The sequence below is a fragment of the Bos indicus genome, chromosome X, assembly GCF_029378745.1.
Source record: "Bos indicus isolate NIAB-ARS_2022 breed Sahiwal x Tharparkar chromosome X, NIAB-ARS_B.indTharparkar_mat_pri_1.0, whole genome shotgun sequence".
Taxonomy (NCBI): Eukaryota; Metazoa; Chordata; class Mammalia; order Artiodactyla; family Bovidae; genus Bos; species Bos indicus.
The window spans coordinates 66,502,663-66,574,751 of record NC_091789.1 but is presented as its reverse complement, the minus strand read 5'-3'; the positions used below and the strand labels follow the sequence as shown (position 1 = coordinate 66,574,751).

Sequence of the window (72,089 nt, the reverse complement as noted above, 5' to 3'; positions counted from 1 at the left end):
GATCCAGAGGGATGGGCTGGGGAGCGAGGTGGGAGGGGGGTTCAGGATGGGGAACACATGTACGTCCATGGCTGATTCATGTCAATGTATGGCACAAACTACTACAATATAGTACAGTAACTAGCCTCCAATTAAAATAAATAAATTAAAAAAATAAACAAATAGAAAGCAGAGACATTACTTGGCGATCAAAGTTCCATCTAGTAAAGGCTGTGGTTTTTCCAGTAGTCATGTATGGATGTGAGAGTTGGACTATAAAGAAAGCTGAGCACCGAAGAACTGATGCTTTTGAACTGTGGTGTTGGAGTAGACTCTTGAGAGTGTCTTGGACTGCAAGGAGATCCAACCAGTCCATCCTAAAGGAAATTAGTCCTGAATGTTCATTGGAAGGACCTATGCTGAAGCTGAAACTCCAATACTTTGGCCACCTGGTGCGAAGAACTGAATCATTTGAAAAGACCCTGATGCTCGGAAAGATAGAAGGTAGGAGGAGAAGGGGACAACAGAAGATGAGATGGTTGGATGGCATCACTGACTCAATAGACATAAGTTTGCGTAAACTCCATGAGTTGTCGATGGACATGGAGGCCTGGCATGATGCAGTCCATGGGGTCGAAAAGAATCGGACACAACTGAGCAACTGAACTGAACTGCAACATAAAAATACAGATTCCTAGGCCTCCTGATAACCCTTGTGAATCGTGATATCTTATCTTGATAAACTTTGAGAAACCTGTCCTTTCATTATGCAGATTCAGAAACTGACCCAGAGAGACGAAGTACCTTGCCCAAGTTTGTCAGTAAAGATGGTGGCAGAGCTGGGGTCACAGCCAAGTCTTCAGATAATTCCAAACAGTATGCCCCTATGGTTACCTTATGAGGGTTATTTGTGTATCAGTTTAGCTCCTATGGGTTTCCCTGGTAGCCCAGATGGTAAACATCTGCCTAGAAGGCAGGAGAGCCAGGTTTGATCCTGGGTCAGGAAGATCTCCTATAGAAGGGAATGGTTACCCACTCTAGTATTCTTGCCTGGAGAATTCCATGGACAGAGGAGTCTGGCAGACTATAGCCCATGGGGTCACCAAAAGTTGGACACAACTGAACGAATAAGATGTTCACATTTAGCTCCTATACTGGCACCCCTTAGAATAACCCTAGTTCAAAGTGTCTCCTCCAATTGGTTATGTAGAACAGCTTGAAAATATAACAGGGTGAGGTCTCAAAGATCTCTTAAATGCAGCAGGTTACAGCAGGTCCTTCTCCAAAAGGAGTCTTAGTGAACCCCAGAGTGGTGCAATTTTTTTCGTCTGGGGACTCTCTTAACTATGGCTTAAGGTCAAACTGAAGACAAATATCCAAGTGACCTGCAATAGTGCACTAAGCCTATTTTCACGCTGTTGTTTTTGTAGTTGATACTCATACTGATTAAAGAAAAGTTTAAGCATGTGTAGTTTTCTATCAGACCTGATCCAGGCTCAGAAGGTGGATCCCTCAAGCCTGTTCATTTGAGTTATGAACTCTGTTTCCACTTCATCTCCAAAAGACTGTGGTCTGGAACTCTGCCAGACTGTCAGCTGACTCCTGAGGATCTGCTGGGACAATTCAATAGAAGGCCCTTGACTTCTGAAAGGAGAGCAATTTCCGAAATGATATGGCAAGGTAGGTTTTGGGAGAGTTTAGGCAATTACCATTGACAACAGTGCCATTGTATGATTTGCATTTGGGTTAATGCTTACAGTTTTAGCAAGTGTTTCACCAGTGCCACACTAATTAGGAAACATTAAATGATTTGTCATTTTGAATACATAATTCTGTAAAGAAACTGGAGATTTTAACAGAAGAATTTCTGAGGGTAGAAAGGGCAGAAAGCAGGGACAGAGAAGGAAAAGTAATAATTGTTCATCTCCCCCAAAAGAGTGTGGTAGAGGTGCACAAACACTTATCTTCCATTCTGAAATGAATGCTGTATACAACAGAAGCTACTTTTTTTAAATTAATTTGGTGCCAAAACTCATTTGGCACAAAAACCTGACCTGAACTAAAATGAACTTATTCTTGGAATATTTAGACATTTTTCTTGCAGAAATGTTAAAGGATAAATTATGAGACGTTCTCCCAGATACTATTGGGAGTGTTATATAATAAACTACATACTCTGTGTTACATTCTAAAGTCTGAAAATAATTTATATTCTAAAACACAGACTATGGGCCTAGAATAATGATAGCTAACATTTATGGAGCATTTGCCATCTGCATGGAGCTTTGCTAATCTCTTTTCATCTCATTTAATCCTCATGACACCGTGAGGCAGGTATTAAAATCATCTCCATTTTAAATTTTGCAACTGATTATCAGAGAGGTTAAACAACTTGTCCTGAGTCGTTCAGTTTTTGGAAAGCCAGGGTTTGCACCCAGGTCAGTATGACTCGAGAACCTCCATGCTGAACTCTTGCTCTCTACTATCAGGGAGAGATGAACAGTTCTTAAGGACAGTGAGGGCTCTTTGTGAGCTCTATATGGAGGTAGAATAGGCTACCACCTATTTCATGTCGTTTGAGGGTCAGCCTCCTACCTACAAATGTCACCTCCCCATCCCTACGTCTTTGAAATATCATCTCCCCATCCCTACTTCTCTGAGACGCGCTAATATGGCTTTATTCCCTGATGTTTGTGTGTACGGCTTTTAGGGCTTCCCTGGTGGCTCAGACGGTAGGTAAAGCATCTGCCTGCAATGCGGGAGACCTGGGTTCGATTCCTGGGTCGGGAAGATCCCCTGGAGAAGGAAATGGCAATCCACTCCAGCATTCTTGCCTGGAAAATCCCATGGACGGAGGAGCCTGATAGGTTACAGTCCATGGGGTCGCAAAGAGTCGGACACGACTGAACGAATTCACTTTCACTTTCACCAGCTAAACAAGTCTGCTACCACACTGGTACAGGTTCCAGGTATCCACTCCAGACTCACTGAATCAAAATTGCTAGAGACTGGGACCAAAAAGATTCTTATACACATTAAATTTGAGGGGGAAAAACCCGAATGCCTTGATAAAGGTCAATCGTTAACCTTCAATAATTAATTAACATCTTTTATTAGTTGACACCTAGCTGGGTAGGCAGTAAGAAACTCATGGATGGTCCTGGAAAGTGAAAGATCTCTGAAAGGTAAATAGGAAAATAGATAGGTGGGATATGTTAGAGAAGAAAGGATGTATGACAGTTTCTTCCTACTTCAGTATTATGCAATGAGGGAAGATTCTCACCATTGGCATTGTACACGTACATTGGAACAAACTTGGAAGCAAATCACTCATTTTTAGTTGCTACTCAGAGCACCCGTCTACTGTTTCATTAACAATAATTATTCTACCATTGTTGTCTCATTAACAACAACATTCATTGTTTCATCACAACACCCCTTTTAGGTAGACAGAATAGTCATTCTTAATACATAAAAGAGAAAACTGAGTAGCAAACAAGTCTTCAGTCAAAGCATCCAACTGATGATTTGGGCAAGTTTCCAGCCCAAGTTTCTGCCAGCAATGTTCAATTAATTAATTCTTCCAATAATACCTTCCATAGGTCTAGAGAGGAGGTGCCATCAAATAAAACCGAGGGAATCAAATCTTGCATTCAGTGATACACATTTTTTTGCCCACAAAGGGACAATTTACATGCTGCATAGCACAAGGAAAGGACAATAAGGGGAATTAAATATGTATCAGAAAAGTTCAACCAATATACAAATTATTGGGGTGTGTTTTAAGCGTCTCCTGCTTTCTTAACTCTTGTTATCAATGTAGGGAAAACTGAACATTTTGAACTTTATTACTTTAAGAATATTTTGTTCTTGTTGCCTAGGTTCTCAATCTCACCTCTTCATCTTGCCTGTGATGGCTTAATCATCTCCATGGCAACGGTTGTGACCTCAGAGACCAACTAGAAAGCCAGAAAAAATACATTAACAACCAGCACAGTAATCAGATCCCCACAGCACTGCAGACTATGGTTGGAGCACTGAGGATCCAGTTCAACGAGTAAGTATTCCATTTCTGACTGAGTGTTCTCTAGAGCAGCACTTCTCAAACGTCAGTGAACACTCACATCACCTAGAGAAACTTGTTAAAATGGAATACTCATCCAGTAGGTCTGGGATGGGGTCTTAGGGTCTGTATTTCCAACCTCCCTAGAGATGCCAAAGCTACTTGTTCCCTGAGAATTTTTGGCGTAGCCAGGGCCAAGAACTGTCATTATGCCAAATTAATGTAAGCACAGTTGGAGTCCCAGAGGCAGTGCTGTTTTGGACAGCAGTCCTGATGAACATGACACCTCTGATATTAACTTGTTGTGTGTCCTTGGGTAAATATTTTTACCTCTCTGAGCCTGGTTTTCTTCTCTGTGAAAGTATGAATGTGGTCTGGATGATTTCTAAGATCAGTTTGGATTGTAAACTTGTTTGAGTCTCTTATAAAGAAGGAAAATTTGGAACCACAGGCTTAGTCTGAGCGCAAAATGCCCCTATATTATCAAAGGAATGATGAAAGTAATCTACTATAACTGTTTCCTTTATCTTCTTAATTCCAAATCTTCTGTGTGTCTTCAGGTAATTCATTTCTTCTAAATGGGGATAATATTGGCATTTTCCTAAAGAAGAGGCAACATTGAATGGTGGATAACAGTTTTGAGCATTTCTGAGCTCTCAGCACACCCTTGTGACCTAATAGCTAACAGCTTTGGCTACTTGCTCATGACGCTGTCCCTCTGATCACAGAGCAAAACCACTGTCTGCCCACTGGTATCCAGTTCTGGTACTCAATTCTGCCTAGTCCCATTTCATTCCAGAAGATACATTCGAGAGTTACTCAGAATCACCTCCTACCCTATTGCTCTGTTGAAGCAGTATGAGAAATTTCTTCTTGAGTACCGCAGTCATTTGGTGAGCCCACAAAACAGAAAATGAACCCCCTGGTGAATACTAAGATTGACAAAGAGGACAACGTCTCTCAGCAGGATGACACTACTTTTCAGCTCCTCCCTGAGAATCTAAGATATGATGAATCCAGTCAGAGTGATCATTTCCAAGAAGAACTAGCTGACCCCATTCAGGATGAAGTTAGTGGCCCAGATCTGATGGACAATATCCCAGACCTTGTCATAACTCAGTGTATTCAGTTGCGCAAGAAATGTAGTAACCAGCCAGAGCTTCTACCAAGCTTCTCCAACCGCACACAGCCAGCACCCAACGAAGACCTTATACAGCTGCAAGGAAGCGAGCCACCTCTCACTCCAATCAAAAGAGCCCACCAGCAAAAAATTCAGGCATGCCTCTACTGCAGCCACACTAGTCAGTTCACAATAGATTGCCTTGCCAAAAGCTCTCAAGCCCCAGCAAACATGAATAACCCAACTCATCAGTAAGAGGAACCCAGGCAAGTCACATTGTTAACATACTCTCTCACCTCCAGCCTTACTGACTTATATCCTGCATTAACGTTTAAAATACAGGTGGGGAACTGTGATACCACTTAACAGACAGTCATAAATTCATGCTTCTGAGAATTTCAACAACCAGATCTTGTTCATTTGCTGACCCATCACCAAACATGATCCAACAATGATGAAAACAACTTCCATGCACTTTCTGCACCTGGGACTAACTTTCCAAGAGTACTGAAAGCCTGAAGGAAAAACTCTGCTCATTCGGACCCAATGGAAACCACCCAGACAGTGCACTGGAAGACTTCATCCTCACCAATGGGTAATAGACACCGGGGTTGAGTTTTGTGGCCCTAGTTTTTGTGCCTACACTTGGCCCCAAGCCTCTCACCCTCACTCTCATGGGTCTGTTTGCTAGTTCCCTGTTTTTTTAGGACTTTTGGCTGAAGTCCCAGTTGCATTTCCACATCCTACCAACATTTTCTACTAGAAGCTGAATCCTGATCCACCTGTTGACTAGTTCTACCTTAAAATAAACCAACTTTCATGGAAACACCTTTCTGCCACCGTTTCATATGATAATTTATTTTATTACTATTTAAATGCTTCTGCTTGCCCAACCACCCAAAACTCTTGCTATTGACAAACTAGATGGTATTGACCTCCCAGTGCTCTGCTTGGAACTTTGGGTACACTTCTTTGAGCCCTTCAGGTTGGTACGTGTTTTTCGCCAAGCCCTAGCCTCCTCCCTATTGCTTCAAACCTACTTCAGGTTCCAGCATGTCTTATGGCCAAGTCAAAATGCTCTAGGATGATGACCTCTGATAACTATTTAGTGAGAGTTGGGGAATGTGTTACATCATAGTGACTATGTCTGAAGCATGTCCTTGCTTCCTTATATAGGGGACCTGGCTGACTAAATCTCCCTGAAGACTGGGGATCAGGCCCTTCAGTAGTTTCTGACTCTAGAGGCCTCAGCATGATCTAGGATCTCTGCCCCCTGATGCTAAGCTCTACCCCTATAGATAACCTGTGGGGACCCTTTAACTAGTTGAGGACCTTAAAGAGTAGTTAATGGCAGACAATTTTCTGAACCATCTCATGTTTAAAATCCTGGAGTATATACATCAATGGGCTTCGCTGTTGGCTCAGACAGTAAAGAATCTTCTTGCAATGTGGGAGACCTTGGTTCGATCCCTGGGTTGGGAAGGTCCCCTGGAGCAGGGCATGGCAACCCACTCCAGTATTCTTCCCTGGGGAATTCCCGTAAATGGAGGAGCCTGGGGGCTACAGACCACGGGGTCGCAAAGAGTTGGACGTGACTAAACATACAGCACACATACATCAACGCCATCTGTCCATAAAACTCATAAAATGAGGGTATGATGGTTTGTGCTATGCTTTTGGCATAGCTCCACTCTCCGTATGGATTCCTAATGATACTGAACAAAAGCAGGGCTAGGCTGAAAAGGAAAAATCCCTAAAATGTTAAGGAAATGCAGTGATAATTGGTGTATTCTGGTAAAATGGCTTCCCTGATGTAATATTAGTAAATCAGTATTTCCTAGCATCCAGCAAGGCCACTCAGGACTTGAAGCGCCACTGTAGTTTGTCCTAGAAAATTATGGTTGGACAATACCTAAACCCAACTAGGACCTTATTACCCTTAGCTTAAAGCACTAACAAACAGATATTTTCACCTATCAGTGCCTCACTAACCACTGTGCCAATTCTTATTTGTATTTGCAAGTAGTCTCTCTATCAATAGCTTGCTATATATCCACCTTACTGCATATGCTCTCACAACAAGGAAACCTGAATGCACATATTTCCCCTGTGCTGAGAAATTCCCACAAGTGTACTGGTATTATTTGAGAGCCTCTATCAGGTAACTCTATTTGAAATTTAAGTGACTCTGGCATTACCTGCAGGTATCCTGATCTAGCCCACCGATTCTGTCATAAAGGACTAACCCAATGGCCTCCAGTCACTTTCCTTACTGACTCCAATGTGGTCCTGGTATGTTGATAGGAGCATTCAATTGATGTAACCACCAATCTTTCTTTATCTTAGTGCCACAATTTATCACGGACATCCCAGGTATCACCATGGTTAAGAATCTGCCTACCAAGTAGGAGACAGGAGTTCAATCCCTGGGTCAGGAAGATGCACTGAGGAAGAAATGTCATCCCCCTTCAGTATTCCTGCCTGGGAAATCCCAGGGATATAGGAACTTGGTGGGCTACAGTCCATGGGGTCACAAAGAGTTGGACATGACTTAGGAACTAAACATTGACAACAACAATTTATCATTAATTTTTATGTTCAGTTCAGTTCAATCTCTCAGTCATGTCTGACCCTCTGCGACCCCGTGAACCACAGCACACCAGGCCTCCCTGTCCATCACCAACTCCCAGAGTCCACCCAAACCCATGTCCATTGTGTCAGTGATGCCATCCAACCATCTGTCATCCCCTTCTCCTCCTCCCCTCAATCTTTCCCAGCATCAGGATCTTTTCAAATGAGTCAGCTCTCTGCATCAGGTGGCCAAAGTATTGGAGTTTCAGCTTCAACATCAGTTACTCCAAAGAACACCCAGGACTGATCTCATTTAGGATGGACTGGTTAGATCTCCTTACAGTCCAAGGGACTCTCAAGAGTCTTCTCCAACACCACAGTTCAAAAGCATAAATTCTTAGGCGCTCACCTTTCTTTATAGTCCAACTCTCATATCCGTACATGACTACTGGAAAAACCATAGCCTTGAGTAGACGGACCTTTGTTGCCAAAGTAATGTCTCTGATTTTTAATATGCTGTCTAGGTTGATCATAATTTTCCTTCCAAGGAACAAGCATCTTTTAGTTTCATGGCTGTAATCACCATACACAGTGATTTTGTAGCCCAGAAAAATAAAGTCAGCTACTGTTTCCACTGTTTCCCTATCTATTTGCCATGAAGTGATGGGAACAGATGCCATCATATTTGTTTTTTGAATGTTGAGCTTTAAGCCAGCTTTTTCACCCTCCTCTTTCACTTTCATCACGAGGCTCTTTAGTTTTCTTCACTTTCTGCCATAAGGGTGGTGTCATCTGCACATCTGAGGTTAGTGATATTTCTCCCAGCAGTCTTGATTCCAGCTTGTGCTACTTCTAGCCCAGAGTTTCTCATGATGTACTCTGCATATAAGTTAAATAAGCAGGGTGACAATATGCAGCCTCGACATACTCCTTTTCCTATTTGGAACCAGTCTGTTGTTCCATGTCCAATTCTAACTGTTGCTTCTTGACCTGTATACAGGTTTCTCAAGAGGCAGGTAAGGTGGTCTTGTATTCCCATCTCTTTCAGAATTTTCTACAGTTTATTGTGTTTCACACAGTGAAAGGCTTTGGCATAGTCAATAAAGCAGACAGTTGCACTCCTCTCACATGCTATTAAAGTAATGCTCAAAGTTCTCCAAGCCAGGCTTCAGCAACACTTGAACCGGGAGCTTCCAGATGTTCAAGCTGGTTTGAGAAAAGGCAGAGGAAGCAGAGATCAAATTGCCAAAATCCACTGGATCATTGAAAAAGCAAGAGTTCCAGAAAAATGTCTATTTCTGCTTTATTGCCTATGCCAAAGCCTTTGACTGTGTGGATCACCACAAACTGTGGAAAATTCTGAAAGAGATGAGAATACTAGACCACCTGACCTGCCTCTTGAGAAACCTATATACAGGTCAGGAAGCAACAGTTAAAACTGCACATGGAAAAACAGACTGGTTCCAAATAGGAAAAGGAGTACATAAAGGCTGTTTATTGGCACCCTGCTTATTTAATGTATATGCAGAGTACATCATGAGAAACACTGGGCTAGAGGAAGCACAAGCTGGAATCAAGATTCCTAGGAGAAATGCCAATAACCTCAGATGTGCAGATGACATTACCCTTATGGCAGAAAGTGAAGAAGAACTAAAGAGCCTCATGAGGAAAGTGAAACAGGAGAGTGAAAAAGTTGCCTTAAAGCTCAACATTCAGAAAACAAAGATCATGGCATCCGGTCCCATCACTTCATGGCAAATAGATGGGGAAACAGTGGCTGAGTTTATTTTTGGGGCTCCAAAATAACTAGAGATGGTGACTGCGACCATGAAATTAAAAGATGCATACTCCTTGGGAGTAAAGTTATGACCAACCTAGACAGCATATTAAAAAAGCAGAGACGTTACTTTGCCAACAAAGGTCTATCTAGTCAAGGCTTTGGCTTTTCCAGTAGTCATGTATGGATGTGAGAGTTGGACCATAAAGAAAGTTGAGCACCAAAGAATTGATGCTTTTGAACTGTGGTGTTGGAGAAGACTCTTGGACTTGAAAAAGAAAGTGTCCCTTATTGGAGATTTGGAGAGTCCCTTGGACTGCAAGGAGGTCTACCCAGTTCATCCTAAAGGAGATCAGTCCTGAGTATTCCTTGGAAGGACTGATGTTGAAGGTGAAACCCTAATACTTTGGCCACCTGATGCAAAGTGCTGACTCATATGAATAGACCCTGATGATGGGAAAGATTGAAGGTGAGAGGAGAAGGGGATGACAGAGGATAAGATGGTTGGATGGCATTACTGATTTTATGGACATGAGTTTGGGTAAACTCTGGGAGTTGGTGATGGACAGGGAGGCCTAGCGTCCTGTGGTCCATGGGGTTGCACATATTCAGACACAACTGAGTGACTGAACTGAACTGAACTCAAAGTAATAGAAGCAATTAATTGCTTGAAATTGTGGTCCTGATACTAAGGTAGTACTACTGATTCTACTAAATTGTGTAACTCACTTTCAGGACTTTTGTTTGTAAAGTATGAGTAGTGGCTCTTGCACAAAGATTCTTGACACTATAATCCATTTAGTGTTTGTTCCATTTTCCTGGCCAAGTGAGACCTGAAGGAAGATTCATAGTGAGGTAAGAAGGTATGGCCATCAATTTAGGAGGTGGAGAGTGAAAAAGTTGGCTTAAAGCTCAGCATTCAGAAAACGAAGATCATGGCATCTGGTCCCATCACTTCATGGGAAATAGATGGGGAAACAGTGGAAACAGTGTCAGACTTTATTTTTTTGGGCTCCAAAATCACTGTGTATGGTGATTACAGCCATGAAACTAAAAGATGCTTGCTCCTTGGAAGGAAAATTATGATCAACCTAGACAGCATATTAAAAATCAGAGACATTACTTTGGCAACAAAGGTCCATCTACTCAAGGCTATGGTTTTTCCTGTGGTCATGTATGGATGTGAGAGTTGGACTGTGAAGAAGGCTGAGAGCCGAAGAATTGATGCTTTTGAACTGTGGTGTTGGAGAAGACTCAGATCCAACCAGTCCATTCTGAAAGAGATCAGTCCTGGGATTTCTTTGGAAGGAATGATGCAGAGGCTGAAACTCCAGTACTCTGGCCACCTCATGCGAAGAGTTGACTCATTGGAAAAGACTCTGCTGCTGGGAGGGATTGGGGGCAGGAGGAGAAGGGGACGACAGAGGATGGGATGGCTGGATGGCATCACTGACTCGATGGACGTGAGGCTGGGTGAACTCCGGGAGTTGGTGATGGACAGGGAGTCCTGGTGTGCTGCAATTCATGGGGTCGCGAAGAGTCAGACACGACTGAGTGACTGAACTGAACTGAACAGATGTAACACGAACTTCCAGAGCTCTCTAAAAGGCATAAAGTGTTATATTTTGCCAACATGTTCGTGTATCTTAAATTTTATATTTTGTTCAGTGATGACTATTATGGTCAAAGGCAAGATGATGCTGGGTGAAGATGTTCCAGAGTCTCAAAAAAGGGTGATATTTGTTTTTAACTGTCATGGATAGAGGTGAAGGCAGCAACATTGGTCTCATATGTTGCCAGGGAACAGAATGGAGGTGATGAGATTTAGGTCAATCACATACTCTTCTCTCTGTCTATAGGTGTGTGTCAGGGGCTCATGTCTACAGTTATGTGTTGTATCTTCATCCAGGGCAGTATACTCTGATGGTTAGACTGAACTATGTAGTAGTATAAGAATCAATTACTTATGCCAGGTACCATGGTACAAGGTATGAATGAAAGTACATTTAGTAAATGAAAAACATAGGTATTTAGAAATGGTATTAGAGTTGTAGACAAATGAGAGAAAAATAGAGAGACTGTTGAGGCAAGACTCCTACAGAGGTAAATCTTCAGGGAATTCACTACAGTTCACACTGTAAACTCTGACTTTGCACGGTGAGAATCTTATTTTGTTTCCAGTGTGCTCAGAGTTGATTAGGATCTGTAGGATTGATGCTATTAAAACCAAAGAAATTGATGTATAATCCAAATACCAATTTATTCACTTTTAATGAAGATTAATTGTCAAGCAGGGTAGAACACTTCACATCAGTTGTTAGCCAATTTCCTCCCCGTAACAAAGTTTGTATGGGAAAGTAATTAACATCAGATTATATCTTAAAGTATGGAGTTAGAGCATGGGGAATTGGTGACAATTTTAATGGCTAATGGCACAAATTCGGAGAAGGCAATGGCACCCCACTCCAGTACTCTTGCCTGGAAAATCCCATGGACAGAGGAGCCTGGTAGGCTGCAGTCCATGGGGTCGCTAAGAGTCGGACACGACTGAGCGACTTCACTTCCACTTTTCCCTTTCAGGCATGGGAGAAGGAAATGGCAACCCACTCCAGTGTTCTTGCCTGGAGACTCCCAGGGACAGGGGAGCCTCATGGGCTGCTGTCTCTGGGGTCGCACAGAGTCGGACATGACTGAAGCGACTTAGTAGCAGCAGCAGCATCAATAGCACAAATTAGAATGACCCATTGCCTCTATCACATTGTAGAAGGCCCTGCCAAATTATCTACTGGTCACCATCCCCTCTCAGACTCTGGAGAGTTTACTGATGTCCTATGGGTCTTTAATTGCTACCCCCATATACTAGAGCCCATGAAAACCATTTTCTTGTTAACAATTCCTTCTTCAAACATTGAAATATCAAAAACTGCAGTCTTCATCTTTGAGTAGTATACATGCCACTTGTTCTCTATAGATTTTAAATAGTTTCACTCTCAGAGAAATTCACTTAGGTATATGACTCATCCATGTAACTGTGTTTATGCTAAGTAATTAACTCATTCTAATTTAAGAGGATGATGTCACTATAACAACATGTTGAAGTGCTAAACAAAATGGTCACTAGCTAGTAGGCAGTAAAGAACAGACCCAGCATCCTATTCATATGCTCAGTCTGGCTGTTGGACTCTGTCACATAGAGTAGAAGAGGCCCCTGATCGGGAATTTCTCAACAAGTGGCTTCTAGAAGTAGGAGGTGAACTGAACTTCATAGCCCAAGTTTAATTATCGGTTCTGAGAGGCTATGAAATCTGGGGAAGAAGGTAATTTTGATGCAGAGGGAAAGTGTTCTGCATAAAATAAAGTTTGTGTGTGCTAAGTTGCTTCAGTCGTCTCTGACTCTGACCCCATAGACTGTAGTCCGCCAGGCTCCTCTGTCCATCTAATCTTCCATGAGACAATACTGCAGTGGGTAGCCTTTTCCTACTCCAGGGGATCTTCCCTACCCAAGGATCAAACCCTCATCTCACGTCTCCTGCATTGACAGGTGGGTTCTTTACCACTCGTGCCACCTGGGAAGTCTGCATTAAGTAAAGTGACTTTTTTATATGTAAAAAGTATACTTACATAAAGAAGACACAATGATAAGTTGTTGTTGTCATTGTTGCTAAGTCTTGTCCAATGCTTTGCGATCCCCTAGACTTTAGCCCACTAGATTCCTCTGTCCATGGGATTTCCCAGGAAAGAACACTGGAGTGGGTTGCCATTTCATTCTCCAGGGGATCTTCCTGTCCCAGGGGTTGAACCCATGTTTCCTATTTGGCAGGCAGATTCTTTACCACTGAGCCACCTGGGAAGCCCATGAAAATTGTGGCACTAAGATACAGAAAGATTGGTGGTTAAGTCAATTGCATGCTCCTATCAACATACCAGGACCACACTGGAGTCAGTAAGGAAAGTGACTGGAGGCCATTGGGTTAGTCCTTTATGACAGAACTGGTGGCACTAGATTAGGATACCTGCAGGTAATGCCAGAGTCACTTAAATTTCAAGTAGAGCTACCTGTTAGAGACTCTCATACAATCCTAGTATACTAGTGGGAATTTCTCGGCACAATGGAAATATGTGCATTCAGGTCTTTTTGTGATAGGCAGTGAAGTGGATATATAGTGAGCTATTGATAAGAACGACTCCTTGTAAATACAAATAAAAACTGGCAAACACTAATTGGTTAGTGAGGCACTGAAGGGTGGAATGATCTGTTAGTGTATAGGCTAAGACTAATAAGGTCCTAGCTGGGCTTAGGTGTTGTCAAAGCATAATTTTCTAGGGCAAACTACAGTGGTGCTTCAGGTTCTGAGCAGCCTTCGTGGCTACTAGGAAATACTGATTTACTGATTTTACTTCAGGGAATCCGTTATGGGGACGTACTTCAGCATCAAGAAGCAGGGAACTAAGACAGATCATTACCAGGAAACACCAATTATCCCTGCATAGTCTTAACATTTTAGGGATTTTTTCCTTTTCAGCATAGCCTTACTTTTGCTCAGAAGCATTAGGCATCTATACACAGAATGGAGATATGCCAAAAGCATAGCACAAGCAAGCATACCTCCATTTCATGATTTTCTGTACATATGGTATTGATGTATATACCCTATGATTTTAAACATGAGATGGTTCAGAAAATTGTCTGTCATTAATTGCACTTTAAGATCCTAAACTAGGTAAATGTGACCTGAGGTGATCTATAGGGGTAGAGCTAAGCATCAATGGGCAGAGATCCTAGACGGTGACCATGCTGAGGACTGTAGAGTCTGAAGCTACTGAAGGGCCTAATTCTCAGTCTTCAGTGGAGGTTTAGTCAGCCATGTCCGTATTTAAGGCAGCAAGGACATGTTTCAGACATAGTCATTATGATCCCCCCAAATCTTATGAAATAGTTATCAGAGATCATTATCCTAGAGCATTTTGACTTGGCCATAAGACATACGGGAACCTGAAGTAGGTTTGGAGGAAAAGGGAGGAGGCTAAGGCTTGGCTAAAAACATGTACCTCCCTGAAGGGCTAATTCTCAAAGAAGTGGACACAAAGTTCCAAGCAGAGAGCTTGGACGTCCATACCATCTAGCTTGTCAATAGCAAAAGATCCAGGTGGTTGGGCAAGTAGAAGCATTTAAATAGTAATAAAATAAGTAATCATGAAATGGTGGCAGTGCTGTGGTTCCATGAAAGTTGTTTTAAGATAAACTTTAGTTAACACTTGGAACATGAATCGGCTTCTAGTAGAAAATGTTGATAGGTTATGGAAATGCAACTGGGACTTCAGTCAAGAGTCCTAAACCCACAGGGAACTAGCATACAGACCAATGAGAGTGAGGGTGTAGGCATAAAGACTTGGGCCAAACTCTCGACCTAGGTATCTATTACCCATTGATGAGGATGGAGTTTTCCAAGGCATTGCCAGGGTGGTTTCCATTGGGTCAGACTGGGCAGAGTTTTGCCTGTGGGCTTTCAGTACTCTTGGAAAATTAGTCCCTGCTGCAGAAAGTGCCTGGAAGTTGTTTTTATTATTGCTGGATCAGGTTTGGTGATGGGTCACCAAATGAACAAAATATGGTTGTTGAAATTCTCAGAAGCATGAATTTATGACTGTCTGTAAAGTGGTATCACAATTCCCCATCTGTATTTTAAACATTAATGTATGATATATATCAGTAAGTCTGGAGATGAGAAAGGTATGTTTACAATGTGATTTGTCTGGCCTCCTCTTACTGATGAGTTGGGTTATTCATCCTTGCTGGGTTTTGAGGACCTTTAGGAAGGCAATCTGTTGTGAACTGACCAGTGTGGCTGCAGTAGAGGCATGGCTGAACTTTTTACTGGCCAGCTATTTTGGCTGGAGTTAGAGGTGGCTGACTTCCTAGCAGTTGTATAGGGCCTTCCTTGCATGCTGGATCTCTGGGGTTGGATAAGGCTTGGTAGTGGATCTGAAGAGTCAACCCTGAGATCTGGATCTCTGACTATAGAAGCTCTGGCCAGTCACTAGGTTTATTGTCCAGCAGAATACACTGAGTGATAAGGTCTAGGAAATTGTCCATCAGATCTGGGCCACTAACTTCATCCTCAGTGGAGTCTGCTGGCTCTTCTTGGAAATGATCACTCTGATTGGGTTCATCATATCTCATATTCTGAGCAAGGAGTTGGAAAGTAGTTGAATCCATCTGAAATAAGTTGTCCTCTTTTTCTACCTTAGTATGCACCAGTGGGTTCATTTCCTGTTGGGTGGCCACACCAAATGACTGCTGGAATTCAAGAAGAAATTTATATTGCTTCAACAGAGCATTCTGGTAGGTGGTTCAGTTCAGTTCATTCACTCAGTTGTGTCCGACTCTTTGTGAAACAATGGACTGCAGCATGCTAGGCCTTCCTGTCTGTCACCAACTCCTGGAGTTTACTCAAACTCATGCCCATTGAGTCAGTGATGCCATCCAACCATCTCATCCTCTGTCGTCCCCTTCTCCTCCTGCCCTCAGTCTTTCCCAGTATCAGAGTCTTTTCAAATGAGTCAGCTCTCTGCATCAGGTGGCTTTTCAGCTTCAGCATCAGTCCTTCCAATGAATACTAAGGATTGATTTCCTGTAGGATGGACTGGTTGGACCTCCTTGCAGTCCAAGGGACTCTCAAGAGTCTTCTCCAAAACCACAGTTCAAAAGCATCAATTTTTTGGTGCTCAGCTTTCTTTATATTCCAACTCTCACATAGATACATGACTAGTGGAAAAATCATAGCCTTGACTAGATGGATTTTGTTGGCAAAGTAATGTCTCTGCTTTTCAATATGCTGTCTAGGTTGGTCATAATTTTTCTTCCAAGAAGTAAGTGTCTTTTAATTTCATGGCTGCAGTCACCATCTGCAGTGATTTTGGAGTCACCCGAAAAAGTTTGCCACCATTTCCACTCTTTCTCCATCTATTTGCCATGAAGTGATGGGACCGGATGCAATAACCTTTGATTTCTGAATGTTGAGCTTTAAGCCAACTTTTTTTCACTCTCCTCTTTCACTTTCATCATAAGGCTCTTTAGTTCTTCTTCGCTTTCTGCCATAAGGGTGGTGTCATCTGTACATCTGAAGTCATTGATATTTCTCCCGGCAATCTTGATTCCAGCATGTGCTTCATCTAGCCGAGTTTCACATGATGTACTCTACATATAAGTTCAATAAGCAGGCTTACAATATAGAGCCTTGACGTACTCCTTTTCCTATTTGGAACCAGTCTGTTGTTCCATGTCCAGTTCTAACTGTTGCTTCCTGACCTGCATACAAATTTCTCAAGAGGCAGATCAGGTAGTCTGGTATTCCCATCTCTTTCAGAATTGTCCAGAGTTTATTGTGATCCACACAGTCAAAGGCTTTGGTATAGTCAATAAAGCAGAAACAGATGTTTTTCTGGAACTCTCTTGCTTTTTCCATGATCCAGCAGATGCTGGCAATTTGATCTCTGGTTCCTCTGCCTTTTCTGAAACCAGCTTGAACATCTGGAAGTTCCTGGTTCACATATTGTTGAAGCCTAGCTTGGAGCATTTTGAACATTACTTTACTAGCGTGTGAGATGTGTGCAATTGTGCTGTAGTTTGAGCATTCTTTGGCATTTCCTTTCTTTGGAATTAGAATGAAAACTGACCTTTTCCAGTCCTGTGGCCACTGCTGAGTTTTCCAAATTTGCTGGCATATTGAGTGCAGCAATTTCACAGTATCATCTTTTAGGATTTGAAATAGCTCAAGTGGAATTCCATCACCTCCACTAACTTTGTTCCACTAGCTTTGTTCATAGCGATACTTTCTAAGGCCCACTTGACTTCACATTCCAGGATGTCTGGCCCTAAGTGAGTGATCACACCTTCGTGATTATCTGGGTCATGAAGAACTTTTTTGTAAGTTCTTCTGTGTATTCTTGCCACCTTTTATTAGTATCTCCTGCTCCTGTTACGTTCTTACCATTTCTGTCTTTATTGAGCCAATTTTTGCATGAAATGTTCCCTTGGTATTTCTAATTTTCTTGAAGATATCTCTAGCCTTTCCACTCTATTATTTTCCTCTATTTTTTAAAAAGATTTATTTTTTTTACTTTACAACATTGTATCAGTTTTGCCATACATTTACTTGAATCCACCATGGATGTACATGTGTTCCCCATCCTGAACCTCCGTCCCACTTCCGTCATCATCCCATCCTGCTGGGGCATCCCAGTGCACCAGCCCAGAGCAACCTGTATCATGCATTGAACCTGGACTGGCGATTCATTTCACATACGATAATCGACAGGTTTCAATGCCATTCTCACATATCATCCCGCCCTCGCCCTCTCCCAGAGTCCAAAAGACTGTTCAATACATTTGTGTCTCTGTTGCTGTCTCGCATACAGGGTTATCGTTACCATCTTTCTAAATTCTGTATATATGCGTTAGTATACTGTATTGGTGTTTTCATTTCTGGCTTACTTCACTCTGTATATTAGGCTCGTTTCATCCACCTCATTAGAACTGATTCAAATGTATTCTTTTTAATGGATGAGTAATATTCCATTGTGTATATGTACTACAGCTTTCTTATCCATTCATCTGCTAATGGACATCTAGGTTGCTTCCATGTCCTGGCTATTATAAACAGTGCTGCGATGAACAATGGGGTACATGTGTCTCTTTCAATTCCAGTTTCCTGGGTGTGTATGCCCAGCTGTGGGATTGCTGGGTCATATGGCAGTTCTATTTCCAGTTTTTTAAGGAATAGCCACACTGTTTTCCATAATGGCTGTACTAGTTTGTGTTTCCACCAACAGTGTAAGAGGGTTCCCTTTTCTCCACATTCTCTCCAGCATTTATTGCTTGTAGACTTCTGGATAGCAGCCATTCTGACTGGTGTGAAATGGTATTTGATTGTGGTTTTGATTTGCATTTCTCTGATAATGTGTGATGTTAAGCATCTTTCATGTGATGTTAGCCATCTGTATGTCTTTGGAGAAATGTCTGTTTAGTTCTTTGGCCCATTTTTTCATTGGGTCTTTTATTTTTCTGGAACTGAGCTGCAGGAGCTGCTCAAATATTTTGGAGATTAATTCTTTGTCCATTGCTTCGTTTGCTCTTATTTTCTCCCATTTTGAAGGCTGTCTTTTCACCTTGCATATAGTTTCCTTTGTTGTGCTCAGCTTTTAATTTTAATTAGGTCCCATTTGTTTATTTTTGCTTTTATTTCCAATATTCTGGGAGGTGGGTAATAGAGGACCCTGCTCTGGTTTATGTTGGAGGGTGTTTTCCCTATGTTTTCCTCTAGGAGTTTAATAGTTTCTGCTCTTACGTTTAGATCTTTAATCCATTTTGAGTTTATTTTTGTGTATGGTGTTAGAAAGTGTTCTAGTTTCATTCTTTTACAAGTTGTTGACTAGTTTTCACAGCACCATTTGTTACAGAGATTGTCTTTAATCCATTGTATATTCTTGCCTCCTTTGTCAAATATATGGTGTCCATAGGTGCATGGATTTATCCCTGGGCTTTCTATTTTGTTCCATTGACCTATATTTCTGTCTTTGTGCCAGTACCATACTGTCTTGATGACTGTGGCTTTGTAGTAGAGACTAAAGTCAGGCAGATTGATTCCTCCAGTTCCATTCTTCTTTCTCAGGATTGCTTTGGTTAAAAAGGTTTTTTTTTTTTTTTTTTTTTGTATTTCCATACAAATTGTGAAATTATTTATTCTAGTTCTGTGAAAAATACCATTGGTAGATTGATACAGATTGCATTGAATCTATAGATTGCTTTGGGTACTATACTCATTTTCACTATATTGATTCTTCCAATTCATGAACATTGTATATTTCTCCATCTATTAGTGTCCGCTTTGATTTCTTTCACCAGTGTTTTATAGTTTTCTATATATAGGTCTTTTGTTTCTTTAGGTAGATAAAGTCCTAAGTATTTTATTCTTTTCGTTGCAATGGTGAATGGAAATGTTTCCTTAATTTCTCTGTTTTCTCACTGTTAGTGTTTAGGAATACAAGGGATTTACATGTGCTAATTTTATATCCTGAAAATTTACTAGATTCATTGATTGGCTCTAGTAATTTTCTGGTGGAAATTTTAGGGTTTTCTATGTAGAGGATCATGTCATCTGCAAAGAGTGAGCGTTTTACTTCTTCTTTTCCATTCTCAGTTCAGTTCAGTTGAGGTCAGTCTCTCAGTCTTGTCCGACTCTTTGAACCCCATGAATTGCAGCACGCCAGGCCTCCCTGTCCATCACCAACTCCTGGAGTTCACTAGACTCACGTCCATCAAGTCAGTGATGCCATCCAGCCATCCCATCCTCTCTCGTCCCCTTCTCCTCCTGCCCCCAATCCCTCCCAACATCAGAGTCTTTTCCAATGAGTCAACTCTTCACATGAGGTGGCCAAAGTACTGGAGTTTCAGCTTTAGCATCATTCCTTCCAAAGAATTCCCAGGACTGATCTCCTTCAGAATGGATTGGTTGGATCTGCTTGCAGTCCAAGGGACTCTCAAGAGTCTTCTCCAACACCACAGTTCAAAAGCATCAATTCTTCGGCGCTCAGCTTTCTTCACAGTCCAACTCTCACATCCATACATGACCACTGGAAAAACCATTGCCTTGACTAGTCGGACCATTGTTGGCAATGTAATGTCTCTACTTTTCAATATGCTATCTAGGTTGGTCAAAACTTTTCTTCCAAGGAGTGAGCGTCTTTTAATTTCATGGATGCAATCACCATCTGCAGTGATTTTGGAACCCCCAAGAATAAAGTCTGACACTGTTTCCACTGTTTCCCCATCTATTTCCCATGAAGTGATGGGACTGGATGCCATAATCTTCATTTTCTGAATGTTGAGCTTTAAGCCAACTTTTTCACTCTCCTCTTTCACCTTCATCAAGAGGCTTTTTAGTTCCTCTTCACTTTCTGCCATAAGGGTGGTGTCATCTGCATATCTGAAGTTATTGATATTTCTCCCAAGAATCTTGATTCCAGCTTGTGCTTCTTCCAGCCCAGCTTTTCTCATGATGTACTCTACATATAAGTTAAATAAGTGTGGTGACAATATACAGCCTTGACATACTCCTTTTCCTATTTGGAACCAGTCTGTTGTTCCATGTCCAGTTCTAACTGTTGCTTCCTGACCTGCATACAAATTTCTCAAGAGGCAGGTCAGGTGGTCTGGTATTCCCATCTCGTTCAGAATTGTCCAGAGTTTATTGTGATCCACACAGTCAAAGGCTTTGGCATAGTCAATAAAGCAGAAACAGATGTTTTCCTGGAACTCTCTTGCTTTTTCGATGATCCAGCAGATGTTGTCAATCTGGTCTCTGGTTCCTCTGCCTTTTCTAAAACCAGCTTGAACATCAGGAAGTTCACGGTTCATGTACTGCTGAAGCCTGGCTTGGAGAACTTTAAGCATTACTTTACTAGCATGTGAGATGAGTGCAATTGTGCGGTAGTTTGAGCATTATTTGGCATTACCTTTCTTTGGGATTGGAATGAAAACTGACCTTTACCAGTCCTGTGGCCACTGCTGAGTTTTCCAAATTTGCTGGCATATTGAGTGCAGCACTTTCACAGCATCATCTTTCAGGATTTGGAATAGCTCAACTGGAATTCCATCACCTCCACTAGCTTTGTTCATAGTGATGCTTTCTCAGGCCCACTTGACTTCACATTCCAGGATGTCTGGCTGTAGGTCAGTGATCACACCATCATGATTATCTGGGTCGTGAAGATCTTTTTTGTACAGTTCTTCTGTGTATTCTTGCCACCTCTTCTTAATATCTTCTGCTTCTGTTAGGTCTATACCGTTTCTATTCTAGATTCCTTTTATTTATTTTTCTACTCTGACTGCTGTGGCCAAAACTTCCAAAACTATGTTGAACAGTAGTGGTGAGAGTGGGCACCCTTGTCTTCTTCCTGACTTTAGGGGAAATGCTTTCAGTGTTTCACCACTGAGCATGTTTGCTGAGGGTGTGTCATATATAGCTTTTATTATGTTGAGGTATGTTCCTTCTATTCCTGGTTTCTGGAGGATTTTTATCATAAATGGGTGTGGAATTTTGTCAATAGCTTTCTCTGCATCTATTGAGATAATCATATGGTTTTAATTTTTCAGTTTGTTAATGTGGTGTATTATATTGATTGATTTACAGATATTGAATAATTCTTGCATCCCTGGGATAAAGCCCACTTGGTCATGATGTATGATCTTTTAATTATGTTATTGGATTCTGTTTTCTAGAATTTTGTTAAGGATTTTTGTATCTATGTTCATCAGTGATATTGGCCTGTAGTTTTCTTTTTTTTGTGGCATCTTTGCCAGGTTTTGGAATTAGGGTGATGGTGGCCTCATAGAATGAGTTTGCAAGTTGACCTTCCTCTAAAATTGTCTGGAAGAGTTTGAGTAGGATAAGTGTTAGCTCTTCTCTAAATGTTTTGTAGAATTCAGCTGTGAACACGTCTGGTCCTGGGCTTTTGTTTGCTGGAAGATTTCTGATTACAGCTTCAATGTCCGTGTTTGTGATGTGTCTGTTAAGATTCTGTACTTCTTCCTGGTTCAATTTTGGAAAGTTGTACTTTTCTAAGAATTTGTCCATTTCTTCCAAGTTGTCCATTTTATTGGCATATAGTTGCTGATAATAGTCTCTTATTATCCTTTGTATTTCTGTGTTGTCTGTTGTGATATCTCCATTTTCATTTTGTTGATTTGATTTTTCTCCCTTTGTTTCTTGATGAGTCTGGCTAATGGTTTGTCAATTTTATTTATCTTCTCAAAGAACCAGCTTTTGGCTTTGTTGATTTTTGCTATGGTCTCTTTTGTTTCTTTTGCATTTATTTCTGCCCTAATTTTAAGATTTCTTTCCTTCTATTAACCCTGGGGTTCTTCATTTCTTCCTTTCTAGTTTCTTTAGGTGTAGATTTAGGTTATTTATTTGACTTTTTTAATGTTTCTTGAAGTATGCCTGTATTGCTATGAACCTTCCCCTTAGCACTGCTTTTACAGTGTCCCATAGGTTTTTTTAATTTCTTTTTTGATTTCTTCTGTGATTTGTTGGTTATTCAGCAGTGTGTTGTTCAGCCTCCATATGTGGGAATTTTTAGTAGTTTTTCTCCTGTAATTGAGACCTAATCTTACTCCCTTGTGGTCAGAAAAGATGCTTGGAATGACTTCAAATTTTTTTGAATTTACCAAGGCTAGAGTTATGGGCCAGGATGTGATCTATCCTGGAGAAGATTCCATATCCGCTTGAGAAAAAGGTGAAATTCATTGTTTTGGGGTGAAATGTCCTATAGATATCAATTATGTCTAACTGGTCTATTGTATCATTTAAAGTTTGTGTTTCCCTGTTAATTTTTTGTTTATTTGATCTATCCATAGGTGTGAGTGGGGTATTAAAGTCTCCCACTACTATTGTGTTATTGTTAATTTCCCCTTTCATACTTTTAAGCATTTGTCTTACATATTGTGATGCTCCTATGTTGGGTTTATATGTATTTATGGTTGTTGTATCTTCTTCTTGATTGATCCTTTGATCATTATGTAGTGTCCATCTTTATCTCTTGTCACAGCCTTTGTTTATTAAAGTCCATTTTATCTGATATGAGTATCACTACTCCTGCTTTCTTTCAGTTCTCTATTTTCATGGAATATCTTTTTCCAGCCCTTCACTCTCAGTCTCTATGTGTCCCTTGTTTTGAGGTGGGTCTCTTGTAAACAACATATATAGGGGTCTTGTTTTTGCATCCATTCAGCCAGTCTTTGTCTTTTGGTTGGGGCATTCAACCCATTTATGTTTAAGGTAATTATTGATAAGTATGATCTCATTGTCATTTACTTTATTGTTTTGGGTTCAAGTTTATACAGGCTTTTTGTGTTTCCTGTCTAGAGAAGATCCTTTGGCATTTGTTGGAGAGCTGGTTTGGTGGTGCTGAATTCTCTCAGCTTTTGCTTGTCTGTAAAGCTTTTGATTTCTCCTTCATACTTGAATGAGATCCTTGCTGGGTACAGTAATCTGGGCTGTAGTCTATTTTTCTTTCATCACTTTAAGTATGTCCTGCCATTCCCTTCTGGCTTGAAGAGCTTCTATTGAAAGATCAGCTGTTATCCTTATGGAAATCCTCTTGTGTGTTATTTGTTGTTTTCCCGTTGCTGCTTTTAATATTTGTTCTTTGTGTTTGATCTTTGTTAATTTGATTAATATATGTCTTGGGGTGTTTCACCTTGGGTTTATCCTGTTTGGTACTCTTTGAGTTTCTTGGACTTGGGTGATTATTTCCTTCCCCATTTAAGGATGTTTTCAACTATTATCCCCTCAAGTATTTTCTCATGGTCTTTCTTTTTGTCTTCTTCTTATGGGACTCCTATGATTCGAATGTTGGGGCATTTAACATTGTGCCAGAGGTCTCTGAGGTTGCCCTCATTTCTTTTAATTCTTTTTTCCTCTCTGATTCATTTATTTCTACCATTCTATCTTCTACCTCACGTATCCTACTTTCTGCCTCCATTATTCTACTGTTTGTTCCCTCAGAGTGTTTTTGATCACAATTTATTGCATTATTCATTATATCTTGACTCTTTTTTATTTCTTCTAGGTCCTTGTTAAACCTTTCTCTCATCTTCTCGATCCTTGTCAAGATTTTGGATCATTTTCACTCTCATTATTCAGAATTCTTCATCAGGTAGATTCCCTATCTCTTCCTCTTTTGTTTGGTTTGGTGGCCATTTCTTCTGTTCCTTTGCCTGCTGGGTATTTCTCTTCTTTTCATCGTTTTTATATTGCTGTGTTTCAGTGGCCTTTCTGTATTCTGGCAGTTGGTGTTCCTCTTTATTGTGGAGGTTCCTCACTGTTGGTGGGGTTGGACTGGTGGCTTGTCAGGGTTTCCTGGTTAGGCAAGCTTGTGTCAGTATTCTGGTGTGTGGAGCTGGATTTCTTCTCTCTGGAGTGCAATGAAGTGTCCAGTAATGAGTTTTGAGATGACAATGGATTTGATGTGACTTTGGGCAGCCTGTATATTGAGGCTCAAGGTTATGTTCCTGTACTGCTGGAGAATATGCATGGTGTTTCTTGCTCTGGAGCTTGTTGGCCCTTGGGTGGTGCTTGGTTTCAGTGTAGGTATGAAGGAGTTTGATGATCTCCTATCGATTAATGTTCCCTGGAATCAGGAGTTCTCTGGTGTTCTCAGGATTTGGACTTAAGCCTCCTGCTTCTGGTTTTCTGTCTTATTTTTATAGTAGCCTCAAGACTTCTCTCTCTATACAGCACCAATGATAAAACATCTAGGTTAATGATGAAAGGTTTCTCCACAATGAGGGACACCCAGAGAGATACACAGGGTTACATGGAGAAGAGAAGAGGGAAGAGGGTGATAGAGGTGACCAGGAAGAGAAGATGGGGAATCAAAAGGGGAGAGAGCAAACTAGCCATTAACCACTTCCCTACGTGCTCTCCACAGTCTGGATTCCTCAGAGATGTTCACGGAGTTACACAGAGAAGAGAAGAGGGAGGAAGGAGACAGAGGTGGCCAGGAGGATAAAAGGGGGAATGAAAGGAGAGAGACAGATCCAGCCAGTAATCACTTCCCTAAGTGTTCTCCACAGCCCGCAGCACACAAAGAGATTCACTGAATTGGGTAGAGAAGAAAATGGGGAGGAGTGAGATAGAGGTGACCTGTTGGAGAAACAGGAGAGTCAAAAGGGGAATAGAGCAATCAGGCCAGTAATCTTGCTCCATAGTAAAAATGAGTACTGAAGATTGGGTTCTTAAAGGTACAAAGTTGATAACAAATACCAAAAAGCAAAGTTTAAAAATCTAGAGTAGAGATTCAGTTCAGTTCAGTTCAGTTCAATCACTCAGTCATGTCCGACTCTTTGCGACCCCATGAATTGCAGCACGCCAGGCCTCCCTGCCCATCACCAACTCCCGGAGTTCACTCAAACTCACCTTCATCGAGTCAGTGATGCCATCCAGTCATCTCATCCTCTGTTGTCCCCTTTTCCTCCTGCCCCCAATCCCTCCATGGAAGACTCTGATGGAAAAGCATCAGAGTCTTTTCCAATGAGTCAACTCTTCGCATGAGGTGGCCAAAGTACTGGAGTTTCAGCTTTAGCATCATTCCTTCCAAAGAACACCCAGGGCTGATCTCCTTTAGAATGGACTGGTTGGATCTCCTTGCAGTCCAAGGGACTCTCAAGAGTCTTCTCCAACACCACAGTTCAAAAGCATCAATTCTTTGACACTCAGCTTTATTCACAGTTCAACTCTCACATCCATACATGACCACTGGAAAAACCATAGCCTTGACTAGACGGGCCTTTGTTGGCAAAGTAATGTCTCTGCCTTTGAATATGCTATCTAGGTTGGTCATAACTTTCCTTCCAAGGAGTAAGCATCTTTTAATTTAATGGCTGCAGTCACCATCTGTAGTGATTTTGGAGCCCCCCAAAATAAAGAGGTTAGATTCTCAAAATTACAATATTAAAACAAAGTCACAAAAATTATAATATATATATATGAAGTTTGATTTAAAAATAGGGTCTTTCTTTTTTTTGGCAAGGCAATGGAGTATAAAAATGAAAATTAAAGGAGTAATGGGGACTTAAAATTTTAAAAAATAATAAAATATATTTTTTAATTTACAAATGATAACAAAAATATATCTAAGACTTTCTCTGGAGCTGTTGTTGACAGTGTGGGGTCAGTTCATTTTCAGATAGTTCCTTGGTCCAGCTTGTACTTCCCAAGGGCTATAGGCCCCTTCCTATGTAGTTTGTGCTAACTACAGGGTTTTAATCTATTGCACCTGTCACTTCCAGAGACGTTCCCTCTTTTATTTTATATTCTTCTGTTTGCTGGACTCTTCAGTGTCTAATTTCCGCCCTGACAGAAGGGGCGCAGTGGTGGTCACATTTTTTTAGGCTTGCTTGTTCAGTCATGTTTTGGGGAGGGAGGAACACTGCAAACAAATATCACTGGCATGTGCTCACAGTGATTCAGCCACACTGGGCTTGCCCCCACTCATGGCGTGTGTGCTTTCCCAGTATACACTGCTCAGACTCTAGGTTGCTCTGCTGGGAACTGTCTGATGTGGGCCCTGGTTTGCATGCAGTTCCCAGGTCTAAGCTTCTCGGGTTCAGGTTCTCAGGTACTCCACAAGGGCTCAGACTTGGTTGGGCCTGCGTTTTGTGTCCATCCCAGGTCCGAGCAGCTCAGGTGACCAGGAGCTTGGTGCACGTAGTCACCCCAGTTGAGAGCTGTGGTATCCCCTTCACTGTCCCAGCCTCTAGGTTTTCTGGATGTACAATGGGCATGCCTTCTCAGGTGTGCCATGTGTGTCTCTTCTGGGGAGCTGATCTCTGGCTGCCACCCTCCCGGCAGATGTCAACCATCCAGAATCCCAAGAAGTCTTGATTAGCAATGAAGTCTGCTTGCAGTTTGTATAGGATCCCTCTCTGGGGCCATGATTGCCCCCTTCTGGCTCTGGCTGCCCTCGCCTGCCTGTCTCCAGCAGGGGATGGGCCAGTCTGCAGCCAGCTAGCTCTGCTAAGTCCTTTGTTCTGTGAACTGGCCTGGCGGCGTCTTAGGTTAGGGCTTTTCACGGGTTAGCTATCCCACAGTCTGGGTTGCTATCTCAAGCTAGTTCCCACAGATTTCCCCCAGGGCATTCAGGCCTGGTCCTTACCCTAAGCAATGTAGCCCGCTCCTCCCTGTCCCTTCCCCACTTGCTAGTGGGGAATGCGAGTGTCTGGGCTGCTTTTCTGCTGGGAGTTGCTGTTAGGCACGTAATCTGTGGGGTTTAATTATTTATTTATTTTTCCTTCTGGTTATTTTGCCCTCTGAGATTCCAAGGCTCGCCACAGACCCGCTGCAGAGAGTGTTTCCTGGTGTTTGTACACTCTCTTTTTTAAGACTCCCTTTCCAGGATGGATCTCCATCCCTACCTATTTTGTCTCTCTTTTTATCTTTTATATTTTGTCCTACCTCCTTTCAAAGACAATTGGCTGTCTTTCTGGGTGCCTGATGTCCTCTGCCAGCATCCAGAAGTTGTTCTGTGGAATTTGCTTGGTGTTCAAATGGTCTTTCAATGAATTTGTGGGGGAGAAAGTGGTCTCCCCATCCTATTCCTCTGCCATCTTAGGACTGCCTCCTATTTTCCTCTATTTCTTTGCACTGATCACTGAGGAAGACTTTCTTATCTCTCCTTGCTATTCTTTGGAACACTGCATTCAAATGGGTTTATCTTTTCTTGTCTCCTTTGCTTTTATCTTCTCTTCTTTTCACAGTATTTGTAACACCTCCTTAGACAGCCATTTTTCTTTCTTGCATTTCTTTTTCTTGGTGATGGTCTCGACTCCTGTCTCCTGTACAATGTCATGAACTTCCATCCATAGTTCACAAGCCCTCTATCAGATCCAGTCCTTTCAATCTATTTCTCACTTCCACTGTATAATCAAAAAGGATTTGATTTAGGTCATACCTGAATGGTCTGGTGGTTTTCCCCACTTTCTTCACTTTAAGTCTGAATTTGGCAATAAGGAGTTCATGATATGAGCCACAGTCAGCTCCTGGTCTTGTTTTTGTTGACTGTATAGAGCTTCTCTATCTTTGGCTGCAGAGAATATAATCAGTCTGATTTCATTGTTGGCCATCTGGTGATGTCCATGTGTAGAGTCTTCTCTTGTGTTGTTGGAAGAAGGTGTTTGCTATGACCAGTGCGTTCTCTTGGCAAAACTCTATTAGCCTTTGCCCTGCTTCATTCTGTACTCCAAGGCCAAATTTGCCTGTTAATCCAGGTGTTTCTTGACTTCCCACTTTTGCATTCCAGTCCCCTATGATGAAAAGGACATATTTTTTGAGTGTTAGTTCTGGAAGGTCTTGTAGGTCTTCATAGAACCATTCAACTTCAGCTTCTTTAGGATTACTTGTCAGGGCATGGACTTGGATTATCATGTTATTGCATGGTTTGTCTTGGAACTGAACAGAGATCATTCTGTCATTTTTGAGACTGCATCCAAGTAGGTGGTGATTCTGCATAATTCTCTGTTCTATCTTCTGCAATCAACTTGTACTAGGCAGAATTAAGTACCAATAATGGATATCAGGAAATGGCAACCCACTCCAGTACTTTTGCCTGGAAATTTCCATGGATGGTGGAACCTGGTAGGCTACAGTCCATGGGGTTGCAAAGAGTTGGACATGACTGAGCGACTTCACCACCACCAGTCAATGGATATCAGTGGGCGGAGATTGGTTTGCTCTTTGATCAGAGGGACAGTGTCATGTGCAAATGGCCAAATCTGTTAGCTATGAGATCACAAAGGTATGCCGAGAGCTGAGAAATGCTTAAAACTGTTGTCCACCATTCAATGTTACCTCTTCTTCATGAAGAATGCCAATATTCTGCACATTCAGAAGAAATAAATTACCTTAGGGCTCACAGAAGCTTCGGAGAGGGCAATGGCAACCCACTCCAGTACTCTTGCCTGGAAAATCCCATGGATGGAGGAGCCTGGTAGGCTGCAGTCCATGGGGTCGCTAAGAGTCGGGCACGACAGAGCGATTTCACTTTCACTTTTCACTTTCATGCATTGGAGAAGGAAATGGCAACCCACTCCAGTGTTCTTGCCTGGAGAATCCCAGGGACGGGGGAGCCTGGTGGGCTGCCATCTATGGGGTCACACAGAGTCGGACACGACTGAAGCGACTTAGCAGCAGTAGCAGCAGTACAGAAGCTTCGGAATTAAGAAGACGGATACAAAAGTTATAGTAGATTGCTTTCCCCACTCCCCTTCTTTGTAATATAGGGGCATTTTGCCCTCAGACTAAGACTTTGGTTCTAATGTTTTTTTCTTTATCAGGGAATCAAACACTTTGACAGTCCAAAGTGATCTTAGTAATCATCCAGGCCGTACTCATGATTTCACAGAGGAGAAAAACAGACCCAGAGAAGTAAAAATGTTTACCCAAGTTCACAAAAATAGATAATATCAGAGGTAGCATTTTCATCAGGTCTGCTGTCCAAAACAGCGCTTCCTCTGAGACTACAAATGTGCTTACACTACTTTGGCATAATGATGGTTCTTGGCCCTTGCTATTCCAAAAGCTCTCAGGGAACCAGCAGCTTTGGCATTACCAGGGAGGTAGCTGGAAACATGGACTCTAAGGTTCCATCCCAGACCTACTGGATGAGTATTCCATTTTAACAACATTCTCTAGGTTATTTGAGTGTCCACTGAAGTTTGAGAAGTGATGCTCTAGTGAATATTTAGCCAGGTTGGACTACTTATTCTTTGAACTTGATCCTCAGTTCTCCAACCATAGCCTGCAGTGCTGTGGGGATCTGATTGCTGTGGTTAATGTATTTTTTATGACTTTCTAGTCTGTGTCTGAGGTCACATCAGTTGCCATGGAAATGATTAAGACATCACAGGCAAGATGAAGAAGTGAGACTGAGAACCTAGGAGACAGGAACAGAATATTCTTAATCATACAATGATCAAAATGTTCAGTCTTCCCTGTACTGGTAACAAGAATTAAGAAACTAGGAACAGTTTTAAAGAAACAGCAAACATGTTGTATATTGGTTCAACTATACTGTTATATATTTAATTCCTCTTATTGTCCTTTCTTTCTGCAGTATAGCATTTAAATTAGCTATGAGAGGGGGTGGCCCTAAGATAGCAGAGGAATAGGACAGGGAGAACACTTTCTCCCCAACAAATTCATTGAAAGAATATTTGAACGCTGAGCAAATTCCACAAAACAACTTCTGAATGCTGGCAGAAGATATCAGGCACCCAGAAAGGCAGCTGATTGTCTTCAAAAGGAGGTAGGACAAAATATAAAAGATAAAAAGAGACAAAAGAGGTAGGGATGGAGATCCATCCAGGGAAGGTTGTCTTAAAAAAAAAGATAAGTTTACAAACACCAGGAAACACTCTCTCCAGCAGGTCTGTGGCGAGCCTTGGAATCTCAGAGGGCAAAATAACCAGGAGGAAAAATAAATAAATAATTAAAACCCACAGATTACGTGCCTAACAGCAACTCCCAGCAGAGCAGCAGCCCAGAACTCGCATCCTCCACTAGCAAGCAGGGGCTGGACAGGGAGACGCTGGCTGCATTGCTTAGGGTAAAGACTGGACCTGAATGCCCCAAGGGAAATCTGAGGGAACTAGCTTGAGATAGCAACCCAGACTGTGGGATACCTATACCGAAAAGCCCTAACCTAAAACACCGCCAGGCCTGCTCACAGAACAAAGGACTGAGCAGAGCTAGCTGGCTGTGGACTGGCCCATCCCCCACTGGAGACAGGCAGGTGAGGGCAGCTAGAGCCAGAACGGGGCAATCATGGCCCCAGAGAAGCATCCTATGCCAAACTGCAAGCAGACTTCATTGCTAACCAAGACTTCTTGGGATTCTGGATGGTCGACATCCACTGCGAGGGTCACAGCCAGAGAACAGCTCCCCAGAAGAGACACAGGACACACCTGAGAAGGCGTGCCCATTGTACACCCAAAAAACTGAGTGGCTGGGATGGGGGAGGTGATAAGACACAGCCTTCAACTGAGGGCGGCTGTGATCGCCAAGCACCTGGTCACCTGAGCTGCTCGGACCTGGGACAGGCACAAAATGCAGGCCCAACCAAGGGCACTTTTGTGGAGTACTCGAGAACCTGAAACTAAGAAACTAAGAGGTTTAGACCTGGGGAATGCAGGCAACCCAGGGCCTGCATCAGACAGTTCCCGGCAGAGCAACCTAGAACCTGAGCAGTGTAGACTGGGAAAGCACACACGCCATGAGTGGGGCCAAACCCAGTGTGGCTGAAACACTGTGAGCACTCCCCACATACGCCAGTGATATGTGTTTGCAGTGTTCCTCCCTTCCCACAGTACGACTGAACAAGTGAGCCTAAAAAAAGTGACCACCACCACGCCCCTTGTGTCAGGGTGGAAATCAGACACTGAAGAGTCCAGCAAACAGAAGAAGCTAAAATAAACAATGGGAACCTCTTTGGAAGCGACAGGTGCAATAGATTAAAACTCTGTAGTTAGCACCATCTACATAGGAAGGAGCCTACATACCTTGAGAACTATAAGGTAGATCAAGGAACTATCTGAAAATGAACTGACCCCACACTGTCTGCAACAGTTCCAGAGAATTCCTAGATATATTTTTACTATTATTTTTTTAAATTAAAAATTTTTTTAATATTTAAGTCCTCTATTATGCCTTTAATTTTCATTTTTATAACATTAATACCTTGCAAAAAATACCATATTTTTAAAGCAAACTTCATATATATATATATATATTATAATTTTTGTGAGTTTCTTTTTAATATTGTATTTTTGAGAATCTAACATCTACTCTAGATTTTTAATCTTTGCTTTTTGGTATTTGTTATCAACTTTGTACCTTTAAGAACCCAATCTTCAGTACTCATTTTTATTTGGAAGCAAGATTACTGGCCTGATTGCTCTCTCCCCCTTTTGACTCTCCTGTTTCTTGAACAGGTCACCTCTATCTCCCCCCTCCCCATTTTCTTCTCTACACAATTCGGTGAATCTCTTGTGTGTTCTGGGCTGTGGAGAACACTTAGGGAACTGACTACTGGCTGGATCTGTCTCTCTCCTTTTCATTCCCCCTTTTATCCTCCTGGCCACCTCTGACTCCTTCTTCCCTCTTCTCTTCTCTGTGTAACTCCATGAACCTCTCTGAGGAACCCAGACTGTGGAGAGCACGTAGGGAAGTGATTAATGGCTAGCTTGCTCTCTCTCCTTTTGATTCTCCATCTTCTCTTCCTGGTCACCTCTATCACCCTCCTCCCTCTTCTCTTCTCCATGTAACTCTGTGTACCTCTCTGGGTGTCCCTCATTGTGGAGAAACCTTTCATCATTAACCTAGATGTTTTGTCATAGGTGCAGAATAGATGGAGAAGTCTTGAGGCTACTGTAAGAATAAGACAGAAAACCAGAAGCAGGAGGCTTAAGTCCAAATCCTGAGAACACCAGGGAACTCCTGACTCCAGGGAACATTAATCGACAGGAGCTCATCAAGTGCCTCCACGCCTACACTGAAACCAAGCACCACTGAAGGGCCAACAAGTTCCAGAGCAAGACATACCACGCAAATTCTCCAGCAGCACAGGAACACAGCCCTGAACTTCAATATACAGGCTCCCCAAAGTAACACCAAACCCACTGACATCTCAAAACTAATTACCTGACACTTCATTGCACTCCAGAGGGAAGAAACCCAGCTCCACCCACCAGAACACCTACACAAGATTCCCTAACCAGGAAACCTTGACGAGCCACCTGTCCAATGCCACCCACAATGAGGAACCTCCACAATAAAGAGAAACCACCAACTGCCAGAATACAGAAAGGCCACCCCAAGCACAGCAATATAAACAAGATGAAAAGGCAGAGAAATACCCAACAGGTAAAGTAACAGGATAAATGGTCACCAAATCAAACAAAAGAGGAAGAGATAAGGAATCTACCTAATAAAGAATTCCGAATAATGATAGAGAAAATGATCCAAAAATTTGAAAACAAAATGGAGTTACAGATAAATAACCTGGAGACAGGATCAAGAAGATGCAAGAAAGGTTTAACAATGACCTAGAAGAAATAAAAAAGACTCAATATATAATGAATAATGCAATAAATGAGATCAAATACACTCTGGAGGGAACCAACAGTAGAATAACAGAGGCAGAAGATAGTGGGAGACTTTAATATCCCACTCACACCTATGGGTAGATCAACTAAATAGAAAATTAACAAGGAAACACAAACTTTAAATGATACAATACACCAGTTAGACCTAATTGATATCTACAGGACATTTTCCCACAAAACAATGAATTTCATCTTTTTCTCAAGTGCACACGGAACCTTCTCCAGGATAGATTACATCCTGGGCCATAAATCTAGCCTTTGTAAGTACAAAAAATTTGAAATCATTCCAAGCATCTTTTCTGACCACAATGCAGTAAGATTATATCTCAATTATAGGAGAAAAACTACTAAAAATTCCCACATATGGAGGCTGAACAATATGCTGCTGAATAACCAACAAATCACAGAAGAAATCAAAAAAAAGAAATCAAAATATGCATAGAAACGAACAAAAAGGAAAACACAAAAACCCAAAACCTGTGGGACACTGTAAAAGCTAAGGGGAAGGTTCATAGTAATACAGGCATACTTCAAGAAACGTTAAAAAAGTCAAATAAATAACCTAAATCTACACCTAAAGCAACTAGAAAAGGAAGAAAGGAAGAACCCCTGGGTTAGTAGAAGGAAAGAAATCTTAAAAATGAGGGCGAAATAAATGCAAAAGAAACAAAAGAGACCATAGCAAAAATCAACAAAGCCAAAAGCTGTTTCTTTGAGAAGATAAATAAAGTTGACAAACCATTAGCCAGACTCATTAAGAAACAAAGGGAGAAAAATCAAATCAACAAAATGAAAATGGAGATATCACAACAGACAACACAGAAATACAAAGGATCATAAGAGACTATTATCAGCAACTATATGCCAATAAAATGGACAACTTGGAAGAAATGGACAAATTGTTAGAAAAGTACAACTTTCCAAAACTGGACCAGGAAGAAGTAGAAAATCTTACCAGACCCATCACAAGCACGGACATTGAAGCTGTAATCAGAAATCTTCCAGCAAACAAAAGCCCAGGACCAGACGTGTTCACAGCTGAATTCCACCAAAAATTTAGAGAAGAGTTAACACCTATCCTACTTAAACTCTTCCAGAAAACTGCAGAGGAAGGTCAACTTGAAAACTTATTCTATGAGGCCACCATCACCCTAATTCCAAAACCTGACAAAGATGCCACAAAAAAAGAAAACTACAGGCCAACATCACTGATGAACATAGATGCAAAAATCTTTAACAAATTTCTAGCAAAAAGAATTCAACAACATATTAAAAAGATCATACATCATGACCAAGTGGGCTTTATCACAGAGATGCAAAGATTCTTCAATATCTGCAAATCAATCAATGTAATACACCACATTAACAAATTGAAAAATAAAAACCATATGATTATCTCAATAGATGCAGAGAAAGGCTTTGACAAAATTCCACATCCATTTATGATAAAAATCCTCCAGAAAGCAGGAATAGAAGGAACATACCTCAACATAATAAAAGCTATATATGACAAACCCACAGCAAACATTATGCTCAATGGTGAAACATTGAAAGCATTTCCCCTAAAGTCAGGAACAAGTCAAGGGTGCCCACTCTCACCATGACTATTCAACATAGTTTTGGAAGTTTTGGCCACAGCAATCTGAGCAGAAAAAGAAATAAAAGGAATCCAGAATGGGAAAGAAGAAATAAAACTCTCACTGTTTGCAGATGACATGATCCTCTACATAGAAAACCCTAAAGACTCCACCAGAAAATTACTAGAACCAATCAATGAATATAGTAAAGTTGCACGATATAAAATCAACACAGAAATCCCTTGCATCCTTATACACTAACAATGAGAAAACAGAAAGAGAAAGTAAGGAAACAATTCCATTCATCATTGCAACGAAAAGAATAAAATACTTAAGAATATATCTACCTAAAGAAACAAAAGACCTACATATATAAAACTATAAAACACTAGTGAAAGAAATCAAAGATGACACAAATAGATGGAGAAATATACCATGTTCATGGATCAGAAGAATCAATATATTGAACATGAGTATACTACCCAACGCAATCTATAGATTCAATGCAATCCCTATCAAGCTACCCATGGTATTTTTCAGAGAACTAGAACAAATAATTTCACAATTTGAATGGAAAAACAAAAAACCTTGAAAAGCCAAAACAATCTTGAGAAAGAAGAATGGAACTGGAGGAATCAACCTGCCTGACTCCAGTCTCCACTACAAAGCCACAGTCATCAAGACAGTATAGAACTGGCACAAAGACAGAAATATAGATCAATGGAACAAAATAGAAAGCCCAGAGATAAATCCATGCACCTATGGACACCTTAACTTTGACAAAGGAGGCAAGAATATACAATGGATTAAAGACAATCTCTGTAACAAATGATGCTGGGAAAACTGGTCAACCACTTGTAAAAGAATGAAACTAGATCATTTTCTAATACCATACACAAAAATAAACTCAAAATGGATTAAAGATCTAAATGTAAAACCAGAGACTATAAACCTCCTAGAGGAAAACATAGGCAAAACACTTTCTGACATACATTACAGCAGGATCCTCTATGATCCACCTCCCAGAATATTGGAAATAAAAGCAAAAATAAATGGGATGTAATTAAAATTAAAAGCTTCTGCACAGCAAAGGAAACTATAAGCAAGGTGAAAAGATAGCCTTCAGAATGGGAGAAAATAATAGCAAATGAAGCAACTGACAAAAAACTAATGTTAAAAATATACAAGCAACTCATGAAGCTCAATTCCAGAAAAATAAATGACCCAATCAAAAAATGGGCCAAAGACCTAAACAGACATTTCTCCAAAGAAGACATACAGATGGCTAACAAAGACATGAAAAGATGCTCAACAGCACTCATTATCAGAGAAATGCAAATCAAAACCATGATGAGGTACCATTTCACTCCAGTCCGAATGGCTGCTATCCAAAAGTGTACAAGCAATAAATGCTGGAGACAGTGTGGAGAAAAGGGAACCCTCATACACTGTTGGTGGGAATGCAAACTAGTACACCCACTATGGAGAACAGTGTGGAGATTCCTTAAAAACTGGAAATAGAACTGCCATACAACCCAGCAATCCCACTGCTGGGCATACACACCGAGGAAACCAGAATTGAAAGAGACATGTGCACCCCATTGTTCATCGCAGCACTGTTTACAATAGCCAGGACATGGAAGCAACTTAGATATCCATTAGCAGACAAATGGATAAGAAAGCTGTGGTACATACACACAATGGAGTACTACTCAGCCATTAAAAATAATACATTTGAATCAGTTCTAATGAGTTGGATGAAACTGGAGCCTATTATACAGAGTGAAGTAAGCCAGAATGTAAAACACCAATACAGTATACTAATATAGATATATGAAATTTAGAAAGATGGTAATGAATGCTCAAACTACCGCACAATTGCACTCACCTCACACGCTAGTAAAGTAATGCTCAAAATTCTCCAAGCCAGGCTTCAGCAATATGTGAACTGTGAACTTCCTGATGTTCAAGCTGGTTTTCCAGAGATTAAATTGCTAACATCTGCTGGATCATGGAAAAAGTAAGAGAGTTCCAGAAAAACATCTATTTCTGCTTTATTGACTATGCCAAAGCCTTTGACTGTGTGGATCACAATAAACTGTGGAAAATTCTGAAAGAGATGGAAATAGCAGACCACCTGATCTGCCTCTTGAGAAATTTGTATGCAGGTCAGGAAGCAACAGTTAGAACAGGACATGGAATAACAGACTGGTTCCAAATAGGAAAAGGAGTACATCAAGGCTGTATATTGTCACCCTGGTTATTTAACTTATATGCGGAGTACATCATGAGAAATGCTGGACTGGAAGAAACACAAGATGGAATCAAGATTGCTGGGAGAAATATCAATAACTTCAGATATGCAGATGACACCACCCTTATGGCAGAAAGTGAAGAGGCACTAAAAAGCCTCTTGATGAAAGTGAAAGTGGAGAATGAAAAAGCTGGCTTAAAGCTCAACATTCAGAAAACGAAGATCATGGCATCTGGTCCCATCACTTCATGGGAAATAGATGGGGAAACAGTGGAAGCTGTCAGACTTTATTTTTTTGGGCTCCAAAATCACTGCAGATGGTGACTGCGGCCATGAAATTAAAAGACGCTTACTCCTTGGAAGGAAAGTTATGACCAACCTAGATAGCATATTCAAAGGCAGAGACATTACTTTGCCAACAAAGGTCCATCTAGTCAAGGCTATGGTTTTTCCTGTGGTCATGTATGGATATGAGAGTTAGACTGTGAAGAAGGCTGAGCGCCGAAGAATTGATGCCTTTGAACTGCGGTGTTGGAGAAGACTCTTGAGAGTCCCTTGGACTGCAAGGAGATCCAACCAGTCCATTCTGAAGGAGATCAGCCCTGGGATTTCTTTGGAAGGAATGATGCTGAGGCTGAAACTCCAGTACTTTGGCCACCTCATGCGAAGATTTGACTCATTGGAAAAGACTCTGCTGCTGGGAGGGATTGGGAACAGGAGGAGAAGGGGACGACAGAGGATGAGATGGCTGGATGGCATCACTGACTCCATGGATATGAGTCTGGGTGAACTCCGTGAGTTGGTGATGGACAGGAAGGCCTGGCGTGCTGCAATTCATGGGGTCGCAAAGAGTCGGACACGATTGAGCGACTGAACTGAACTGAACTGAATCATAACCCTGTATGCGAGACAGCAAAAGAGACACAGATGTATAGAACAGTCTTTTGGACTCTGTGGGAGAGGGCAAGGGTGAGATGATTTGGGAAAAAGGCATTGAAACATGTAAATTATCATACGTGAAATGAATCGCCAGTCCAGGTTCAATGCATGATACAGGGTGCTCGGGGATGGTGCACTGGGATGACCCAGAGGGATGGGATGGGGAGGGAGGTGGGAGGGAGGTTCATGATGGGGAACAGATGTACATCCATGGCAGATACATGTGACTGAATAGCAAAATCAATACAATTTTGTAAAGTAAAAAAATAATTAATTAAAAAATAAAATTACAACAAAAACAAATAAATTAGCCATCAGTGGGCAAAAAGTATGTGTCATTGAATGCAATTTTGATTCCCTAGGTTTTATTTAATGCCACCTCCTGCCGAGACCTATGGAAGATAATATTGGAAGAATGAAATAATGATAGATGGAGGGCTAGAAACTTACCTATATCATCAGTTGGATGATCTGATAGAAGAACTTCTTTGCTTCTCAGTTTCTTCTGATATCTACTGAGGATGACCATATTGTCTTTGTCAAAGCTGTGTTGTGAGTATCAGTGAAACAATAGATAGGTGCTCTGAGTAGAAACATAAAATTTGCCTCCAGGTTGTTTCAATGCAGCTGGACAATTCTAATGGTGAGACTCCAACCTTATCACATAATACCAAAGTAGAAAGTTACTGTCATACCTTTCTTCTTTTACATGTCTCAACTACATATTTTCCTATGTAACTTTCAGACATCTTAGTGTTCAGACATCTTGTTCCTGCAATACACATCCAATGACATGGTTCCCTCAATACATGACCCACTTGCACTATTCTTTTCTCTCAGTCCAACAAAGGAGAAAGCCTAGAAGCAATGGGAGTTTTTCTAGGAAGGCTAGGATCTGGATGCTGGATGGAAGGCAAGGTGATCTGCCATTAGGCAGACATCATAGCACTAGGGTTGAACATAGAGCATTACATGTAGTCAAGAAAAAACCCCAAAGACAGACTCTATTGCTTCTTGATTGTAGTTGCCAATTTGATTCAGGCCCTGTGGGATTCCAACATTTCTTTGTGTGGTAAGTGAAAACATTAGGGAAAGTAGCCATGTTCTGGAGGTTTCTTAACTCCTAATGATCAAGCTCCAACTTATAGCTCATAAGAGATGTTACAACATATGGCAGATAATCTTTGTAGCAGGACTGGGTCTCAGTGTCATGTCAGACCTTCAAGTGCTAAAGACATGGCAGGCCTCTGACACACTGTAAATGTAGGGACTTTCATTCTGTTTGGTAAGAATAATAAAGACAAGTTCTGCATTTCTTCCACTGTACCTAATATTTTGTGGGTCCCTGGGGGTAATAGCAGTTATGATTTCTTGAGTACCTAATTTATGCCAACTACATACCGTGATTGTACTGGCTGCCTGGAGCTGTATGTAAGAGAATTCTGGGCCTGTGACTGGCTTTGCTTGTAGAATGTTGTAAAGGACTGTAAATGTCTACCATGGGCACTGGAGGCATAACTGTCCCAGGCTAATGTATTTGTTACCTCTCTCCTAGACCTTATAATCTTCACAGTGTTCTTACAAAGTAGAGTCATTCCCAGTCCTGCTTTTAATCTCTCTTTCCCCTCACCTAAAAGCCCTATTACCGTGTTCAGCTTAAATTCAGCCTCCTCAAAACAGTCTCCTCTAACTATACAGGGTCTTTCCTGGTGGCTCAGTGGTTAAAAATTCCCCTGCAGTGCAAGAGACACAGGAGACCCATGCTGGATCCCTGTGTCTGGAAGATCCCCTTGATGAGGAAATGGCAACCCACTCTAGTATTCTTGCCTGGAGAATCCCATGAACAGAGGGACCTGGTGGCCTACAGTCCATGTGGTTGCAAAGAGTCAGACATGACTGAGCACACAGAGGGAGTTTAGGGTAGGTGGGAGATAGGAGAAGAAATTTGAGAATCTGAACCTAGTTTTTCCTAGGTTACTAAAATGAAACAAAAGCACAGCTCTGAAATTGACTTGTATCATTTTGAGGATGAAATAAAGGGAGGGATGTATAAATGCTTCCCTAGTTGGGAAAGGCAAAGACTATATGTTGAGTTCATATTGACTTCTGTGCATATATAGCTTTCAACCAACACTACATCTGAAATTGTCCCAATGGATGAAAACAAGAATTCATGATATGGGATTGTGAGTAGGATAGGATAGAATATCCTAACCTATGTATCAGAATTAAATATGTTTCTCATCCAGAGATATCTGTGCTGTTTTTCCATCATGTATCCTGTTGGTTTGGGACCATGTCTTTTTTTTGACAAATCCTCTGCATATATGTCAAATGTTAGTAGCACTTGTATGGTATTTATTCATTATTGTAACAAATACTTTCATTGTGGTTATTGTGTACCAGGTGCTATGTTATGTTTTTTATAAATATTAATTTAGATTCATTGATTCTACGTGTCTGTTAGTTGCTCAGTTGTGCCCTTGCTGTGATCCTATTGACTGTAACCTGCCAGGTTCCTCTGTCCATGGGATTGTCAAGGCAAGAATACTGGAGTGGATTGCCATTCCCTTCTCCTGCAGATCTTCCTGACCCAGGGATTGAACCTGGTTCTTGTGCATTGCAGGCAGACTTTTTACTGTCTGAATCACCATGGAAACCCTGATAATCTATACAAAGTAGGAAATTGAGGCACAGAGAGGTTAAGGAAACTGAGAAAGTTCATTTAGTTAGTGAGAGGAAGATTCCAGTATTTGTACCCAGGCAGAGTTCCTCATTCTTAACCCACTATACTCTCCTGTCTTGCTTTATACTTGGAAAAGATGCAGGTATTAATGATGGGAAGAGAAGTCCTAAGCCACGACCTGTCCTCCAAATGTTAACAAGCCATCTCACATTTAAGTAATGGCTGAATTTTGGGGTAGAAGTTTGTATTCCTTTTGGAAAGTGATGGGTTTACACGGGATTAGTCTGTTTCTGCCCAGTAGCCCAAACAAAATTCATGAATCCTGAAGATTCTACAAAGCTTTTGCTAGCAGAAATGCTGGGACTTTCTATATTAGAGGTTTAAACTTGGGTCAGAGTACATAAGTCTGTTCTTTGTCCAATACCAGCACTGCAATGTAGAAACTTTTTTTCTGTTACTAGGCATTGACTCCTCAAAATGATATAAGAGACTGAGCTAAAAATATTATAGTTATAGCAGGGAAAATCATTGTATCAGAATTCTTTCTGCTTCTGTAAAATGATTTTAGGCTAAACACCTTCAATGATAAGTGGATTTAGTGATTCAAATGCTATCATCATGCATATGCACCCCAATATTCATAGCAGCACTATTTACAATAGCCAAGATATAGAAACAACCCATGTGCCCATCAACAGATGAATGGATAAAGATGTTCAGTTCAGTTCAGTTCAGTTCAGTCACTCAGTCATGTCCGACTCTTTGCGACCCCATAAATTGCAGCATGGCAGGCCTCCCTGTCCATCACCAACTCCCAGAGTTCACTCAAACTCATGTCCATCGAGTTGGTGATGCCATCCAGCCATCTCATCCTCTGTCGTCCCCTTCTCCTCCTGCCCCCAATCCCTCCCAGCATCAGAGTCTTTTCCAATGAGTCAACTCTTTGCATGAGGTGACCATGTGGTATAATCTATAATGGAATATTAGTCAGCCATAAAATGAAATTTTTTGCCATTTGTAACAACATGGTTGGACCTGGATGGTATTATGCTTAGTTAAATAAGTCAGACAAAGACAAACAGTATATGTAGAATCTAAAAAATCACTTATATGTAGAATCTAAAAAATAAAACAAATAAACTAATATAACAAAACAGAAACAGGCTCAGGTATATAGAAAATAAACTAGTGGTTACAAGTAGAGAGTGGGAAAGGTGGAGGAGTGAGACAGGATTATAGGATTAAGAAGTGCCAACTACTATGTATAAAATAAATAAACTACAAGGATATAATGTACAGCACAGGTAAATATATTGAGTTGGCCAAAAGGTCCATTTGGATTTTTCTGTAATATCAAAACCCAAATGAACCCTATGGCCAACCCAATAACTTATTTTGTAAAAACTTTAAGTGAAGTATAATCTATAAAAATATTGAATCACTATGACATCACTTAAAACTAATATTGTAAATCAACTATATTTCAATAAATAATTTATACCGAAAAATCATCATCAGGACTTGAGTTCTTCCTCTCTGCCCCTAAATTCTACTTTCCCAGGAAGCCTCCACTCTTAAATGGGCTCTCCTGTCTTTGTCAGAAGTGTTGTCAGCAATCACCACAGCTCTATCCTTCTATATCTGATTCTGGTGGGGTGAAAAATAAGAGTAATTTTGTAACATATCCAAGAAAGGCCATAAAACTCATTCTTTCTAGACACATTTAAGACACAAAGCCATACCTGGAACAGTCACAGTGGCCAGGTAGATGCCACTAGATTATTGGTTTAGGCCTATGTTTCAGGCTTCAAGGTGGACTGCCACTCAGAAAAGTAGACTGCACTGGGAAAGAAGTTGGATCTCTATATGAAAATTAGGGACCATTGCCAAAAATACAATGCTTACTGTTGCTGTCAGGTCTCTAAATTGTGTCTGACTCTTTGTAATCCCATGAACCCCAATATGCCAGGCTCCTCTGTCCTTCACTATTTCCCAGAGTTTGCTCAGATTCATGTCCATTGAATTGTTGATTCTATCTCACCGTATCATCCTCTGTCACCACCTTCAATAATGCTTGATGGGTTGGGGGGCAAATAGTAAACGTGCACTTCAGCCACACCTGGACAATCTATTAGAGTTGTCTCATGCAGAAAGTGGGCTTCCCTTGTGGCTCAGCTGGTAAAGAATCTGCTTGCAGTGCAGGAGACCTGGGTTTGATCCCTGGGTTAGGAAGATCTCCTGGAGAAGGGAAAGGCTACCCATTCCAGTGTTCTGGCCTGGAGAATTCCATGGACTATATAGTCAATGGGGTCGCAAAGAGTCAAACACAACTTAGTGACTTTCACTTCACATGCAGAAAGTATGCATTTGATAATGGACCACCAAGGAAATTTAATCAGAATACCAAAAACATCCAGTGTTAAGCCTCTACAAAAATCCTATTGTTTCATTATGTAGATGAGACTAATTTAGAGGCAAGAAAAAAATGGTAGGGATAAATGGGCCATTTGAAATGAGAAATATAAACAATGAGATGCCCCATGAGCTGGTCTGATTTAATATTTTAATATGTTTAGATCAGGGGTTAAAGCTTTTTCTGTAAAGGAACAGATAATGCTTTTGGCTTTGTGGGCCATTCATGTCCCAGCATGAAAGCATCCAAAGACAACATGTAAATGAATGGGTGTGACTGAGTTCCAATAAAATTGTATTATTAAAAACACCCAGTAGGCTGGATTTGGCTCACAGTTGGCAATTGTTGACTCTGGCTCTAGATCCATAGTAATGTTCTGTGTTTGAGTCTGGTCTCTGCTATTAGAAGTATCTAGATTTGAGTCTTGCCTTTTACTTACTAGTTCTGTGCATAATTTTCTTTACTATTCTAAACCTCAATTTCCTCATCTGCTTAGTGGGTATATAAATAACAGATGTCTATGAGCATTGGTGTAAGAATTAAAAGAGAAAAATGCACCTAAAGCACAATGCCTGGTATGTACTAAGTGGTTAGTATTGATACCTGGTAGTATTGTAAAGTCAATGGAGGAAGAAAAAAAAAAAAAAACTATAAGAAAATCTTATGAGAGGGAAGAAAGATGAGCTTCAGTGTTGTGTGTGCTCTTCATCTCTAGGGCCACCTGGGAAGCCCAAAGTTAAGGATACCTATTTACTAAACATTCTGACTACATTTCTAGGGTAGTGGGATTTGTGTCATGAATTACATCTCAGGAAAGAGAATAGCAACCTTCAGGGAAAGGTCTACAAGGACTCTTTCCTCAAGATACTGATGAATCTCCAAAAGGCCAAAAAATTATTGGATATTATTTTTAAAAGCTTTAGTAACAAAAAAGAAAATGCTGTTCAGATTTTTGTGTGTCCACACAAGGAATTCTGGGTAAGTGTGGGTAGTTTTTCACTGAAGACAGAGTGGAGATAGAGAAGGTTTAGAAAGGGTGTGCTGAAGAGATTACTGGCTTGCATAAAAGACTAAGACTTTTCAGCCTGGGACGTCAGTGTGGGAGGGACAGGTAGCACAGTGCTCAAGTAGATGTCCTTTTCTGTTAGATAGATCTGGAGATGAATCCCAGCTCCATGACATATTAGCTTCAATCTTTGGACAAATTACTTAAACCTTATGAGTTTACTTGTTTTCACCTGTTAAAATGCAAATACTGACAGGACTACTGTAAGGATTATGCCCCCAAATCTTTTTGTTCAGCACATTGTGAGCACTCAGTGACAATTTTTAAGGCTCTAAAATCATGTGTGAAATGATCAGCATCAAGACAGACTCTTCCATATCCTGGAACAATTGAAGGGGGAATGGAATGCCTTTAAATTATACCTAGATAAAGCTAATGGAATAAGGGGAATTCTTAAATTAATAGCAGACTGTAAGCTAATGGTATCCGTTGCCCCCATGAAGTATTAAAGAATGAAAATATATTTAATAAAGGATATATACACGACAGACTTATCATGGGTTAGTAAGGGAACATGATGTTTGATAGTTTTTTCTGATGTGTGCGTGCTCATTAGTGTCCGACTTTTTGCAACCCCATAGACTGTAGCCCCCTAGGCTCCTCTCTCCTTGGAGTTTCCCAGGCAAGAATAATAGAGTGAGTTACCATTTTCTTCTCCAGGATCTTTCCCAGAAGGCTCAGTAGAAGACTCAGGAGATGGGGGTTCAATTCCTGGGTTGGGAATATCCCCTGGAGGAGAAAATGGCAACCTACTCCAGTTCTTGCTAACATCATGGTTAACATAAAAGAGAAAATGGCTATATTCCTAGAAATGCTTCTTAGAGAGATAACTCAGAATTCCCTGAGGTCAATATAGTATGGGCATAACTCAAGTTTAAATGCCTTGCAAACTACTGTCAGAAGTAATCACTCATTTTAATTTTGGTATTCCTATGACAATGGCAGGTAACAACCATCAGAAAACTTCAAAGTCCTTATTGTCTCTTGGCATTGTAAAAACACTATAAACATTATTGAACTATTATTCAAAAAGACTAGTTTTTAAACAAAATCTGCAGAAAAACAGAGGCTTTGTGATAGCCAGAAACTTTTGTTAAAATCCTGACTCAATAAGCAAAAGCCTATCCCGTCACATAAAACAGACACACTGTATGTTCAGATTTCTCAAGGAATTTTCTACAACTATTAGAAACACAAATGAGATCTCAAAGTTCTGGAAGGCATTGATTTGCTATGTTCTTCTTTTATAGACTGTAGTCCAGAACATGCATTTCAACCAGTTGCTATATGAATACCAGTTATTAGAATGGCCTTTCTCTACTGAGTGGCTTTGGGAGGTGTAATTGGGTCAGTTAGTCTGGTCATGAAGGGTGTGACTTAAGAGAGTTGCCCTCCTCTATCAGAGATAAGTTCTGCCATTAGCAAGATACTGGTTTCAAATCCTAGTTCTGCCACTTACTAGCTTTGTGTGGCAAATTTTGAAAACTCAGTAGCGGCCACAGGACTGGAAAAGGTCAGTTTTCATTCCAATCCCAAAGAAAGGTAATGCCAAAGAATGATCAAATTACTGCACAATTGCACTCATCTCATACGCTAGTAAAGGCATGCTCAAAATTCTCCAAGCCAGGCTTCAGCAATACATGAACCTTGAACTTCCAGATGTTCAAGCTGGTTTTAGAAAAGGCAGAGGAAGCAGAGATCAAATTGCCAACATCCGCTGTGTAGGGAGCTGCATTAGGCATTACCGACAAAATGGAGGCACGGCCCCAGCCTCCTCCCCTCATTTCTCAGGCATGGACCCAGGATGAAGGAGTTAGGCCTTGTGATTCTGACATGTTTTTTCCTCTCCTCCGCTGAGCTGACTGAAAAGGAATATTAAGGTGCTTATTGTTCTTGAGCAATGACTTTTACAAAAGAGTGTTCCAGGATGAGCACATAGGCTGTAGCTTGAGGCCATGGGAGGGATTGCTATCTGAAGCCTATTTGTGAAGACAATGTTTATGGCAAAGGAGTTTACTGAATTTAGGGCTTAGAAATAATTAAAATAGTTAGAAGTTAAAGATTTAAGGAATGTTGTAAAGTTAGCATACTTTACTATAGCTTATAGAAGTTAGGAATTTTTAAAGACACTATAGCTAGAAGCCTTTTTAAGAGACAGTGAGCTCAGGTTGCTAGGGGCAAACAGGATTTAGGAAGATAGGTAGTAAACTAAGGAATGTAGCATGAGTAAATCACAAGTTAAATGTAAATGTAGCACAATGTAAATCACAAGTTAACTATAGGACACATTAGAAGAAGTAGATAATAGATGGTAAGGTTGATTCTGAGAGCATCACTGAAGCAGGAACTCTGTTTGAAGAGCAACAATGATTTATGGACATAATACATCTGGGTGAGGGGGAACTGAAAATGTCAAACCTCTGACCTAATGCTTTTGTAAAAGTATAAAAGAAAATCTTAAACTTGAAATACATAGGCAGTCCAAGAAAATTTAGAGGCTGTCTCATTACTCGCTAACACTGTTCATCTCTTCAGGTTGGATTCCTGGCCCCTGGATCTGGACTCCGGCACCACTAGATCATGGAAAAAGCAAGAGAGTTCCAGAAAAACATCTATTTCTGCTTTATTTACTATGCCAAAGACTTTGACTCTGTGTATCACAGTCAACTGTGGAAAATTCTGAAAGATATGGGAATACCAGACCACCTGACCTGCCTCTTGAGAAACCTATATGCAGTTCAGGAAGCAACAGTTGGAACTGGACATGGAACAACAGACTGGTTCCAAATAGGAAAAGGAATACATCAAGGATGTATATTGTCACCCTGCTTATTTAACTTATATGCAGAGTACATCATGAGAAACGCTGGGCTAGAAGAAGCACAAGCTGGAATCAAGATTGCTGGGAGAAATATCAATAACCTCAGATATGCAGATGACACCACCCTTATGGCAGAAAGTGAAGAGGAACTAAAAAGCCTCTTGATGAAAGTCAAAGGGGAGAGTGAAAAAGTTGGCTTAAAGCTAAACATTTAGAAAACAAAGATCATGGCATCTGGTCCCATCACTTCATGGGAAATAGATGGGGAAACAGTGGAAACAGTGTCAGACTTTATTTTTGGGGGCTCCAAAATCACTGCAGATGATGACTGCAGCCATGAAATTAAAAGACACTTACTCCTTAGAAGGAAAGTTATGACCAACTTAGATAGCATATTGAAAAGCAGAGACATTACTTTGCTAACAAAGGTCCATCTAGTCAAGGCTATGGTTTTCCCAGTGATCATGTATGGATGTGAAAGTTGAACTGTGAAGAAAGCTGAGCACCGAAGAATTGATGCTTTTGAACTGTGGTGTTGGAGAAGACTCTTGAGAGTCCCTTGGACTGCAAGGAGATCCAACCAGTCCATTCTGAAGATCAGCCCTGGGATTTCTTTGGAAGGAATGATGCTAAAGCTGAAACTCCAGTACTTTGGCCACCTCATGCGAAGAGTTGACTCATTGGAAAAGACTCTGATGCTGGGAGGGATTGGGGGCATGAGGAGAAGGGGATGACAGAGGAGGAGAAGGCGACGACAGAGGATGAGATGGCTGGATGGCATCACCGACTCGATGGATGGAAGTTTGAGTGAACTCTGGGAGTTGGTGATGGACAGGGAGGCCTGGCGTATTGCAATTCATGGAGTCGCAGAGATTCGGACATGACTGAGTGACTGAACTGAACTGAGGGTGGATAAGTTATTGAATAATAAAACCTTGCCCTGTAATGTAATTTAATTCTTAAATTAAATATCAGAAATGGATATTATATTTTTTAGTAATGTGAAATTCAATGAGTATCATTAACAGAGCACTGAGCACAATGTCTGACATAAACCAATTATTAATTCCTTTTCTCTAGATGCACACAAAGCCAGACTTTATGCTGAAAGGGATGTCTTCTACTCATAGGGAAAACTGCAATTCTACAAGGTTTTCCATCTGAAAGTAAATGGGATGGGTAGAATGCAATCACAGTTGGCTTATCACTGAGGTGGAGATATAAGAGAACCAGTGCCATGTGAGGTATATACTAGAAATCAGTGAGCAAGAAGCAGGTTTAAACAGACTGCAGAATTAAAGCCAATACCAGGAAGTAATACCAATAATTTAATGCATGAAAACTCAAAGTTATAGAGGCAATCAATGACTGTAAAGTGTGGTCCAGATACTAAGTTATTTGTACTGATTCTACACCTTTTAAAGTATAACTCACTTCTAGTACTTTTGTTTGTAAAGTGTGAGCAGTGACTCACACAAAGGTGACAGTGAAAATTCGTGACACTATAGTCCATTGAATGTTTTTTCCATTTTCTGGAAAAGTGAGACACAAGGATTGAGGACTCATAGTGAGGTAAGAAAGCCTCACCATCCTTGTAAAAGGGTTTACAGATGTAACACCAGCTTTCAGAGCTCTCAAAAGGGCATTAGGTGTCAGATTTTGCCAAGATGCTGGTATACTTTAAATTCTCTATTTTGTTTCAGCAATGACTATTATGGTCATAGGCAAGATGGTTCTGGGTGAATATGTTCCAGAATCCCCAAAATAGATGATATTTGTTTTAACCATCATGGATAGAGGTGAAGGCAGTGACATAAGTCTCATGTGTTGCCAACTGAACAGAATGGAGGTGGTGAGAATTAGGTCAATCATATACCCTTCTCTCTCTAAATGTGTGTGCCAGGGGTTCGTGTCTACAGTCATGTGTTGTGTCTTCATCCAGGGCAGTATATTCTGATGATTAGATTAAACTATATGGTATTATAAGAAGCAATTACTTATGCAAGGTACCATGGTACTGGATATTTAGTAGGAAGTAAGTGCAGGAAGTGAAAACCATAGGTTATTAGAAATATTATTAGAGTTGTAGACATATGAGAGAGAAACAGGGAGACTGTTGAGGCAAGGCTCCTGGGGGGGGGGGTGGTGGGGTGGTCAATCTTCCGTGAATTCACTGTAGTTCATGCTGGGAATGCTGAGTTTGCATGGTGAGAATCTTATTTTGTGTCCAGTGTGCTCATAGGTGATTAGGAGGTCTGGAGGATCGATGCTATTAAAACCACAGAAACTATTGTATAAGTAAAACACCAATTTATTCACTTATAATGAGAATTAACTGCAAAGCAGGCTAGAACACTTTGTGTGAACTTGTTAGCAAATTTTCTCCCCATAACAAAGTATATGTGGGAAAGTAATTAATATTAGATTATATCTTAGAGCACGGAGTCAGAGCAAGGTGAGCTAGGTGACTATCTTAATGGCTAATGGCATAAATTGGGATGACCCAGTGCCTCTATCCCATTGTATATGGACCTGCCCAATCATCTTGTCAATATCCCCTGACTCTGGAGAATTAATGACGCCCTATGGCTCTTTAATTGTTCCCTCCCACTTCTAGATCCCATGAAAACCAACCATTCACTTGCTAATGATTCCTTCTTCAGACTTGTAAAATGATTATATTCTTTCCTTCTTGCTGGCATCAATCATGTAGCAAATCTGCCCCTCTGAAACTACAACTTTGATTGGACCTGGAGGTTCCCCAAGTCTTTGCAATTTCAGACTGCACCTCTGAGTAGGGTACATGTCATTTGTTCTCTGCAGATTTTACTTAGTTTTACTCTCAGAGAAATTGACTTAGGTATAAGACTCATCCATGTAACTCTCTTTCTGCTAAATAGTTAACTCATCCTAATTGAAGAGTATGGTGTCACTATAACAACATGTTGAAGTGGTAAACAAAATGACTGCTAGCTAATAGGCAGTAAAGCATTGTCCCAGCATCCTATTCATACACTCAATCTGGCTCTTGGATGGCGTCATGAAGAGAACAAGAAGTCCCTGATTGGGAATTTCTCAACAAGTGGCTTCTAGAAGCCTGAGGTGAACTGGACTTCATAGCCCAGGTTTAATTGTCTGTTCTGAGAGGTGATGAAATCTGGGGAAGGAGGTTATGTTGCTGCAGAGGGAAACTCTTCTGAATAAAATAGAGTGTATGTATATTACATGCTTCACTCATCTCCAACTCTTTTTGACCCTGTGGATTGTATCCCTCCATGCTCCCTTGTACGTGGAATCTTCCAGGCAAGCATACTGGAGTGGGTTGCCTTTTCCTACTCTAGGTGATCTTCCCAACCCAAGGATCGAAACTGCATCTCTTGCATCTGCTGCAGTTTGGTTCTTTACTACTAGTGCCACCTGGGAAGCCCGCATTAAAAAAGTGGTATTTTTATATGTAAAAAGTTCAAGTACATAAAGAGTACACAATGATAACTAGTTGTTATTGTTTAGTTGCAACCAGTGGAAATGTAACCAGGACCTCAGCCAAGAGTTCTAAATCTACAGGAACTAGGATACAGAGCAGTGAGCATGAAGGTAAAAGGCCTGGTCCCAACTATAGACACAAAGACTTGGGCTAGCAAACTCAACCCAGGTATCTTTTAACCATTGGTGTGGATGGAGTGTTCCAATGCATTGCCAAGTGGTTTCCATTGGGTCAGACTAGGCAGAGTTTTGCCTTTGGGTTTTAGTCCTCTTGGATAATTAATCCCAGCTTCAGAAAGTGCATGGAAGTTGTTTTCGTCATTGCTGGATCAGATTTGTTGATGAACAAGATTTGTTTGTTGAAATGCTCAGAAGCATGAGTTTATGACTGTCCATAAAGTGGTATCATGGTTCTGCATCTGTATTTTAAACATTAATGCACGATATAAATCAGTAAGTCTGGAGGTGAGCGGGCTATGTTTACAATGTGTCTTGCCTGGATTCCTCTTACTGATGAGTTGGGTTATTTATCCTTTCTGGGGCTCGAGAACGTTTGGCAAGGCAATCTAATGTGACATGACCAGCCTGGCTGCAGTAGAGGCATGCCTGAACTTCTTGCTGGCGGGCTCGTTTGGCTGGAGTGAGAGGTGGCTGGCTTCCTCGCAGCTGTATACGGTCTTCCTTGGGTGCTGGACCTGTGGGGTTGGAGAAGGCTTGGTGGTGGATCCAGCGAGCCAACACTGGCATCTGGACCTCTGACTCTAGAAGCTCTGGCCACTCACTGTGTTTCTTGTCCAACTGAATACACTGAGTGATAAGGTCTGGGAGATTGTCCAACAGATCTGGACCACTTACTTCATCCTGAGTGGGGTCAGCTAGTTCTTCTTGGAAGTGATCACTCTGATTGAATCCATCATATCTCAGATTCTGAGCAAGGAGGTGGAATGTACTGGCATTTTGCTGAGAGAAGTTGTCCTCTTTGTCAACCTTAGTATTCACCAGGCGGTTCATTTCCTGTTTTGTGGGCTCATCAAATGACTGCTGGAACTTGGGAAGAAAGTTCTCATTCTGCTTCAACAATGGTGATAGTTGGTGATTCCCTGTAATTGTCTATTGTATCTTCTGCCATCAAGTGGGCCGAGGCAGAATTGAGTATCAGTACTGGATACTAGTGGGCAGACAGTGGGTTTACTTTGTGATCAGAGCAATGGCATCATGAGAAAGTAGACAAAGCTGTTAGCTATGAGATCACAAATGTATGCTGACAGCTGAGAAATGCTCAAAATTGTTGTCCACCATTCAACGTTGCATCTTCTTCATGGAGAATGCCAATATTCTGCACATTCAAAAGAAAAAAATTACCTTAGGACACATAGAAGTTTTGGAATTAAGTATATAAAAACAAAAGATATAGTAGATCGCTTTCTCCACTCCCTTTCTTGGTAATATATGTGTATTTTGCCATATGTTAATCTTGGTTCTAGTTTCTTTGTCAGAGAATCAGAGACTCAAACAATTTTAGTGATCTAAAGATCACAATCCAAAATGATCTTAAAAATTATCCAGGCCAAATTTATAATTTCACAGAGGAGAAAAACAGAGACCCAGAGATGAAAAATGTTTACCCAGGGTCACACAACTAGTTAATATCAGAGGTGGCATGTTCAGCAGGACTGCTGTTCAAAATAGCACTTCCTCCAGGACTACAAATGTGCTTACACTACTTTGGCATAATGACAGTTTTTTTGCCCTTGCTACACCAAAACCTATTAGGGAACTGGCAGCTTTGGCATCGCCAGGGAGGTTGTTGGAAATATCGTCTCTAAGGCCCAATCCCAGAACTACTGGGTCAGTACTCCATTTTAAGAAGATTCTCCAGGTGATTTGAATGTTCACTGAAGTTTGAGAAGTGCTGTTCTAGAGAATACTTTGACAGAGTTGGAATACTTACTGGTTGAACTTGATCCTCAGTGCTCCAACCACAGCCTACAGTGCTGTGGGGATCTTATTGCTGTGGTAATGGTTAATGTATTTTTTCTGGCTTTCTAGTCTGTGTCTGAGGTCACATTGTTTGCCATGGAGATGATTAAAATATCACAGGCAAGATGAAGAGGTGAGATTGAGAACCTCAGAGAAAAGAACAGAATATTCTTAAAGTATAAAGTTCAAAATGTTCAGTCTTCTCTGAAAAGACAGCAAGAATAAAGAATCCAGGAAAAATTTAAAACAAACCCAAACATATTATATATTGGTTGAACTATTCTATTACATATTTAATTCCTCTTATTGTCCTTTCTTTGTGCAGTACAGCATTTAAATTGGCCCTCACTGGAAAAAGAAATGTATGTCACTGAATGTAAGATTTGATTCCCTAGGTTTTATATGATGGTACCACCTCTCTAGACCTATGGAAGTTATTACTGGAAGAGTGAAATAGGGTAAAGCTGGGGGCTAGAAACTAACCCAAACACTGTCAGCTGGATTATTTGAAGAACTTGTTTGCTTGTCAATTTTCTCTTTTATGTAATGAGGATGACTATCTTGTCTACTTTAAAAGGCTGTTGTAACAATAATACAATAGATAGGTGCTCTGAGTATCAACAAAAAATGAGTGATTTGCTTCCAAGACTGTTCCAATGTAGCTGACAATTCCAAAGCTGAGACTCTACCCTCATCACATGATACCAAAGTAGGAAGTTACTGTCATACATCTTTTCTTGTTTTCTATATCTTGTTTTCCATATCTCATCTACCTATTTTCCTATTCACCTTTCAGACATCTTTCACTTTCCAGGGCCCATCCATAAGTTTACTTCTGCCAATACAGCTAGGTGTCAACTGATGTTAATTAATTATTGAAGGTTAATGATTAGCCTTTCTCAGGGCATTCATTTTTTCCCCCTCTATGTGTATAAGAATCTGCTTGGTCACAGTCTCTAGCAATTTTGATTCGGTAAGTCTGGATGGATACCAGGAACCTGTACCAGTTGGCTAGCAGATTCCTTTTGCTGGTGGTCCTTGTGAGAAAAGCCATACACACAAACATCATGGAATAAACCCATATTAGTTGCATCTCTGAGAAGTAGGAATGGGGAGGAGACATTTGGGCATAGGAGGTTGACTTTGAAATGAAACAGAATAGGTAGTAAGCTCTTCTCTCTCCATAATAAAGCCCACAAATAATCCACAGTGTCCTTAACAACTGTTCATATCTCTCAGGTAGTAGAGAGCAAGAGTTCAGCATGAAGTTTATAGAATCATACTGATCTGGGTAAAAACCTTGGCTTGCCCAAAAGCTGTGTGACTCTGGACAAGTTATTTAAACTCTATGAGAATCAGTTCCAAACTTTAAAATGGAGATGATTTTAATACCTGCCTCATGGTGTCATGAGGGTAAATGAGATAAAAAGAGATTAGTACAGCTTCGTATAGATGGTGAATGCTCCATAAATGCTAGTTATCATTATTCTAGGTCCACAGTCCATGTTTTAGAATTTAAATTATGTCAAATTTTAGAAAGGCAACACAGAGTATGTACTGTTTATTAGATAACACTCTCAGTAGTGTCTGGGAAAACATCCTATAATTAAGCCATTAACATTTCTACAGGAAAAAAAATGTCTGAATATTCAAAGACTATGAGACTATGTTCATGTGAGTTTGGGTCAGGTTTTTCAGCAAAATAAGTTTTGGTACCAAATTAATAAAAAAAATTATTATGCTGTATAGAGCTTTTTGATTTCAGAATTGAAGATAAGGTTTGTGAAAATCTATCAAACTCTTTTGGGGGTTCAGTCACTCAGTCTTGTCTGACTGCATGACCCCATGGACTGCAGCACACCAGGCTTCCTGTGTCCTTTACCATCTTCTGGCGCTTTCTCAAGCTCATGCCATCTGTGTCATCCTTTTTCACCCCCTTTTTCTCCTGCCTTCTATCTTTCCTACCATCAAGGTCTTTTCTAATGAGTCAATTCTTCCCATCATGTGGCCAAAGTATTGGAACTTCAGCTTCAGCAGCAGTCCTTCTAATGAATCTTCAGAAATTATTTCTGAATCAATATTCTGATTGACTGGCTTGATCTCCTTGCAGTCCAAGGGACTCTCAAGAATTTTCTCCAACACATAGTTCAAAAGCATCAACTTTTCAGTGCTCAGAGTTCTTTATGGCCCAACTCTCACATCCATACACGAGTACTCGAATAATCATAGCTTTGACTATATGGACCTTTGTTGGCAAAGTAAAGTATCTGCTTTTAAATGAGTTGTCTAGGTTTGTCATAGCTTTACTTCCAAGGAGGAAGCATCTTTTGATTTCATGGCTGCAGTCACCATCTGCAGTGATTTTGGAGCCCAAGAAAATAAAGTCTGCCACTGTTTCCACTGTTTTCCCATCATCCATTTGCCATGAAGTGATGGGACCAGATACCATGATCTTAGTTTTCTGAATGTTGTGATTTAAGCCAGCTTTTTCACTCTCCTCTTTCACCTTTATCAAGAAGCTCTTTAGTTCTTCTTCGCTTTCTGCCATAGGGTGGTGTCACCTGCATATCTGCAGTTGTTGATATTTCTCCCAACAATCTTGATTCTAGCTTGAGCTTCATCCAGCCCAGCATTTCACGTTATGTACTCTGCATATAAATTAAATAAGCAGGATGACAATATATAGCCTTGACATTCTCCTGTCCTAATTTGGGACCAGTCTGTTGTTCCATATCTGACTCTAACTTTTGCTTCTTGACCTGCATACAGGTTTCTCAGGAGGTAGGTAAGGTGGTCTGGTAGCCCCATCTCTTTAAGTATTTTCCACTTTTATTGTGATCCACACAGTCAAAGGCTTTAGTGTGGTCAATGAAGCAGAACTAGACATTTTCCTGGAATTCTATTGCTTTTCCTATGATCCAACAGATGTTGGTAATTTGATCACTGCTTCCTCTGCCTTTTCTAAATCCATCTTGTATATCTATAAGTTCTTAGTTCGCATTCTGTTGAAGTCTATCTTGGAGGATTTTGAGCATAGCCTTGCTAGGACATGAAGTGAATGCAATTGTGCTGTAGTTTGAAATTTCTTTGGCATTGCCCTTCCTTGGTATTGGAATGAAAGGTGAGCTTTTCCAGTCCTGTGGCCACTGCTGAGTTTTACAAATTCACTGATATATTGAGTGCAGTGCTTTAATAGCATCATCTTTTAGGATTTGAAATAGCTCAGCTGGAATTCCATCACTTCCACTAGCTTTATTCATTGTGATGATTCCTAAGGCTACTTGTCTTTACACTCCAAGATGTTGGCTCTAGGTGAAGATCACACCGTCATGGTTATCTGGGTCATTAAGATCATCTTTGTATAGTTCTTCTGTATATTGTTGCCACCTCTTCTTACTCTCTTCTGCTTCTTTAGGTCCATACTGTTTCTGTTTATTATTGTGCCCATCTTCACATGAAATGTTCTCTTGGTATCTCTAAGTTTCCTTAAGACATCTCTAGTCTTTCCCTTTCTCTTCTTTTCCTTTATTTCTTTGTATTGTTCACTTAGGAAGGCTTCCTTATCTCTCTTTGCTATTCTTTGGAACTCTGCATTCACTTTTCCTTCTCTGTCCCTTCTTTCTGCCCTATCCCTCTACTCTCAGGAGTTCCAGAATATCTGTTAAGGTCTCTTGTTTATTCACAGAATTATGTTTTGAAAGTGGCAGATAATTTAATTTTTTCTAGTTAATGTAGCACTGGTGAAACACTTGCTAAAATTATAGGCCTTAGCCCAAATTCAAATAATACAATGGCACTGTTGTCAATGGCAATTGCTTAATCCCTCAGTGAAAATCTATCTTGACATATCATTTTGAAAATCACTCTCCTTTTTAGCAGTCAGTGGCCTTCCTTTGGATTGTCCCAGCAGATCCTGGGGCTGAGCTGACAGTCTGGAGGAGTTCCAGACCACAATCTTTTGGAGATGAAGTAGAAACAGAGCTTGTAACTCAAATGAACAGTCTCGAGGGATTCAACTTGTAAGCCTGGACTAGGTCTGATGGAAAACTGCACATGTCTAAATTTTTCCTTAATCAGTATGAGTTTCAACTGTGAAAGCAATAGCACAAAAATAGGCTTAGTAAACTATTGCAGGTCACTTTGATATTTGTGTTCAGTTCAACTCAAAGCCACAGTTAAGAGTTTGCCCAGATATAAAATTACTCCACTTTGGGGTTCCCTGAGACTTCGTTTAGAGAAGGACCTATCGTTCCCTGCTGCTTATAAGAGAGCTTTGAGACATTACCCTGCTTTATTTTCAAGCTCTTCTACATAACCCATTGGAGGAGACACTTTGAACTAGGGTTATACAACTACCCAGAGTAGTTGCATTCTTACTCGTGGTCTCCAGATCTTCTACAGGATGCTAATATAAAAGCTAAATGTGTATACCTGTGGCGGATTCATTTTGATATTTGGCAAAACTAATACAATTTGTAAAGTTTAAAAATAAAATAAAATTAAAAAAAAAAAGCTAAATGTGTATGTGTTAGTTGTTCACTCTTTTCAGAGTCTTTGTGACCCCATGGACTATAGTCTGTCAGACTCCTCTGTCCATGGGGTTCTCTAGGGAAGAATACTAGAGTGGGTAACCATTTCCTTCTCTAGGGGATCTTCCTGACCCAGGGATCAACCTGGGTCTCCTGCCTTCTAGGCAGATGCTTTATCATCTGGGCTACTAGGGAAGCCCATAGAAGCTAAACTGATACACAAATAACACTAATAAGGTGACTACTTATGCCCATAAGGGGCATACTGTTTGGACTTCTCTGAAGAGTTGGTTCTGACTCCAACTCTGCCACCATCGTATAGATTGTATAGATGATAACTTTTGGCAAGTCACTTCCTCTCTCTTGGTCATTTTCTGTATCTGTATAATGACAGGATTGGGTTTCTTAAGGTTTATTAAGATAAGAAATTATGATTCAGAAGGTTAGCAGGAGACCTAGGAATCTGAATTTTTATAGGCACCCCAAATTATTCTGTGTTAAGAGGTCTTCAGATTTTACCTTGGGAATATTGTGTGATTGCCCACACAGAACTCCTATATTTATCAGAGATTTTCAAATATCAGCATTCACCAGAATCCCCTGGAATTTTAACATACAGATTTTTGGGACTCACCCCTAGACAGTATAGTCCAGTGGGTCTGGGATGAAACCAGATAATTTGGATTCCAATTAAGCTCCATGGATAATACTATTGTGAAACTTTCTCCAGCAACATTAAAAAAAAAACCTCTAAGCTGAGTAGTCTCCAAATGCCCTTTCTGCTTTGGGACTATCTACATTTTTGAGCGTAGAAAACATTTGACTACAAACGTGGCCTCTGAAATGTGTGAGATGTGGCTTGCTTATTCCTAGACTCTACTTGGGGCTGCATGGTCACCTCTAAACAGTGGGCTAGAACAGACCTGGCTCAGGCTTGGGGCATGTAACACCTCAGAGGAAAGAGAGAGTAACAATTGAGTTGACCCTTCTCTCAGGACTCTGTAGTTCCTGCTGAGAGTTATACACTATTTTACTCTGCCTTGTAAATGAGGTTGAAAAACTGTCCTCATACCCCCATATTAGAGACACAGTAGTACAGCTGGGATCAATTTACCTATTGCTATAACTCAGGCCTGATATTTTCCTTTAAGCTTCAACCCTCCTCTGGCTCAGTTGGACCCATGGTGTAGCTGCTTTCTAAGTTCAACTGCTTATGAAGTTCAGCATGTCTCTCCAATATTCCCTGTCAGTTTCCCAGTTTTCCTTCCTAATGTGCACAGCACTATTAAGGAGTTTCTTCAGCCTCCCTGCTCTATGTACCTATTTAACATTCCTCTTAAGGTCATGTTTCCCAGTCTTCTCCTTCATCTACCTTCTCTCCTTTGCCTACTCTCTGCTGGCAGCCAGATCACATGTTTGAATGATTCTGCTCAGGCACCAGCCAGAATAACATCTTCCCTGCAATACACGACCCATTTACACTGATCTTTTCTCTCAATTCAACAAAGAAGAAGGTCTAGAAGTGTTGGGAAAGTTTTTCTGGGAAGGCAAGGATCTGGATGCTGGATGGAAGGCAAGGTGATCTGCCAATAGGTAGACATCATATTAGATTCCCAGGTGATTCTAGTGGTAAAACAACAACAACAACAAAACCTCGCTTGCCAATGCAGGAGACATAAGAGTCATGGGATGGGGAGGGAGGAGGGAGGAGGGTTCAGGATGGGGAACACATGTATACCTGTGGCGGATTCATTTTGATATTTGGCAAAACTAATACAATTATGTAAAGTTTAAAAATAAAATAAAATTTAAAAAAAAAAAAAGAGTCATGGGATCAATCCCTGGGTCTGGAAGATCCCTTGGAGAAAAGCATGGCAACCCACTCCAGTATTCTTACCAGGAGAATCTCATGTACAGAAGCCCCTGGCAGGTTACAGTGCATTGGGTCACAAGATTCAGACATGACTGAAGCAATTTAGCATGCATGCAGACCTCCTATCACTAGGGCTGAACACAGAGCATTAGACAGAGTCTAGGGAAAAATCCCGAAAACAGACAGTATTGCTTCTTGGTTATACTTTCCAACTTGATTTAGGCCCTGAGGGGTACCAACAATTATATGAGTGGTAAATTAAGACATTAGGGAAAGTAGCCATGTTCTGGAGGTTTTTCAACTCCTAAAGATCAAGTATGCTGCTACTTACAGCTCATAAGTGTTATCTCTGAGTCTCATGTCAGACCTTCAAGTGCTGTAGACATGGCAGGCCTCTGACACACTGTACATGCAGGGACTTTCACCTGTGTTTAGTAAGATTAGGAAGGACAAGCTCTGCATTCCTTCAGCTGTACCCAACATTTTGTGGGTCTTGGGGGGTTATAACACTTAAGACTTCTTGAGTACCTAATTTATGCCAACTGCATACTCTGATTGGTACTGGCTGCCTGGTGCTGTGTGTAAGAGGATTCTGGGCCTGTGACTGGCCTCACTGGTAGAATGTTGTGAAGGACTGTCAATGTCTGCATGGGCTCTGGAGCAGTAACCGCACCACACTGAACATGTATTTGTTGCCTCTTTCTTAGACCTTATAATCCTCACAGTGGTCTTCAATGTAGGTATGATTATATGCATTCTACATGTAAGGAAACCAAGCTCCTACCTCCACTTCAGAACATGTAGTCATGCCCACTCCTGCTTTTTTTCTCTTTCTCCCCTCATTCTAAAGCTCTTTTCCTCCTATACTCACCTTAAGTTCACCCTCCTCAATACAGTCTCTCTGACTACTCACACCCTTACAACTTATTCATTCCATGAAGGACACATGATTGTATGTTCTTTCCTTTAAGCTCCCTCAATACCTTGCACATCCCAGGTGGTGCCTTCAATGCAGGGGATGGAAGAGACATGGGTTTGATCCCTGGGTCAGGAAGATCCCCTGGAGAAGGAAATGGCAACCCACTCCAGTATTCTTGCCTGGAGAATCCCAAGGACAGAGAAGCCTAATAGAATTGCAAAGAGTTAGACATGTCTGAAGCGACTTAGCACGAGGTTAAAATTGTGATAAGATAAATCAGACCTGGAATCCAGCCATGAAAATCTTGTCAAAATGTTAGGAAGCTGAGTGAGAGCAGGGAATAGCAACTCTGTAGAAGTGATCTGAGCTTGAAGGAAGGACTAGCAGGCATTATTATCATCAGTTTTGGGCTTTCCATTCACTATCTTCCCTACTTCCTTAAATCCCATAAATTCAGTGATTTTTTTTTTTTTTTTTTGGCAAGGCGAAACAAATGATGATGTCTGACGAAGACTTCTTTACTACTTCTAGGTTCAAGAAAGCAATCTGGGAGAGTGCTTTGCATAACTGAATGTGTACCTTGTCTTGTTTTATAAGAATAATGAGATAACATTTTTAAATTGGGACCATCTCCATAAATCTGGGTGGAGCTATCACCACACCTATCTAATCAATACATGAAAATATTAAAAGAATAACCAAAAAGGAATGATTAGGTTCTCATCCTCACAGAGCTTCACTGTCTATGTGTATAGAGATTTAAGTATCTTAAAAATCACTTTAATATTTATTATCACATTCAATTTTGACTGCAATTTTATCTTTTTCCAGGTCAGAAAACTAAGATACTGAGATGTAAAGCAAAGTCAAGGGTCAAAAGGGAAGCTTGGTACACGTGTAACTGTTCTGAAGGGCTCTTGTGTGGAATACTTATTCTCAGAGACAAAGGAAGGAGCTACCTGAAGATATATTTGGGAGGCTGGGGGTGGAAACTGGATGATTACCTCCGTGAAGTAATTTATGAGTTTCATATATTGGAAAAATGTAAACAGAGTTAGGATTACTGCTCAGAGATTTATTAGAGTGGAGACTCCATGAATCAGATAAAAGGGAGGCACCATGAAGACGCTGTAATCATCTCAAAGCTATAGATTCTATAATTTGCTTGAGCACACAGCTAAAAGACAGACGATGACACTGACCATTATTTTATGTAATCTAGAATCTGATCCTCAGATCTACAGCCAACCTGAACCTTACCCATCTTGTCCACCTACCTCACAGCTCCTGTTCCTACAGGAGACTCAGTCACTAAGATACAGCAGGTTTTGTTTACCAATTTGAGGACTTAGCTTGATTCCTCTGTTCATTCCCCATGCCTCCATCATTTTAAAGAGCATATACTGTTTCAAGTAAACAATTAGAGGAAGAATGGAAACATTCTGATCTGCAGATCTCAAATAGTCATAAAATGAGCTCTTTAAATTTGAAGTGAAAGGTCTTCTCCTGCATTCGTGCTCCCTGCTGCCTCTTTCGTCTTTAATTCATTAAGTGCAATTCACTTAGTGCTGAACACCACTTGCAACTGATGAGCTAACAGAGCCTAGCCCACTTAGATTTAAACTTTTTTTTTTTTCCTTTGCCAGGTCCCTGTGCTATGCAGGCAATCTGCAGCCCTGGTCAAGGTGGGGAAAAATTAACATAAGCAACTTAGTACATATCATGTTTTTCAATTATAAGAAGCAACTTTAGAAATGAGGAATTTAAGGCTCAGGAATTGGAAAATTATTCAGGTCATGTTATGACTCTCTTTGCTAGGTTCCAATCCCAAACTTTTCCAGTTAGCCTTTCTTTCCTCTCCCAGGCTTGACTATGAGTGAACACGCAATGCAGGGATTATGAGAGTATGATAGAGGAAACCTTTTAAAGTATTCAATAACTGGTAACATCCCACACATATCCAGAGCATTTTGTTTCATCTAAGTCTTCTCGTACTGTCTCATTTATCATCTTTCTAAACTGCAAAGTAAGCAAGGCATGTATTCAACACTCCCACCAACAGATAAAAAAGAATTGTTTAAGGATATATAACTATTTATCTTCCCTGGTGGTTCAGATGGTAAAGAATCTGCCTTCAATGAAGGAGACCCGGGTTTGATCCCTGGGTTGGGAAGATCGCCTGAGGAAGGGTATGGCTGCCCACTCCAGTATTCTTGCCTGGAGAATTCCATGGACAGAGGAACCTGGTGGGCTACTGTCCACGGGGTCACAGGGAGTTGGACATGACTGAGTGACTAACACACTTATACAACTATTTAGTATTAGATCTTGGACTAGAATCCTCAACTCTTGCTCCTAACAACACTGCATCCTAAAAGTAGTTTGAAACAGTGAAAAATCATGGGCTTGGGAGTTAGATAGAATTTAGATTAAAATCCCAATCTGAATTCAAAGCCAAAGCTTTGAGAGCTTGGGCAAGTTACCTCTCTGAACCTTAGTTTTAACATCTGTAAAATCTGTAGTGCAAAGTAGCTGTGATGAGTTGAGATACTGTGTATAAAACTCTTGGCATTCAGCAGACAGCAATGATAGATGCCCCTGACAGCATGTTTTCTGCAGACATTGAAAGGTTACCTTTCAAATATCCCTGTCACCAGCTCCAGTGTCCTCACCATCTGGGAGGAAGGTGATTCTTGGTGTTGAGCAAGTGGCTTAAACTAAGTCACTTAGCATAAAAACCTGTCAGTTTTTCTCCTTTGTAGCAGTCATAGCAATTGTAATACTTGTACTTAATTATTACATGCTTGTTTTTCCTACTGGACTATGGGTTAATCAAGATAAGAGTCATGTAGTTTCACTCTGTATCCCTAGGTCCTAGCATACTTCTTTAGACATAGAGGCATTCAGTAATTTTTTGCTGAATTTATAATGTCTGCCCATGGCAGACACAGTTAAAACTAGATAGTAGCTAATTGGTTTTACTGTTTCCCATTCCTGATATAACTTCTATTATTTGTCCCTGAAGTGACTGAACAAGCTAGCCCTGCTGCAGTGCATATCATCATGTTTTTGCATTACAGATAACCTGAGTTAACTAGATAGAAATATAGACAAAGAAAGACTTGTGGCAGTAAGACTAATGCTCAGGAGGAAGATGTTCCAGCCCTGGACTTATGGTGACCTTAGCCAGAGCAGTGAGAAGCCTTAAAGATCTTTGAGAATATAGCCCATCAGGCTCCTCCGTCCATGTGATTCTCCAGGCAAGAACAGTGGAGTGGGTTGCTATGCCCTCCTCCAGGGCATCGTCCCAGCCCAGGGACTGATTCCAGTTTCCCACATTGCAGGCTGATTCTTTACCATCTGAGCCACCAGGGAAGTCGTGAGAATGTACTACACTTGGGCAAATGGGTCATTTAGTTTGTGGCTATTCTCTTCTTAGAAGAGTTTCAGATATGTCTAGGCCCTTCTGCTACTGCTGCTGCTAAGTCGCTTCAGTCGTGTCTGACTCTGTGCGACCCCATAGACGGCAGCCCACCAGGCTCCCCCGTCCCTGGGATTCTCCAGGCAAGAACACTGGAGTGGGTTGCCATTTCCTTCTCCAATGCATGGAAGTGGAAAGTGAAAGTGAAGTCGCTGAGTTGTGTCTGACTCTAGCGACCCCATGGATGCAGCCTACCAGGCTCCTCCATCCGTAGGATTTTCCAGGCAAGAGTACTGGAGTGGGGTGCCATTAGGTCAAAAAAATTATCCATCAGATTTGGAAAGAAAATGAATACAAAATGATCCAGGCAAGAATTATTTAACAATATAATATTTTCAACCACCTTAAGTGAAGACAGAATTATTTACCTCTCCCATTTTGTGCTCCAAACATAGGCAGGTCACAAGCTTCAGCAGTGGAGCAGATTCTGGAGGATGGAAAAAGGTGAAATAGGAAGTAGTGGGAATCTCTAGCATCTCAAGTAGCAGCAGCAACCTTAGTTATGTGGTCTGACTGCTAGAGTGCTCCATTTTCACTGGCTGACAGTCCCCAGCGCCCTGACACTGATTGGGACAGATACCAGGTACGAGGTGATAGAACCTGGGGCTCTGCCAGCTCAGAGCTCTGTAAACTCAGCAAGTTCATATCCTTGAAGTTCTTTTTTTTTTTTTTTAACAAAAATGTGGCCACTAATATCTACTACAGAGGGCTTTTACATAATAAATCTTGGTTGAGTATCTGTAATATTTTAGGTGCTGTGTTGGGAACTGGAAAGCAGTAGTGAGTCCTCATGGAGCACAGGCATTCTAGAATTATTGAAGTAATGTTATGCAAACTGCTTGTCTCAGAACCCAGTTCATAACAACTGTTTATAGTTATTATTTTAACAGCCTGAAATATAAGGATACGACGGTTAAAAGTCCAGGCTCTGGAGTCACAATGGGGTTCCAGTTCTATCGGAATATGAGCTCCACATATTAGGACAACTTGGGCAAGATTTTTTAATGTTACATACCTCAATTTCCTGGCCTGTAAAGTAACTAATAATGATCTTAACTGATTTATAAGCTCTGGAAGATCATATAAGAATAATATGAAACTCCCCGCAAGTCTTCTCCGTCTAAGAGTTAATGACTCAGTACTGACACAGGTTTAGTTGGACCAAAAATAAAAGGCCTTTCAAGGAAAGTATCTCTTGAACTGCTTGAAATTTGTCTGGAGCAAAAAGAAAGGTAAAGGGAAGAACTATTGTTAGAGGGGCCAACTCTGATGGCACTCTAAGTACAGATATTATGGCAGGGAACTACTTCATAAATGACAAGTAGACAGCTCCCTTCTTCACATCCATCACAGGTGAGAAAATGCTGTCACTGGATTTACGGTCTTTGCTCATAATAAACTCAAAATGCCCTCTTTGCAAAGCCCTTCTGTCTTGAGCTCCAGATTTCAGTAAGGTCACATCTACTTCTCCATCTTTTCTCATTGAATCATATTTCCAATAAGACTTAGCTCTTTCCGCCTACTTGTGAACCTGTGTTCTTGGTGACCTCTGTATTGAGGATTGGCAGTGTCTGTACTGACATTGGCAAATAGAGTTCCCAGAGGATAACTGGGGATGCAAAGAGACCAGCAGTAACATGATTCTGCAGAAAGGTGGGCTCTGCCTGACCTTAAAAAATCTGAAAATATATTGAAGATATAATTTACACATAATGAAATTCATCAATTTAGTATGTAGAGTTAATGAGTTTTGACAAATGTGTGTGTGTGTGTGTGGTGTATAAACCACCATATTTGAGATGTAAAATATTTCCATTATTTCAAAATTCTATCACATTCCTTTGCAGTCAGTTTCCCCCTTGACCCCAGGTAATCATGAATCTACTTTCTAGTTGTATAGATTTGCCCTTTCTGGACATTTCATATAAATGTAATCATACAGTATGTGGTATTTTGTGATTGACTTCCTTCACTTGGCATCTTTTTGAGGTATATCTATGTTGTGGCATATATCAGGACCTCATTCCTTTTTATTGCCAAAAATATTTTGTGGTATGGATGTAACACATCTTGTTTTGCCTTACTGATGGATATTTAGGTTGTTTCCAATTTGGGGTCATTACAAGTAAAGCTGCTATGACCATTTGTGTATAAGTCTGGGTGCATACATATATTTTCATTTATCATGGGTTAAATACTGAGGTGTAGGTCATGTGGTAAGAATGTGTGACTTCATAAGATACTGAACAAAGTGACTATGCTCTTTTGTATTCTTATCAACAGTATACGAGTATTCTAGTCATACACCCTTGCCAACATTTGGCATTGTCAGTCTTTTACATTTTATTTGTATGGGGTTTTAGAGAAGCTCCAAAAGCACATTGAGCCATTAGACCTTTCTGCTATTGGCTGGTCACTATCATCCTACCTTTATGTTCTTTGAGAAATGTGGTAAGAAGTGGGAGGAGAAGCTTTATTTATTACCTAGGGGTAGGAAATCAGTGGGACTTCCCTGTTTGCTCAGATGGTAGAGAATCTGCCTACAGTGAGAACCAGGTTCAATCCTTAGGTCAGGAAGATCCCCTGGAGAAGGAAATGGCTACCCACTTCAGTATTCTTGCCTGGAGAATTCCATGGACAGAGATGCCTGGAGGGCTACAGTCCACAGAGTCACAAAGAATCGAACACAACTGAGTGACTAACATACACAAATTGTGTGGGAATCAGTAAAGATGCCTGTACCTATCCAGAGAGCCTTCATGGGAGGCAGTCTATAAAGAACAAACAGTAGTCGTATGGAAGATGCAAGGAGGAAAATTTGGGATTCCTATAGCATAGAACTTACTAGATTTTAGAACTGCCTTATAATAGAGTGAACTTTAATAATTAAGGCCCTTCCTATCATTAGACGTTTTCAAGTAGCAACTGGATGAACATTTCATGGGGATGTTCTTAAGCAGATTCATATACCAGGAAAAGGTTAGATGAATATCCTCAGATATTTCTATGACACTGTGAAGCAGATAATATTGAAATTCTGTGCCTTATGATTCTTTGTTCCCGTTCTCTTTCCTCTCACCTGACTTCTGGCTAACCCACAATCCTTAATTCCATAGTAGCAGAAATGGCTGGAAATCAATCTTCACTAGAGTAAGCTAGAGATTTCCTTTTCCCAGAGTATCTGAGTTGTAGTATGCTCCATATAAGAATCTCTGATGGTAGAATTTCAGACAAAGCAACGGGCAGTGAGTAAGATGTTTCAGGTAGAATTTCATGCCTGATGTCACTCACATTAAACGTAGTACCTAGATGATCATCTGGCTAATAATGTAGCCCTTGAGGGAAGTCAAAGGGAAAGAAAGCAAAGCTTCCAAATTTGATTCTCAAATCAGGGCTACTCCTCCTCAGCTTGGTTTTTACATCCACATAGACCTGACTATCAAATTGTCCATCCGCCAATTCTTTTTTGTATCCAGCATCTTCTAGCACTGATATGGTATTGTATGTTTTTAGAATACTGCTTACATCGACTGACAGCTTATATATATATATATATATATATATATATATATATATATATGTATACACACACATACACCCATCACTAGTGATGTATCTTTTATTCATCTTCACACTTCAAGTATCTGTCAGACTGTCAAGTCTTCCTGTCTTCTATAAGAATGTGTCATCATAAAGGAAACTTGTTGTGATCTGCCACCAGGCATCAGGGATTCAGTCTGCAGTGAGACCCTGAAGCAGTGCCAGAGTAAAAAGTTCCCAGCGATATCCCTTGTTATTTGTACTTATTTTACTTATTTGTATGTTAACTCAGTCAAGTTTGGCCAGCATTGCAGAGGATATGAGAATGCTGCAAACTGGCCATTAACCTCACTATTGACACAGTGTTGCTAAAGCAATATTTCATTTCAGATCCCCATACTCCCTACCTTTGATTTAGTGGTAGTGGTTTAATCAGTGTAAAGCCCTCATGACTCTATCAGTATTGGTTCAAGAGACAGTGTGAGACAGCAAAAGAGACAAAGATATAAAGAACAGACTTTTGGACTCTGTGGGAGAAGTCAAGGGTGGGATGATTTGAGAGAATAGCATTGAAACATGTATATTACCATATGTGAAATAGACAGTCCAAGTTTGATGCATGAAACAGGGCACTCATAGCTGGTGTACTGGGACAACCCAGAGGGATAGGATGGGGAGGGAAGTGGGATGAGGGTTTGGGATGGGGTACACGTGTATACCCGTGGCTGATTCATGTCAATGGATGGCAAAAACCACTATTGTAAAGTAATTAGCCTTCAATGAAAATAAATAAATTATATAAATAAATAAAAAGAAGAACCAGTGTAAGTTGAGGCTTACAAGAGAAGCCTATAAGGAGATGGAGCTATGAGGAACTGGAGGAAGCTGATAGGTTTACTTTCCTGGTTCTGGGCTCTGTATGGACACCCCTCACCCCTGAATTTATTTTATTTATTTTTCATTCTTATTGAAGTATAGTTGATTTACAGTGTTGTGTTAGTTTCAGGTATACAGCAAGGTGAATCAGTTATGCATACATATATATATCAGTTATACATATATAGTTATATATATACAGTGAATCAGTTATACATATGTAGTTATACATATATACACATCCATGTTTTTAGATTTTTCCCATATAGAATATTGAGCATAGAATATCAGAATATTGAGTTAGAATATTAGAATATTGAGTAGAGTTCCCTGTGCTATATAGTAGGTCTTTATTAATTATCTATTTTATACACCATAGCCTGTATATGTCACTCCCAATCTGATAATTTATTCCTCTTCCCCTTTCCCTGTGGTAACCTTAAGTTTGTTTTCTACATCTGTGACTCTATTTCTGTTTTGTAAATAAGAACATTTGTACCATTTTTTTAAGATTCCAAATATAAGTGATATCATACGGTATTTGTCTTTTTTTGCCTGATTTCTCACAGTATTATAATATCTAGGTCTATCCATTTTGCTGCTAATGGCATTATTTCACTCTTATGGCTGAGTAATATTCCATTGTATACATGTACCATGTCTTCTTTATCCATTCATCTGTTGATGAACATTTACATGGTTTGCATGTCTTGGCTATTGTAAATATTGCTGCAATGAACATTGTGGTGCCTGTATCTTTTCGAATTATGATTTTCTCCAGATATATGCCCAGGAGTGGGATTGTCGGATCATATGGTAGATCTTTTTAGTTTTTTAAGGACCCTCCGTATTGTTCTCCATAGTAGCTGTACAAATTTACATTCCTATCAATGGAGTAGGACAGTTCCCTTTTCTACATATTCTGTCAAGAAATTATTATTTGTTGACTTTTTAATGATGGGCATTCTGACTGGAGTGAGGTGATACTTCACTGAAGTTTTGATTTGCATTTCTCTAATAATTAGTGGGGAGAAGGCAATGGCACCCCACTCCAGTACTCTTGCCTGGAAAATCCCATGGATGGAGGAGCCTGGTAGGCTGTAGTCCATGGGGTCGCTAGGAGTCGGACACGACTGAGCGACTTCACTTTCACTTTTCACTTTCCTGCACTGGAGAAGGAAATGGCAACCCACTCCAGTGTTCTTGCCTGGAGAATCCCAGGGATGGGGGAGCCTGGTGGGCTGCCGTCTATGGGGTCGCACAGAGTCGGACACGACTGAAGTGACAGCTTAGCAATAATTAGTGATGTTGAGCACCTTTTCAGGTGCCTGTTGGCCATCTGTATGTCTTCTTTGGAGAAATGTGTGTTTAGGTCTTATGCCCATTCTTTATTGGGTTGTTTGCTTTTTTTGAAATTAAGCTATTTGAGCTGTTTGTATATTTTAGAAATTAACCCCTTGTCAGTAGCATCATTTGCAAATATTTTCTCCTAGTTCATATGTTATCTTTTCATTTTGGTTTACTTCATTGTGCAAAAGCTTTTAAGTGTAATTGCTGCTGCTGCTGCTGCTAAGTTGCTTCAGTCATGTCCGACTCTGTGCAACCCCAGAGACGGCAGCCCACCAGGCTCCCCTGTCCCTGGGATTCTCCAGGCAAGAACACTGGAGTGGGTTGCCATTTCCTTCTCCAATGCATGAAGGTGAAAAGAGAAAGTGAAGTCGCTCAGTTATGTCTGACTCTTAGCGACCCCATAGACTGCAGCCAACCAGGCTCCTCCATCCATGGGATTTTCCAGGCAAGAGTCCTGGAGTGGGGTGCCATCACCTTCTCTGTTTAAATGTAATTAGGTCCCACTTATTAATTTTTGTTTTTATTTCCATTACTCAAGGAGATGTATCCAAAAAGATACTGCTGTAATTTATGTCAAAGAGTATCTACCTATGCTTTCCTGTAACAGTTTAATAGTATCTAGCCTTACATTTAGGTATTTTTAATCCATTTTGGGTTTATTTTTCTGTATGGATTTAAAGTGAAGTTGCTCAGTCATGTCCGACTCTTTGCGACCCCACGGACTGTAGCTTACCGGGCTCCTCCATCCATGGGATTTTCCAGGCAAGAATACTGGAGTGGGTTGCCATTTCCTTCTCCAGAGAATCTTCCCGACCCAGGGATCGAACCCAGGTCTCCCACATTGTAGGCAGACGCTTTTACCGTCTGAGCCACCAGGGAAGTCCTATATGGTGTTTGGGAATGTTCTGCTGCTGCTGCTAAGTCGCTTCAGTCGTATCCGACTCTGTGCGACCCAATGGACGGCAGCCAATGAGGCTCCCCTGTCCCTGGGATTCTCCAGGTAATAACACTGGACTGGGTTGCCATTTCCTTCTCCAATGCATGAAAGTTAAAAGTGAAAGTGAAGTCATTCAGTCGTGTCTGACTCTTCGCGACCCCATGGACTGCAGTCTACCAGGCTCCTCTGTCCATGGGATTTTCCAGGCAAGAGTAATGGAGTGGGGTGCCATTGCCTTCTCCGAGGGAATGTTCTAATTTAATTCAATTACATGTATTGTCCAGTTTTCCCAGTATCACTTATTGAAAAGACTGTCTTTTCTCCATTGTACATTCTTGCCTCCTTTGTAATAGATTAGGTGACCATAGGTGCATGGATTTTTCTCTAGGCTTTCTATCCTGTTCCATTGATCTATATTTCTGTTTTTGTGCCAGTACCATACTGTTCTGATGACTGTACCTTTGCAGTATAGTCTGAAGTCAGGGAGCCTGATTCCTCCAGCTCTGTTTTTCTGTGACAAGATTGCTTTGGCTATTCATGGTCTTTTGTATTTCCATATAAGTTGTAAAATTTTTTTGTTCTAATTTGGTGAAAAGTGCCATTGGTAATTTTATAGGGATTGCATTGAATCTGTAGATTGCTTTGGGTATTATAGTCATTGTCACAATATTGATTCTTCCAATCCAAGAACATGGTGCATCTCTCTATCTGTGTCATCTTTGATCATCATCAGCATCTTATAGTTTTTGGAGTACAGGGCTTTTGTCTCCTTAGGTAGGTTTATCCTTTTTGATGTAATGGTAAGTGGATTGCTTCTTTGATTTCTCCTTCTGATTGTTCATTGTTAGTGTATAGAAATGCAAGAGTGTTCATTGTTAGTGTATAGAAATGCAAGAGATTTCTGTGTATTACTTTCATATGCCGAAACTTTACCAAATTCATTGATGAACACTAGTAGTTTTCTGGTTTTCTATATATAGTACCATGTCATCTGCAAATGCTGACAGCTTTACTTCTTTTTCAATCTGGATTGCTTTTTCTTCTCTGATTGACATGGCTAGGAGTTCAAAAACTATGTTGAATAAAAGTAGCGAGAGTGGGCACCCTTCTTGTTCCTGACCTTAGAGGAAATGCTTTTAGTTTTTCACTGTTGATAAAGATAAATATTCTCAAAATATTTGATAGAATTTGCTAGTGAAGTCATCTAGTCTTGGACTTTTGTTTGTTGGAAGTTTTTAAAATCACAGTTTAAATTTCAGTATTTGTGATTGGTCTGTTCATACTATTTCTTTTTTGTTCAGTCTTGGAAGCCTTTTAAACACTGTGTTCCATTTCTTCATTTCTTCTAGGTTGTCCATTCTATTGGAAAATAGTTGCTTATAGTAGTCTCTAATGAGCCTTTCTGTGGTGTCAGTTGTAACTTCTCCTTTTTATTTTCTCATTTTATTGATTTGAGCCCTCTCCCTTTTTATCCTGATGAGTCTGGCTAAAGGTCTATCTATTTTGTCCACCTTTTCTAAGAACCAGCTTTTAGTTTCATTGATCTTTGCTATTGTTTTCTTTGTCTCTATTTTATTAATTTCTGCTCTGTTCTTTATGATTTCTTTCCTTCCACTAACTTCGGGTTTTGTTTGTTATTCTTTCTCTAGTTGCATAAGGTGTATGCTTAAATTGTTTATTTGAGATTTTTCTTGTTTCCTGAGGTAAGATTGTAATGCTCTAAACTTCTCTCTTAGAAACTGCTTTGGCTGCATCCCATAGGTTTTGGATCATAATGTTTTCATTGTCATTTGCCTCTAGGTATTTTTTTTAATTTCCTCTTTGATGTCTTCAGTGCTCCACTGATTGCTCAGTAACATACTGTTTAGCCTCCCCGTGTTAGTTTTTTTGTTTTTTAACATGTTTTTCCTGTAAGTGATTTATAATCTCATATGGTTGTGGTTAGAAAAGATACTTGATATGATTTCAATTTTCTTAAATTTGCTGAGGCTTAATTTGTAGTCCAAGGTGTGATCCATCTTGGAGAATGTTCCATGTACACTTGAAAAGAAAATCTATTCTGCTGGTTTCAAGTGGAATGCCCTATAAATATCAATAAGTTTGTTTGGTCTATTGTGTCATTTAAGACTGTAA

The 72,089-nt window shown here is 40.6% G+C and overlaps 1 protein-coding gene across 1 annotated transcript; it reads right to left on the bottom strand.

Annotated features, from left to right (window-relative positions):
- Window positions 1-49,278: 49,278 nt before the first annotated feature.
- RTL4 (retrotransposon Gag like 4) lies at window positions 49,279-71,011 on the bottom strand. Its single transcript, XM_070785052.1, has 2 exons — window positions 70,940-71,011; window positions 49,279-51,581 (listed from the first exon to the last, which is right to left on the bottom strand). The coding sequence occupies exons 1-2, from the start codon at window positions 71,009-71,011 to the stop codon at window positions 50,979-50,981; spliced, it is 675 nt and encodes a 224-aa protein (XP_070641153.1). The 3' UTR covers window positions 49,279-50,978.
- Between the last annotated feature and the right edge of the window lie 1,078 nt (window positions 71,012-72,089).

What these genes read in the sequence shown, in the direction of transcription:
- RTL4 (XM_070785052.1), bottom strand. Translation starts at nt 71,011, where the DNA reads ATGTCAATCAGAGAAGAAAAAGCAATCCAGATTGAAAAAGAAGTAAAG. An exon ending in CAGCATTTGCAGATGACATG is followed by an intron (nt 51,582 to 70,939) that starts GTACTATATATA and finishes AAGATACAATAG; the next exon opens with ACAATTACAGGGAATCACCA.